Genomic DNA, 70,584 nt, shown 5'->3' with positions numbered 1-70,584 from the left:
TGCCCCTGTATGCTAAGTTTTCACCAGAAACTGTTGATCTGCAATTTACAATTGAAAGTTTTTCCAAACACAGTTAAAGCATACTTACAACCTCCCCAGTAACTGAAAACTATCCAGTTTTTATTTTATTTTAATTTTTTAAAAGGTTTAATTATTCTTAAGTAATCTCTACACCCGACGTGGGGCTCCAGCCTACAACCCTGAGATCAAGAGTCGCACGCTCCACTGACTGAGCCAGCCAGTCACCCCAACCTTGGTTTTTTTAAAAGCAGCTTTACTGGAGGTATAATTCACATATCATACAACCCACCCATTTAAAATGTACAATTTAATGGTTTTTAGAATATCCAGAGTCATGTAACCACTGCCATAGTCAGTTTTAGAACATTTTCAAAATCCCCCAAAACACCCATACCCACTGCAGTCACACCCTGTTCCCCTTCCCAGCTCCCTCAGGCCTAGGCAACCAACTGATATACTTTTTCTTTTTTTTTAAAGATTTTATTTATTTATTGGACAGAGACACAGAGAGAGAGGGAACAGAAGCAGCGGGAGAAGGAGAGGGAGAAGCAGGCTTCCCGCTGAGCAGGGAGCCCGACGTGGGGCTCGATCCCAGGACCCTGAGATCATGACCTGAGCCGAAGGCAGACGCTTAATGACTGAACCACCCAGGCGCCCCAATCTACTTTCTGTCTGTAAGGATTTGTCTCTTGTGGACATTTCGTGTAAATGGTTCATCCTTTTTGTAGCATGTATCAGTACTTAATTCCTTTTAATCACCAAATAATATTCCATTTTGTGGATTTGCCGTATTTTATTTATTTATCATCAGTTGATGAGAGACAGAGCAGGGACTGAACTTGGGTCCCCTCAACCCTGACCGCAGAATCCAGCATTCTTTGGCTGCCTCCATGAGGAAGAAAAAAAGCTAAAACTCAGTGCCTCTTGAGTAGCATCTTGGGCGAGTGCAAAGCGAGGATGCTTATTGAAAGGAGCATGTAGGCTACAAAGACTGGCAAAGATGTGAGCAGACCCCACTGCTGACCTCTCACCGACTTTCCTCCTCATTATAATAGTGAAAATCATGCTCAGGGGTGGAGATTTAACCGGCTAGTTAGACATGAAGATGCATGAAGAGGCATGACCTGTAAGCGCACAGGTGCTAATGAATCCCCACGTCTACATGCTTCCATGTCACCCTTTTCCTTCCTTCCTTCCTTCCTTCCTTCCTTCCTTCCTTCCTTCCTTCCTTCCTTCCTTCCTTTTTCTTTTCTGCCCACAGTATTTGTTAGTTGTTTATTTATCAAGAGAAACTATTCCATAACCCAGTATTCATGTTTCATTGTTTAGGAATACAGGTGATTGACAAACTTCAATGGAACTCAACCCAAAGAAGTTGGAGGCTGGGTTCCAAGAGAATAAGAACAGAAGGGCTTAAGGGCTGCACCTTTGTCATTTCTCCTACATTCTCTTGGTCAAAGGAGGTCACCATGCCAGCCCAGATTTAGGGAGAGGGGAAGTAGGCTGCACTATTGACGGGAGGAGTGACCTCCATGTAGAGGGAGGGGAGGGATTGTGGGTGACATTTTTTTTTCCAAATTTTTATTTAAATTCTAGTTAGTTAGCGTATAGGGTAATATTGGTTTCAGGAGTAGAATTTAGTGATTCATCACTTATGTGTAACACCCAGTGCTCATCATAACAAGTGCCCTCCTTAATGCCCATCCCCCATTTAGCCCATCCCCTAGTGGGTGACATTTTTGGATTCTATCCAGCACAGCCACACTTACCAGTACTCTTGAAAGAAGGTGGGGCGGTTTGACTAATTGTGGACAGTGAGGTATGAGTAGAAGTGACAGGTTTCTCTTCCAGCTGAAGCAAAGAAAAGCCTGCACCATCCCCCAGATGTATCATAACTTCTGCAACAAGACTACCTCATGGAAGACAGTCACCATGAGTCACCCCACACCAGGCCTGCTGCTGACTTTGCATTAGCAAATAATAAGTCTCTGTTGTGTTAAGCCGCTGGGGTTTGGAGTTTGTTTGTCAGGACAGTGTAGCTGAGCCCATCCTTATGAAACTACATGGCTTATGTCCTTCCCTTGCCCCTAAATCCAGTTTTTTTTTTCAAGTAAGCTCCAAAAAAGAAAAATAATAAAGGCGGCTCCATGCTGGGTGTGGAGCCCAATGTGGGGCTTGAACTCATGACCCTGAGATCAAGACCTGAGCTGAGATCGAGTCAGCTGTGAAACGGACTGAGCCACCCAGGTGCGCCGCTTAAATCCCATTCTGACGCTGTTTCTGCAGGTCTGACTTCGGCCTCCCTCCTTCATGCGTTCAACTAGCCCCTTTGTGCGTTGCTTCTGATTGCTCTGGATAAACTTCTACCTAATATAAGCTGACCCTGGGACCTTACGCCCCCTAGTGGCTGGTGTACCTGCCAGATTGGACTTGGACACCTCCCCCCCCCCCCCCCCCCCCCCGCCCATCCATTGGGTTCATGGAAAACAGAGGGGTGACAGCCAGATGACCGAGATCCTTGTGGGAGTTTAGACTTGACTGAGTAGGCAAAGGGGAGCTGACGACATTTTTTAACGTGGAGAGTGATTTTGGGGGGAAAAGGCGTCTGAAGAATAGTTTGTTGATGAGCAGGGTATATGGCAGAAAGGGGAGATTGAAGAGAGTGGTCTGTTAAGGAAACGGTGGTGTAACTGTTAATGTCCAAGGTGATAATTAAATTTGTATAATGTTTTACAGCTTTTACTTACGTCATTCCTTGTTAATCCTCATAATCCTGTAAATTCTTTCTATCGCAGTTGGAAAATCAAGGCCTGGAGAGGCTGGTGATTTGCAGTTATTAAGAAGCAAAGCAAGTACTCTGATTTCATTCATTAATTCATTCATGGCATCTTATTATTATTATTTTTTTTAAGATTTTATTTATTTATTTGACAGAGAGGCAACACAAGCAGGGGGAGCAGGAGAGGGAGAAGCAGGCTTCCCGCGGAGCAGGGAGCCCAATGCGGGACTCGATCCCAGGACCCCGGGTTGATGACCTGAGCCAAAGGAAGATGCTTAACCGACTGAGCCACCCAGGCGTCCCCATGGCATCTTATTTGATTTAATTCAAAACCCTTTTTTGAATCTTGCTGGATCAGTGTTTCCAAACCTTTGCATCCTGGCCCACACAGAAAAGGATGATATTAGCATGGCCTTCCTGGGGGAGGGGCTCCTTGGCGTAGCCCATAGACAGCACTCTCTGGTGGTGGGGGTTATGACTAACGTCTTCTGCAAAGATAATAATAACTGAATTCAGGGAGTGTACAGAGAGAACCATACACGTAAGGATCCAATAGAATTTTGACTGAAGTAACAATTTAAATGGTTGTAGAAACGTGGCTTAGGCTTTTGCATCACTATAAAAGATTTACAACCATCCACAAAAAGATGGGAGGAAGGAAAGGACAGTCCAGCTAGTGACCTTGTGCATCTCGGTTCCCCTTGAGGACAACGGCCAGCTTCGGCTTCCTGCTGTTCCCACTGTGGCCACTAGAGGGTAGAGTGCAGGCGTCTCCAGCCGCAGTGGTGCAGGGGAGTCGGGGGAGCAAAGCTGGGCTGGATGCTGAAGTCCTGGGCTAACGGGTTAGTCGTGGAGATGCCCAGAAGCTGCACTTCGCAGCCACTTGAGATTGGTCTAGGTGTTGACTACTGGCCTCTCCTGGGGGCTGGTCTAAAGCAGTCAGAGTGTTAGGTAGCTAAGGCGTGTCCTGGGGCCTCATTCTGTGTGTGGCTGTGAAGGGGCTCAGGGCTGAGATGGTAGGGGCCGTGTGCCCTCCCAGCTGTTTCTGCTCCTGAAGCTTTAGCCTTGGGATTTCCAGATGGAGCTGAGTGGTCAGTGCTGTATCCAGGAAGCATCCCCAGGGCCTCTGGTCCCCATCTTCCCGATTCCATTTCTCACAGTCGGCAGACTGATAGTTTTCATTTTTAGTTAGTTGAGCAGCAGAATCCAGGGGTTGAGCCTGTGCTCGAGAGTGGGCAGATAGCCTCAGCAGAGAGAGTGCTGACCTCGGGGGCCTCATGGCCTGGCGGTGGACTGGTGAGGGGACAGCCGCTGGATGCTGGTGGCCAGGAGGGATGATATCCATGCGCCAGACTGTTACGTAGAGGTATTCTCACATCCTCTAGCAGTGGCCCGTTCTCATGAGCTGTCCCAGGAGAACAAAGCCTGTGCGTCTTCCCTTTCTTCCCCTGGAAGCTGCAAAGAAGCCTTAGAAAGTTGCCGAAGAGCAGGTAGTGGGTCTTAAGCCAGCATCCTCTCCCCGAAGCCACAGTCATGGTGCTCGTCCCGGGGATCAAGGGGGAAATGCACCTGCTGCTACGGTCTGTTTCGCCACCAGCTTCTACCTGAGGGGGTTTCTAGTGTGATTCTTGAGGCTTTTATGACCCAGCCAGCCTCAGCAGACATGGCCTGAGCCCAGGGGGAAAGCCGTGTTCCTGGGGACACCTACGGTGCTGGTAGGAGCTGTGGTGAGTCTGAGATTTCCCCCTACTTGTGAGTTAATGGGTTAGCCTGCCAGTTTCCTGGATGCTGGCAGAACACAGTCTCCTGGGACTGGGACAAATGGCCTTGCCATTCACAGCAGCCAGAGTGTCCGCATTGCCTTGTGTTGGTTCCGAGTCCCAATTCCAGCAGAGTGATGTGAAGAGGGCCAGGAGACACCTGTGTGGCCTGTCCCGCAGTGGGCACGTTGGGCTGATCCAGAAACAACAGAGAAGCAACAAGCTTTAATTTAATTTTTTAAAATTATTTTTTTAAATAGAAAATCTGCTTTTTCTTTTTAAAAAATATTTTATTTGTTTTATTTTTTATTTATTTTTATATTTTTTAAAGATTTTATTTATTTATTTGAGAGAGAGAGAGATAGAAACAGCACGAGAGGGGAAAGGGTCAGAGGGAGAAGCAGGCTCCCCGCTGAGCCGGGAGCCCGATGTGGGACTCGATCTCGGGACTCCAGGATCATGACCTGAGCCGAAGGCAGTCGCTTAACCAACTGAGCCACCCAGGCGCCCAAAAATATTTTATTTGTTTTAGAGAGAGAGAGTGCGAGCAGGGGGAGGGCAGAAGGGAAGAGAGAGAGAGAAGCAGACTCCCTGCTGAGCAGAGAGCCCGATGCGGGGCTCGATCCCAGGACTCCCGGGATCATGACCTGAGCCGAAGGCAGACGCTTAACGACTCAGCCACCCAGGCGCCCCTCAGGACAGCTGTCTTGGGACAGCTTCCCTGAAGGTGGGAGGTGGCTGACAAATGGCCTCACAGCAGTCCCCACAAGCTTCCTAGCGCCCCTCCCCATATACACTGACCCCAGATCCCTAACCTCCTGCCCAGAGGTAATCACTGCTATACCTTTTGTTATCATAAAATTTTGAACTACAAGAGCTCTTCAGCACATGGAGAGACATAGATTAAGTAGCAAAGATCCTCTGAGAGAGGGTGTTGAGTGACAAGCTGGAAAAAAATGTCATTTTCTGACCTGTATCCTTGTCCTCATTCAAGGCACACGCTGCTATTTGTAAATCAGAAAAAATGTCTCCATTCGTCTTATGAAAGTAAGTTCATATCCAGAAGTTTCTGTGTCCCTAAGACATCTTGGGAATTTGTCGTTATTCAAAACATCATACTCAACTGGTTCAACTCCTTGTTTATTTTTTTCTTTAATTCAATTGTAGTATTTCTTACAGTTTTTGATCTTAAGCAAGGAAAGAGTTGGAGGTCTTATGAATTATCTAGTAACATTTATTTATTTATTTATTTGACAGAGAGAGACAGCAGGAGAGGGAACACAAGCAGGGGGAGTGGGAGAGGGAGAAGCAGGCTTCCCACCGAGCAGGGAGCCCGATCGATCCCAGGACCCCGGGATCATGACCTGAGCCGAAAGCAGGCGCTTAACGACTGAGCCACCCAGGTGCCCCTATCTGGTAACATTTAAAATGTTGAGGTCAAGGTGTCTTTTGATGAATACCAGCCTAAGAGGAGCCAGACTATATATAGAATTATAGAGGTAAATGGTCTCTCTTCCAGAATCACAGCTGCAGCTGCAGCCCTTGGGCAGGGAGGCTGTCCAGCTCTCCAAGGTCCGGAGAAGACCTGTATTAGGCAATAGGGCTTTGCTTGTCTCTGTGACCCACCATCATCCCACCTAGTGATTCCATCTTCTGACAAAAGAGGGAAAGTTCTTTTTTTTTTTTAAAGATTTTATTTATTCATTTGAGAGAGAGAGCAAGAGAGCACAAGCAGGGGGAGCAGCAGAGGGAGAGGGAGAAGCAGACTCCCTACTGTGCGGGGAGCCCTACGCGGGGCTCGATCCCAGGACCCTGGGATCGTGACCTGAGTGGATGGCAGACACTTAACCATCTGAGCCACCCAGGCGCCCCAAGAGGGAAAGTTCTTATCCTAATCAGGAGGACCTAGCTAAGCCCTGTTTGAGGGGGAATATTTTCCTTCCGCTTCCCGCAGCCAAGCTCCAGTCTCTTGTATCAGTCAGCAATTGAAGAATACCCATTGGTATTGTGAATAATAGGCAGCCATGCCTCAAAAGGTGCAGCATGGTGAAATTGCACTTGTCCTCAGGACCTTGAGGATGGCTTCTACTGGGAGGTATTGAGGTGTTGCGTGAAAAGACATGGCACAGGTAATAGACTCATGTCAAACAAAATTGTAATTTTTCCTTAGAAACCTCATGGCCCTTTTAAAGATTTTAATTTATTTATTTGACAGAGAGATAGGGAGAACCAGAGAGCACAACCGGGTATTGGGGGGGGAATGGCAGAGGGAGAGAGTGAGGCAGGCTCCCCGCTGAGCAGGCAGCCTGACATGGGGGCTCGATCCCAGGGCCCCCCGGGATCATGACTGAGCCACCTAGGTGCCCCACCTTGTGGCCCTTTTAAATGAGAGAGGAGAGTAAAATTGTTGAGTCCTACTGGTAGGCATCGTTGAGTTAGAGGCTGAGGTCATCTACATACAACACCAGCATAGAGTGTCCAGGAAACATAATACTCTCCAAATCTTTTTTAAGGATTTGCAAAGATGAACATGGACTTTCAGTATCCAACGGTATAGGAGACCTTGATGTTTAATGGCAAATAAACACAGATTGTCGGGGTGAATAAGGATAGAGAGGGAGGAGGAAAAACTCCTAACACTGCCGGGGAATGGCAGAAGATGGAATGAGGATTATACAGCGGTTAGACTGAGCAAAACTAGGAAAAAAGTCAGCACCATTGCACTGACTGCTCAGAGATCTTGAACATAATGGCAAGCACATTTGTTTTGCTATTTAACTAAAAGAATTGGAAACTGTCAAGAGCTTTTAAACGGAATTCTAATTTCTTATAGCAGTTATAGCAATGACATTGCAACGTGGATACCTACTTCTGATTTTGGATGCAAGGGAAATTGAGACATCTTATTTATTTACTAAATTAATTTAATTTATTTATTTTAAATAAATCTCTATGCCCAACATGGGGCTCGAACTCACGACCCCAAGATCAAGAGTCGAATGTTCCACTGACTGAGCCAGCCAGGAACCCCTGAGATATTTTATTTTTTAAAATATATTTTAAATGTTATTTTAATTTGGGGCACCTGGGTGGCTCTCAGTTGGTTAAACGTTTGCCTTAAGCTCAGGTTGTGATCCCAGGGTCCTGGGATCGAACCTCATCAGGCTCCCTGCTCAGTGGGAGCCTGCTTCTCCCTCTCCCTTTGCCCCAATCCTTGGCTTGTGCGCTCTCTCCCTCAAATAAATAAATACAATCTTTAAAAAATTATTTTATTTTTATTATTTATTTATTGAATGATTATTGACATACAACATAATATTACTTTCGGGTGTACAATGCAGTGACTTAATATTTTTATTATGAAGTGATCCCTTGGTAGGTCCAGTTACCACTTGTATATATTTATGTTTTATCTTCTTTTCCATATGTGAGTTAGTTTCGTACAGTAAAGTTGTCTTTTTTTTTTTTTTAAAGATTGTATTTATTTATTTGAGAGAGAGAGGGCAGGAGAGAGCGTGAGCAGAGGGGAGGAGCAGAGGGAGAGGGAGAAGCAGGCTCCCCTCTGCCTGACTTGGGGCTCCATCCCAGGACCCCTGAGCTGAAGGCAGACATTTAGCCAGACTGAGCCCCTCAGGCGCCCTAGAGTTTCCTTTTTAACAATAAAGCATAAACAAAGCACTTGGAGAAGCTAGGCTGGATATGAGGTCGTGGGAGATCTTTCTTCTATGCATTTCTCTCTCAGTGCATACACATAGCATCACGTTTTTGCCCTCAAGTACATTTTGAGTTATTTTGACATGGACTGGCCATTGGTGATAAATCTAAGCCCACAAAAAGCAATACTCTAGGGGCGCCTGGGTGGCTCAGTTGGTTAAGCAACTGCCTTCGGCTCAGGTCATGATCCTGGAGTCCCGGGATCGAGTCCCACATCGGGCTCCCTGCTCAGCAGGGAGTCTGCTTCTCCCTCTGACCCTCTTCCCTCTCATGCTCTCTATCTCTCATTCTCTCTCTCTCAAATAAATAAATAAATAAATCTTTAAAAAAAAATAAAAAATAAAAAGCAATACTCTATCAAAAGCAATCATTTATTCCTTCTTTTACATTCTTACCAACCGTCCCCCACATCCCAACAATTTCCAGCTTGTCAACACCCACAACCCAACCTCAGACCCAGCTGTGCATGCCGTGGCATTTGGGCTGATGTGTAGTGGGAAGAGGAGTCGGCGGCAGTTGCTACCCCTTAACCCTTCCCTCACTCCCTCAGCTCCTCTTCACTGCCGATGCTGTGACATTCCTTGCTGATTCTCCTGTTGCCCTCCTAACTTCTGTCCCTGATTCCCATCTTCCAATGCACACGGAAGTTGAGCGATCAGAGGAGTTGATCTAAAATGCATAAAGGGGGGGGGGGCGCCTGGGTGGCTCAGTCCGTTAAGCGTCTGCCTTCGGCTCGGGTCATGATCCCAGGGTCCTGGGATCGAGCCCCGCGTCAGGCTCCTTGCTCGGGAGGGAGCTTGCTTCTTCCTCTGCCTGCTCTGCTTGGGCCCTCTCTCTCTGACAAATAAATAAATAAAACCTTTAAAGAAATGCAAAAAAGGCCCATAGTGAAGAAGAGAAAGGTGAGGATCAGCACCAGATGTTAAAGGAATCCCCACTGACCAGCAGCAATGGGGCCACTATTCCTTTTGGATATGTGAGCAATTCAACTCCAAAATCCCACCTTGACAGCCTGTTTCCAGAGCCATCTCTTTACTTTATGTCTTAGTCTGGGTCCTCTACAAAGGAAAGCCTGTGGCAAAGATTAACGTGCAAACATGACTTGAGAAGAGCAAATTCTGGGAGGGAGGGATGAAGAGAGAAGGGGAAGAGATGTGAGAAATGATTAGAATCTGTGTGATTTGTGATCACTCTGCCTACCTCTTTTTTTTTTTTAAGATTTTATTTATTTATTTGACAGAGAGAGACACAGTGAGAGAGGGAACACAAGCAGGGGGAGTGGGAGAGGGAGAAGCAGGCTTCCTGCCAAGCAGGAGCCCGATGCGGGGCTCAATCCCAGGACCCTGGGATCATGACCTGAGCCGAAGGCAGACGCTTAACGACTGAGCCACCCAGGCGCCCCACTCTGCTTACCTCTTTACACCGATTCTCTAAGAGGTGTGAAGGCAGAGACTGAGAAGTATCTGCCCTACGTCCCATGGTGCATCTCCAGCCTGGGAGAATGTGGCTGAGAGTGGTTGCACCATGAGGAACAGGGACAACTGTGGGTGGAGAGAGGAAGGGGTGTGACAGAGGGAAGGGTCAGCAGGTAAAGAAAGTAAAAAGCAGAAGAGGAAGGAAAGGGCAGAGTTGCACCAACGGGAGGGGTCATGGAGGAAGGAGAGAAAGATGGAGAAGTGACTGAAAAAAAGGGAAGGTATTTACATGTCTCAGAAACAAGCCATCCCACTGAGCTCTGCTCACATTGCAGACTCATGAGCAAAAAGAAGTGACTGCTATTTTTGGGGTGCCTGGGTGGCTCAGTCGTGATCTCGGGGTTCTGGGATCAAGCCCTGTGTCGCTGAGCTCTGCACTCAGTAGGGAGTCTGCTGGTCCCTCTCCCTCTGCCCCTCCCACACTTGTTCATGCTCCCTCTCTCTCTCAAATAGATAAAAATCTTCAAAAAAAAAAAAAGAAGGAAATGATTGCTGTTTTAAGGCAGTAAGTCTTGGAGTGGTTTGTTATGTGGCAATAGGTAACTGATACACCCTCTATGGTGTGGAGTTTGAGCTTGGTGCTCTTGCAGATGATGTAAATGTTTTTAGTGGGGTTGTGGAGGTGGTTTGTGTTTTATAAGGATCTTTGTTGACAGCTGTATGGATAAGGGATGGAGGTGGGCTAATACTGGACCCAGAAGAGGTTTAGAAATGGTCAGGAGGCCGTTTCAGAAATGGAGGACACCGGAGGGCCTTGTTATAGGGCTCACCAACATCAATCTTATGTCCAGATGATTAATTTGAAGCAATCAGGGTGGTTCCACCATCCTGGCCAGAGGTTGTTTCAAGAGTGGACATTTTTTTTTTTAAAGTAAGCTTTATGCCCGATGTGGGGCTTGTAACTGATGACCCTGAGATCAAGAGTCACATGCTCTACTGACTGAGCCAGCCAGGCACCCCAGGAGTGGGCATTTGACCCATTTCTGGCCAATGAGACATGAAGAAAAGTGTGCAGGGGGCCTCTGTAAAAAGTTTCCTCTCCTCTAAAAAGGAGCCACAGGGAGAGAGGATCCCTCCTCCCTCTGGACATATAGATTGTTATGGGTTGAACCGTGTTCTCTCAAATTCATATGTCATACATCTGAATGTGACTATATTTGGGGACAGGGTTTGCAAAGAGGTGATTGAGTTAGCATGAGGCCATTTGAGTGGGCACTAATCCAGTCTAACTGGTATGCTTAAGAGAAGAGGAAATGTGGACACACAGAGACATTAGGGATGTGCACAGACCACGTGAGGCCATGTCGAGGAGGGTGCCATCTGCAAGCTAGGAGAGAGGCCTCAGGAGGAACCAGACCTACCGACACCTTGATCTTGGACTTCCAGCCCACAGAACTGTGAGAAAATTACATTTCTGTTGTTTAAGCGTCCAGTCTGGGCTTTTCGTTAGGGCAGCCCTGGCAAAGTGATCCGTAGCTGATGATTGGAATGCTGGTAGACATCTCACTCAGCCAGATGGTGAAGCCAGGGTGGGGAGAATGAAAGGGCCCTTGAAGACATCACTGTGCTGATGAGTAGATCAGGCCTGAGCTGCCATGCCTCTGGATTTCCCATCTCGTGAGGCGATTTGTTTGCTTTTTGTTTAAGCCACTTTGAGATGGGATTTCTATGAGTCACAGCTGAAAGCATCCTAACTGATCCAGACCTGAGCCAAGGAAGTGTCAGGGCGGTGGGATTTGGGGGAGGTGGTGTGGGGAACAGATTTAAGAGGAAATAGGAGGTAAGATCAATGGGACACAGTCACGGGTTGTGGCTAGAGGATAGTGATCAGAAGGGGCGATGTCCCTAAGGTTAGAGCTACCATTTTCCCAGACTCTTAGGTGTCATCAACTGTCCACATGGATTGTTCCATGAATGTACCACTAAGGAGGAAATGCACAATGATATTAAAGATGTCAAAACTTGAAAAAAATGTGTCTTAGAATCAAAAAAAGAAAGGACCAAAAGAAGCATAATTTTCTTTGGAGTTTTCTTCTTGGGTGCTGTTCTATTTTATCAGTGTATCTGAGTGTGGTGCATAAATCAGTACTTTGAACCTACAAAGATAGAAAATGATACCTTAGCAAAAAAGAGACAACCTTTTCCTAAGAATTGCAGTATTATCAGTGCTCTAATAACATTATGTGTTATGTATGTGGTGTCACTGTGGAGGGACTGCTCAGTTCTCTTGAAGCTGAAGGGAGGATGGTGGGGTGGAGGCTAGAGGCTTTGGGGGTGGTTTGTGCTGACTTATTCTCAAATGCAGTCTCCTGCCTGGTGCTCCTCTGTAGTAGATTGTCACCAGCTTGTGGCAAAATGAGGAAATTAAGGACAAAGTAGGGTCTTTTTATGAAGCTAAATTTAATTCAGCTAAAGGTATTTATTCATTTAAAGATTTTATTTATTTATTTGACAGAGAGAGACACAGCGAAGAGGGAACACAAGCAGGGGGAGCAGGAGAAGCAGACTTCCCACGGAGCAGGGAGCCCGGTGCGGGCTCAATCCCAGGACCCTGGGTTCATGATCTGAGCCGAAGGCAGACGCTTAACAACTGAGCCACCCCAGTGCCCCTAAAATTCTGCTTCTTTATCTAAAGATTACTGTCATGATTATTTTCCCTCAGGCACGTTTTTCTGCATTTACAACCATTCAGAGAACATAAATGCACACACAATTCTGTTCACCTAAACAGAATTATATTATGCACATTGTTTTGTGAATGTCTTAGAGGTCTGTTAATGTGAATATGTATACATTTGTCTTACTCTTTTTATTTTTTTAAAGAGACATCTTAATTAATTAATTTATTTGAGAGAGAGCAAGAGAGAGTGAGCACAAGCGGTGTGGGGGTGAGGGAGAGAATCTCCAGCAGACTCCCTGCTGAGCGTGGAGCCTGACGTGGGGCTCGGTCTCACAACCCTGAGATCATGACCTGAGCCGAAATCAAGAGTTGGATGCTTAACTGACTGAGCCACCCAGGCACCCCAGTCTTACTCTTTTTAAAAGCTTCTTCATGTACTATAGTATAGAATCAATACACCATTTTTTCCCAACTATTCCCTACTGATTAACGTTTTGGCTATTTCCAGTTTTTTACTTAACAGTGACGTAAGGAAGAATCTTACCTATCTTTGGGCATTTGTGAAAGTATTTTTGGTGCATTAGAGTATTTCTGTTGGATAAATTCAAAGAGGGGGTGTTGCTAGGTCAGAGAACACGAGCGTTTCACATGTTAATAATTGTTGGGGTGCCTGGGTGGCTCAGTCAGTTAAGTGTCTGCCTTCAGCTTGGGTCATGATCCCGGGGGTGTGTGTGTCCCGGGATCGAGTCCCGCACCAGGCTTCCTGCTCAGCAGGGAGACTGCTTCTCCCTCTGCCTGTCCTACTCCCCTCCTTGTGCTCTCTCACACCCTCTCTCTCTCTTTTTCAAATAAATAAATAAAATCTTAAAAAAAAAGAATCATTTAAAAAAATTGTTAAAGTGCTTTCTAGTGAATTATCAGAACTAAAGGTGGTCATAGGGACTCCAAACTTATAATTGGTCTTATAAGTGGGTGGTCTTGGGGACTCATGAACTTTGCAGTTGGGCTATACTAGAATAACCTTGACTCAGTGAAAGATGATGCAAGTATGATTTGAGAAAAGGAAGGATGAGAGGGTGGAGGTTGATGAACTTTAATTCCTGGATGGCCACTGACTTTTCAATGTCCCAGACTTATAGAGACCTGGAGAATATGCATGGGAAGTGAGGCTATGAGAGTCTCTGAGTTTATGTGGACTTTGTAGGGTCTTGGGTCTTCATGCTAAAGTGGCTGAATTGCACAGAAGGGCCCTCTGGACAAGGACCCTGCAGGGCAAGATATAAACCCCATGAAGGCAGGACCATCATGGCTTAGCTCACCAGCATATCTCAGGAGGAATAGAAATGCTTTCTTTAGGGAAGTCATTCATTCTTTCAGCACTCAACACTCTGCAACCAACTATTAAGCACCAGACACCAGGCCAGGCTCTGGAAACACTAACTGGGGAGACCACAGGCTTCATGAAGAAGCACTCAGGGTCAGGCAGGGCAGTTTGTAGACAAACAGCAGTTATCATGTGGTAGAGTATGTTAAAGACTGTAACTGAACTCAAGAGGTTCACTGCTTGGGGTGTATGAAATTGAATACAACCCAAGGAAATGTTAAAAGCAAAGAACTTGGGGCACCTGGGTGGCTCAGTTGGGCGTCGTCTGTCTTCGGCTCAGGTCATGATCTCAGGGACTTGGGATCGAGCCCCACGTCGGGCTCCCTGTTCGCTGGGGAGTCTGCTTCTCCCTCTCCCTGCCCTTCCCTCACTTGTGCTCTGTCTCTCTCTCAAATAAGTGAATAGAATCTTAAAAAAAAAAAGCAAAGAACTTTTCATTACTTGTTATAAGTAAGGAGACAGGGAGATAAGCTCTCAAAGTGCTGTCTCCCATGGGGATATTACAGGACGCTTCATTCAGTGTATTAGGAGACAAGAGTGGGGAACTTAGAAAAGCACTCTGTTCAATTGCACAAGCCTAGCATGTCAACATTCTTTTTTTTAAAGATTTTATGTATTTATTTGACAGACAGTGAGGGAGGGAACACAAGCAGGGGGAGTGGGAGAGGGAGAAGCAGGCTTCCCGCTGAGCGGGGAGCCCGATGCAGGGCTCGATCCCAGGACCCTGGGATCATGACCTGAGCCAAAGGCAGATGCTTAACGACTGAGCCACCCAGGCGCCCTGCATGTCAGCATTCTAGTGCATACATCATATGTTCAAAAAGTGGCAGAAAACTGCCTGTAGGAGGAGATCTTAGTATTATAATGAGCTACAGGTAACTTCAGGACAACTCAGGGGGGCTTCTGCAAAGGTCCTCAGCTCCATTCCAAGTCACACTGGCTCACATAAGGGGCTATCAGACGAGACACACATAGCAAGAGGCTATCAGTTGAAAAACCTAGTTGGGCAACTCTTTGGCTAGAACTGTTGGTTCTGCAAAATAAAACACATTCCTTCCTTGCTTTTGTCCCTTCCCCTCCTCCCTTTTGGCGATAGCTTTAAGCTCTCTTAATAAGAGTAACTTCCTGTTGCATTCTAGCTAACAAGACCACGAGATATAACGACATGTCTGCTCCCGGTTCAGTTTCCCGGGGATGGTATGTATCCATGCGACTGGTGGAGAAAGGATGGAGCTGGTGTTGGGGTCAGGATCAGTGAAGCAGATTAGTAAATGTTGTTCATTAGTTGTTTTGAACAGTTGGACTTTGTCTTCCATCTTTCATGGCAGAAAATGTATCCTTCCTTGTTGCATCATGTCTTGAGCACTACTTCTCAAATTCAAGGGCATGGCCAGATTGGCCCTGAGGAAGCTCCGTAGGGGTGAAGGGCCGCCCCGTGGCAGAGTTGATAACCATTGAACCCATGGGAAAAAGCCATGCAAGGCTAAATTAAGAAAAATAAAATGCAAAAAAGAAAAAGTAAAAGAGGGATGCCTAGGTGGCTCACTTGGTCAAGCATCGGACCCTTGATTTTGGCTCAAGTCATGTTTTCAGCGTCATGAGAGCTGGGCTCCCTGATCAGCACGGAGTCTGTTGGAGAGTCTCTCTCTCTCCCTCTCCCTCTGCCCCTACCGCACTTGCTCTCTCTCTCTCCCTCAATAAATAAATAAATCTTAAAAAAAAAGAAAAACAGGACTTACCTATGTCCAGAGTTCTTTTTTGTGTGTGCTGTCAGCTACAATTATTGATTTGATCCTTAAAACTACCTTGTGAGGTACGTGAGCCAAGGACTGACCCCACAGGCTCAGAAGGTACCTTGGCCAGGATCACCCAGGTTGTTAAGTTGCTGAACTGTCCCTCAAGTCTCCAAATCTGTGCTCTGTCCAGAACACCCTGCTTTCTTCACGAGTAGTTGAGGCTCTAGTCTGCCTCCCCTGAGCCCAGCTTCAGACGGGGTGATTGGAAATGGATCAAAGGATGGAAAAAGAGAGGAAGGGCTGACCGGAAGGGAACTGAAAGAATTTGTTGCTAAGGGGAAAGCAGAAGGAAGAACAAGTCAGGGGGCCCCAGGGTATGGCCTCAAAGCAAATGCTTTCCGGGGATGGTGGGGTGCCACCACCTCTCCCCCTCTGTGGGGGTATAAGAAGGATCAAAGCTTCCTGGCCTTTGTGGAGGGCGGAATTGAAATGTGGGCAGGGGAGGGCAGCAAAGATGAGTTTGGTCGCTGTCTGGGTGAGAGAAGGCAAGAGAAGGCAGAGAACTACTATGGGAAAAAGGAGCAAAAGGGGAAAGGACGGGGCGTAGAAGCACAGACAGGGAATGAGCAAAAGCAAATCTAGGTAAAGACGTTTCAGGGTGCGTGTGCTTAAACCTGGTTATCACCTTGCAGAGCATCCCTGGGTCTTAGATCTTCCTGGGGTCCTGCTCCTTTCCTTCAACATTTCACCCACTTATCTAGGGCTCCACTTCTCAGCCCACACGCCCTCCACCCCTTCTCCCACGTTCACAGTGCCTGTTGGAATGGGACGGTCCGGGATAATGGCTGTTTGGTCCCCCTGCCTCCTGGCAGCTTTCTCCATATTGCCAGTAGGTTGGAGAGAACTGGAACATTTCTTCATGTCTGTCCCTTGAATGAGGCAGCCTGACTGGGGCAGAGCAATGGACAGGATTTTGAAGCTGGTTTTGTGAGTCACTGCGAACTCAGCACCCGCCCACTTGAGGCCAAATTTGAAAGTTCAGCTTGTGTGAACTGTAGGACCACGTCCAGGTACTGGGACTTTCTTGGTGGCCTTGTTAGCTCTCAGCTGCTGAGAACAGCCTTGAGTAGAGGAAATTGTGGCCGGACAAACAGCGAGGCAGTTCTGCTCCCCCTCTCCCTCCAGCTGGGTGGTTGCTGCTGAGCCTGGGCACGAGCAGAGCGTCTGGCGGGCGAGGAGCCGACCGACCCCTCTGTCCTCTAGGGATGTTGGGGCAAGCTCTCGTCCTCACACTCCTGCTCCTCAAGGGGAATCAGGGCCAAGGTAAGGAGGCCCAGCCTGGCATGGGGTGGGGGATGGCATGGACTTGGGGCCATGGCCCCTGGGGAGATCAGAACCCAGAGCCCCTGGATTCAGCTGTTTACAAGGTCGCCTGGCACCGTGACGACGAGCAGCTCCTGACAGCTCTGGACAGGCTAGGTCAGACAGAACTGGCTAGCAGCGGGTTGGGAGGTCTTTGAGAAGTGCGTCTGGCCATGCCTTCAGCAATTGAGCAATCTCCTTGTTCTTGGGGCAGGGAAACTCCTTTACACTGGCTTCAGTTTATCTTTCTGTGTAGTGGGGAGAAAGCGTCCTCTCTGCTGGCCGTAAGAAGGACAAAGGAAATATTCTCTAATGTGGCGTGATTACCAGCAGAGAGAAGTGGCCCCTGGGCTTGGGTTTCTCTAAGGAAGTTGGGTGGCTCTGGAAATCAGAGACTGACAGATTGCTCCCCAGGCAGAGAAGCTGAGCCAGGAGGAGGGAGCGTGCAGCCAACAGCCACTCTGCCTGAATGGCCTGGCCCCTCACCCCCCAGCAGCCTCCAGCAGCCCAGAGGCTACACGAACCTGAAAATTATTAGGGAAATGCTGGCTTGGAGCAGGAGGTGGGGAAGGGGGAAGAAGGAGACCATATCAGGAAGCTCCAGAGCACATGGAAAACTCGGCTTGGGGAGATCTCAGCTGAGGGCTGCTCCCCCTTCATCCAACCCTGGAGTCAAGGGTGCTCTGACATGTGCGTCTGCATTCTAGGTCAGTGGCTCTTCCAGGGCCATCAAGGGTGAGGGAGTAAGTGGAGGACACACTCTGGGTGCAGAGGGAGGAAAGTTGGGCCCAGGGTAGTGTTTGTCTGGGGCCTGTTGGAAGCCCCATATAGACCCATCGCGGGCACTCTTGTGTCCTCCCAGACACAGTCTAGGCTCCAGAGGACTGGGGGAGACCGGCGGTTGAAACACACGCATCTGTATTTACAGCTCCGTAACAAACACAAGGGAAGGAAAGGCAGAGAGCGCTGAGGACAGGGAGCAGTCGGGAATATCTGGATGCCAGAAGTTGAGCCGGTCTGAGAAGATGAGACTGAGTGACAGGAGAACGGGGCTGTCCCACGTCCACACCTGGGGCGCGGCTGAGCACACCCCCTGCAGGGAGACCTGGGGGGAGCTGGCCCCGCCAGGGTGTGGGCACAGGCTGACGGGCTTTGGCTTTAGGGAACTTCTCCCTCTTCCTGCTGCGCCCTGTGTTTGTGGGGCTGGCCTGCTGAAAGCTGAATGACACTGCTGCTCTGTGTATTGGTTTTCAGTTTTAAACTTTTATTTTATTTTTAAAATTTTTAAACTTTTAAATTAAAAAGTTTAAAATAGTAATTTCAGAGCTCCAGAGAAGTTGCAAGTATAGTACAAAGACTTCTTATATTTCCTTCACCCAGACTCACCAGTTGTTACCATTTTATCACATTTGCTTTATTTCTTTTTGTCCCCATATAGGTATGTGCATATAAATGTGTAATAAGTATGTTAACTAACAAAATTAAAATAAAAAAATAGAAAAAAAATTTTGCTGAAGTATTTGAGAGTGAGTTACAGGCATCATGTCCCTTTACTCTTAAGTTTTGTAGCATGACTCTTCTAAGAACGTGGGCATTCCCATATCATATTATATCATGTCAGCACAATTATCAAAATTTAGTAAATTTAACATTGATACAATCAAATACACCGTCCATATCTAAATATTACCAATTGTTCCAATAATGTGCTTTATGGCATTCTCCCCTCTCCAATGCAGAATCAAATCAGGATCATGTATTACATTCAGTTGTTAGGTCCTTTTTTTGTTATGTCTCTTATTTTTTTATTTAAAAAAGTTTTATTTTTTTAAAGTAGGCCTCCACCCAATGTGGGGCTTGAACTCACAACCCCGAGGTCAAGAGTTGCGTGCTCTACTGACTGAACCAGCCAGGCACCCTGTTTTGTTTTGTTTTGTTTTGTTATGTCTTTCGATCTACAACCCTCCTCAGCCTTTCTTTGTCTTTCATGACTTTGACATTTTTGGAGTACAAGCCAGTTGTTTTGTGGAAGGCTCCTGAATCCGGGTTTGTGAGCTGGGCTATGCTTTCTGGGCGGGGTTACTATACAGTTGAGGCTGTGTCTATTTCAGAGCATCCCATCAGGACACATGATGGCAGTGAAACCTTTTCTTTTTTTTTAAAACTTAGCTTACTGAAGAATTTAATATGCATAATATATATGTAAGAAGCTCCTATCACTCTTGAGGTTTGCCGAGCGTTTTCAGAAGCTTCTGAATGCAGAGTAAAAGCCACACATTTTACAGTGGCCTACGTGATCTGGCCTCCCTGATCCCCACCTCCCCTTCCTCTCTCCTTCCTTGCACGCCCTGTGTTCAGCATCCCTGACCCGCTGCTCCTGGAGCACACTGCACTCCATGGCTTTGCACTCAGTTTTCTCTACCTGGAATGCCACTTCCCCACTGGCCACCTGGCCTGCTCCCTCCGCCCCTCAGGATTCTGCTCATACCACCTTCTCAGGGATGGCTTCCACTGAAATTGTCAACCCCGCCATCCTGTAATGCCTTATCTCCCTCTCTGCTTATTTTCTCTGTGGTCTTCATCTCCATTGGACGCACTCTCCTGTTTACTCCTTTGTTTTCTTTTCTGTCTCCTGGGCTCCTCTTTACCTCACTAGAATGTAAGATCCTTGAGGCCAGGGCTTTTGTCTGTTTTGTTCACTGCTGTTTCTTCAGCCTCTAGAACAGTATCTGGCACAATTAGAGTCTCAGTAAATCTTGTCCCTTTATTGAATGAATGGATGGATGAATACTTTAAACAACCTCTAGAATAAAGTGAGAGTTTATCTGTCTATTGGCGAGTTTCATTGGGAGAAGCTGTTCTAGATTTTAAGCCAAGTACTCCCTCTGTGGCATTGAGGAAGCTAACTAACTTTTGTTTCTCAGTTTTCCATTCATAAGGTGAAGTCAACAGTGGTGTTGCTCTATAGGGATGTGTCACCGTTAGGTGAGGTATGCTACTATAACATGCTTAGAAAGTTCTTATACCAGGTGCCCCCAGATGGGCACTCATGTTACTCAGTTATTTGGAGGCAGGGTCTATGTTTCACTTAGTTTTGTGATCAGAGTCAAGAAGAGAGACTAATTTGTTGGTTAATTATTTAAGTCAAAAGCAAGTTAGAAAATCCTGGATGAAGGGCAGCCTCGTGGCTCAGTCGTTAAGCGTCTGCCTTCAGCTCAGGTCATGATCCCAGGGTCCTGGGATCGAGCCCCACATCGGGCTCCCTGCTCAGCGGGGAGCCTGCTTCTCCCTCTCCCCCTGCCCCATGCTTTCTCTCTCTCTTTCATGAATGAATAAAATCTTTAAAAAAAGAGAGAGAAAATCCTGGATGAGGGGTGCCTGGGTGGCTCAGTTGGTTAAGTGTCTGCCTTTGGCTCAGGTCACGATCCCCGGGTCCTGGGATTGAGCCCTGCATCAGGCTCCTTGCTCACTGGGGAGTCTGCCTCTCCCCCTGCACCCAGGTTGTGCTCTTTCTCTCTCAAATAAATAAATAAATAAATAAATAAATAAATAAATAAATAAAATCTTAAAAAAGGAAATCCTGGATGAGATGATGTTTTATTTATTTTTAAAGATTTTATTTTTTTATGAGAGAGAGAGAGAGATATAGTGAGACAGAGCACGAGCAGGGGGTGGGGAGAGAGAGAAGTAGTCTCCCTGTTGAGCAGGGAGCCAGGACCCTGGGATCGTGACTTGAGCCAAAAGCAGACGCTTAACCAACTGAGCCACCCAGGTGCCCAAGATGATAAGTTTTAATGGGTAACTCTTTTCTGAAGGTTTTCTCATTGTCATAACTGGGATCTTTGGGAGAATGCAACATTTTTAACTTAAAAGAACACATATTCAAGACACTTAATCCTATTATGACATTGTACAATGTGAAATATGCTAATTGTTTTCACAGGGACATCTCCCTCTCAATTCCCACTCCTTCCCTGATGGTGCTTGAACACCTTTGGGCCAGGCCCTGGGCTAAGTATTGAGAATTTGATGGTGAATCAGTACATGGACCCCTCCTTCACAGAGCTAACATCTATCACAGGACTCAATACATAATTACAGCTGTGATTAGTGCCCTGCAAAGTGCTCACACAATAGGTACTCAAAATGTTAATTGAGTGAATAAATGAATTCTTTTTAGGCATCATCTTAGAAGCAGATTGGGATGATTTTGGGGTCAGGTGTGTTGGGAAGCAGGGACCTTCAAATAGCTGCCCACAGGAGTGGGTCCAGGTCCAAAATTCAGGTTTGCTCTGTGCATTCTGAGGGGACCCCAAAGGACACACTGGAGACTGTGAACATGCAGGGGCTGCAGACAAAACAAAACGGCAGGGCAGCATCTCATGGATTAGCTCTAAGGCATGCTTACCGGCTCTTTTTACAGACTGTGTTAAAATTTTCACTTCTCGGGAAGGAGTCTCTGATTCTGACTACTCTGTCTGGGATCCACGCAAGTTCTAAGAAGACTATTTGTTTCTGTTCCTCACTGTATTTGTATCTCTTCCTCACTGCACCTCCCCTGAAACAAAGTGAATGGTGAAGTCGTTGGGCACGGGGGGACAGACTGGGTCTCAGAGAACTCAGGGCTGCAGCACCATCCTAGAGGGAACTGGTTCCATAGAAATCACTCCAGGGTTTGCTGGACCATTGTCTTCATAAACAGATATTTAAAAATTTAATTTAATTTAATTTTTGTTATTTTTAGAGAGAGAGAGGGCATGAGCAGGGAGGGGCAGAGGGAGAAGGAGAGAATCTTAAGCAGGCTGCACACTCAGCACATAGCCCCCCCTGAAATCATGACCTGAGCCAAAATCAAGAGTTGGACACTTCACCCACTGAGCCACCTAGGCGCCTCAACAGACATTTTTATTAAAGCGTGACACATGTACAGAAAAACATAGAAAATTAGAAACATACATCTCCATGTGTTACTGTTAAATGAACATGCTTGTGTATCTACCACACATTCTCTCCATTCATTAGCTCTTCCCTCTTTCACAAATACAACCACTGTTCTCACTTTTGACATCATAGGTTAGTTTGGCCTGTATATAAAGGGAATTATATGGCATGTGCCTTAGGTTTGGCTTCTTTTGCTCAACATCTGATGAAATTTATCTATGTTATTACTTGCACCTGGTCATTGCATGGTTTTTCGGTGTATGACTATACAGAAGTTTATTCATCCATTCTGCTATTAATGAATCTTTGGGTTGTTTTTTCCCCCCTATTATAATAATGGTATTAGTAGCCTATTGTACACACTTTTCATATATGCATGTCTGTTGGGTATATCTCTAGGTGTAGAATCATGGGGTATGTATATAGACTTGTAGTGGATGCTGGTCAACTGTTTGCCAAAGTGGTTGAACCAAGCAGTATATGAGAGGAGTCCCATGATGCTTCAGGGCTGTTGGCTCTTTTTGAGGCCCTGCAAATGGGAAGTGAAGGTGCAGGTGTGTGGAGCCTGGAAGGCAAAGGCTAAAACCAAGGGAGCCACATCTCTGGTATTCTGCACAAAATTCCTACAGTATACTTGTTTCTGGGAGTTAGCTGAGACACATTCTTGAATTTAAGTAATTAATTAATTAATTAAATAACTTCATTAAGCATTTACTATGTTCCAAGAACTATGCAAGATTCTGTTGATGAAACAAAGATGAAACATATTGATTATATCCTTAAGAATCTTTCAGACAGAGGCGCCTGGGTGGCTCGATTGGTTAAGCAAGCGTCTGCCTTCGGCTCAGGTCATGATCCCAGGGTCCTGGGATAGAGCCCCGCATCGGGCTCCCTGCTCAGCGGGAAGCCTGCTTCTCACCCTCCCACTGCTGCTCCCCCTGCCTGTACTCTCTCTCTCTGTCAAATAAATAAATAAAATCTAAAAAAAAAGAATCTTTCAGACAGAGGAAAACGAGCATGTGCAGCAACAATTGTAAGGGAAGTGTCACCGACAGGCAAGACCCATTTAGAGCACAAAGGGAGCTGAGAAAATGGCGATTCCTTCTGGTGGGGGGTGGGGGAGTGCTGTGGGATGTGGCCTTGAAGGATGCAGAATTGCTCAGGAGATAGGGATAAGGAAGAAAGATAAGGTGAGTAGAGGGAACAGCTGGATGGAAGTAGGGAAAACACAGGGTTTGGATGGGAAATGAAAAGCAAATGCACCTGTTAGCTTGGAGAAAGCATAAATGAGCTGATTCAGTTAACTGATACAGGGAATTGGGGGGGCATGGGCTGAGAAAGGCCGATAGAGGTCAGGGGGTTGCATTGTCCGAGGAGAGGAGTCAATATGGCCAGTGAAGCCCCCAATGTGGGGTTAAGTGGAGAAAGAGAGGAGATGAAGTGGGATGTGGGCCATGGAGGGTGCTTTATCTACTTTATGATTTTGCTTTGACTGGGGCTGGCCCTGCCCCGGCACTTTTGGGATCTTACTGGGCTCTATCCATTCAGTGTCCAGCGGGTGGCCCCTCTTCTGCCTTCCCCCAAGCCTGATGGCACAACCCCGAGCAGAGAGAAACCTTAACATCCTTTTGTTGGCTGGTGGAAGTGTACTGCTCTGAGACTTGCCCCCGCCCCCCTCCCGGCTCTCAGCCCTCACCCCTCCTCCACCAGCAGTCCAGGTCAGAGTTAGCCGAGCTGACTGTGGACACTGCACAGCTTTGGAGGCTGCAGCCCCTGCACCTGAGCTGCGGGCTGGGCAGGACTCCCTGCTGGCCAGATTGTCTCATTGACCACCCTCCCTGCTGGCTGCCCATTTCTTCCTGAGGAGGCAGTGGAGTTAATCACCTCACTTCTGCTCTCCCTCTGCAGAGTTACTGTTTTACTCCATTTGTTCTTAACCACGGGAAGAGGGGCCCCAAAGCTGCTGAGCGGTAGCGACAGCAGTGGTGGCAGCGCCAGGGCCTCCCCTGACCACCGGAATCTGCTGTGGCCTCTCCTCTCTGAACAAGCCAGTACTTTGTCAGAGCCTCCTCCATCTCTCACTCAGCATAGGCTAACTTGTGTGGAAGTATGTTTTCTTTTCCTTTTTTTTTTAATTATTTGTTTCAGGGGTATAGTTCTGATTCATCAGTCTTACATAATACCCTGTGCTTATTTCACCCCATAACCTTCCCCCACAACGTCCATCACCCGGTTACCCCATCCCCCCACCCCCTCCCCTCCAGCAGCCCTCAGTTTGTTTCCTATGATTAAGAGTCTCTTATGGTTTGTCTCCCTCTCTGGTTTCCTCTTGTTTCATTTTTTTCCTCTCTTCCCCTATGATCCTCTGCCTTGTTTCTTTTTTTTTTTAAAGATTTTATTTATTTATTTGAGAGAGAGAGAGAGAGAGAGAGAGAGCACATGAGAGGGGGGAGGGTCAGAGGGAGAAGCAGACTCCCCGCTGAGCAGGGAGCCTGATGCGGGACTCGATCCAGGGACTCCAGGATCATGACCTGAGCCGAAGGCAGTCGTTCAACCAACTGAGCCACCCAGGCGCCCCCTCTGCCTTGTTTCTTAAATTCCACATATTAGTGAGATCATGTGGTAATTGCCTTTCTCTGATTGACTTATTTAGCTCAGCAAAATACCCTCCAGTTCCATCCATTTCGATGTAAATGGTAAGTATTCATCCTTTGTGATGGCTGAGTAATATTCCATTGTGTGTGTGTGTGTGTGTGTGTGTGTGTGTGTGTGTGTGTGTATACACACCACATCATCTTTATCTATTCATCTGTCAGTGGACATCTTGGCTCTTTCCACAGTTTGGCTATTGTGGACATTGCTGCTATAAACATTGGGGTGCAGTTGCCCCTTCAGATCCCTACATTTGTATCTTTGTGGTAAATACCCAGTACTGCAATTGCTGGGTCGTAGGGTAGCTCTATTTTCAACTTTTTGAGGAACCTCCATACTGTTTTCCAGAGGGGCTGCACCAGCTTGCATTCCCACCAACAGTGTAGGAGGGTTCCCCTTTCTCCGCAACCCCGCCAACATCTGTCGTTTCCTGACTTGTTAATTTTAGCCATTCTGACTGGTGTGAGGTGGTATCTCATTGAGGTTTTGATCTGGATTTCCCTAATGCCGAGCGATGTTGAGCACTTTTTCATGTGTCTGTTGGCCATTTGGTTGTCTTCTTTGGAAAAATGTCTGTTCATGTCTTCTGCCCATTTCTTGATTGGATTATATGTTCTTTGGGTGTTGAGTTTGATAAGTTCTTTATAGATTTTGGATACTAGCCCTTTATCTGATATGTCATTTGCAAATATTTTCTTCCATTCTGTTGGTTGTCTTTTGGTTTTGTGTACTCTTTCTTTTGCTGTGCAAAAGCTTTTTATCTTGATGAAATCCCAATAGTTCATTTTTGCCCTTGCTTCCCTTGCCTTTGGTGATGTTTCTAGGAAGAGGTTGCTGCCTGTGTTCTCCTTTAGGATTTTGATGGACTCCTGTCTCACATTTAGGTCTTTCAACCATTTGGAATCTATTTTTGTGTGTGGTGTAAGGAAATGGTCCATTTGATTTTTTTATGAAATAAAAAAATGGCTTGTTAATCCTCTGTTGTATAATTCTTTTCTTTCTTTTTTTTTTTTTAAAAGATTTTATTTATTTATTTGACAGAGAGTGAGCACAAGCAGGGGGAATAGCAGCCTAGGGAGAGGAAGAAGCAGGCTCCCCACTGAGCAGAAAGCCTGACATGGGGCTTGATCCCAGGACCCAGGGATCATGACCTGAGCCAAAGGTCTCAGCCACCCAGGCGCCCCCCTCTCTCTCTTTTTAAAGATTTTATTTATTTATTTGAGAGAAAGAGAGACAGACAGAGAGAGCACAAGCAGGATGAGGGGTAGTGGGAGAGAGAGAGATAGCAGCAGACTCTTGGCTGATCATAGAACCTGAGGTGGGGCTCAATTCTAGGACCCTGAGATCATGACCTGAGCTGAAGTCAGACGTTTAACTGACTGAGCCACCCAGGTGGCACAAGGTCATTTTTGCTGCATTGTATTCAGAAGGCCAGCCCAGTTGCTGGAGATGGGGAAGTGAGCTCCATCTCTCGAGGATGGGTGGAGCTACAAAGTCACATTGCAAGGGGCATGGCCATTTTTGCATTTTTTCTTTAAATTTTTTATTGTTATGTTAATCACCATACATTACATCATTAGTTTTTGATGTAGTGTTCCATGATTCATTGTTTGTGCATAACACCCAGTGCTCCATGCAGAACATGCCCTCTTTAATACCCATCACCAGGCTAACCCATCCCCCCACCCTATTTATTTGACAGAGAGAGACACAGTGAGAGAGAGAACACAAGCAGGGTGAGTGGAGAGGGAGAAGCAGGCTTCCTGTGGAGCAGGGAGCCTGACGTGGGGCTCAATCCTAGGACCCCGGGATCATGACCTGAGCAGAAGGCAGATGCTTAACCTACTGAGCCACCCAGGTGTCCCCATTTTTGCATTCTATCACACTGATTTTCTGCTGGAATTCTCAAACTTTAAATTTAAATTAAATTAATTTTAATTTTAATTTTAATTCCTTGAAACATAATTACAGAGTTATCTAGGTGCCCCTTGAGCCTAATTCTATTGGTTATTTTTTCTTTTAAGTTTTGAACATGTTTCCTCGCCTTATGCCTGTTTGTTTTTTATTTCGTTTTGGACATTATGCATGAAAATTTTAGAAATAATTTAATGCTCATGTTGATGTTATTTTTCTCCAAGAATAACTTATATTTTTATTTTAAAAAATATTGTATTTATTTATTTGACAGAGAGAGAACATAAGCAGGAGGTGGGGCAAAGGGAGAGGGAGAAGCAGACTCTTCAGAGCAGGGAGCCCAACTCAGGGCTTGATCCCAGGACCCTGGGATCATGATGAGCCCAAGGCAGACACTTAACCAATTGAGCCACCCAGGCACCCCTAAAGATTTTATTTATTTATTAGAGAGAAAGAGGGAGACAGGGGGGAGGGGCAGAGGGAAAGGGAGAGAGAATCCCCAAGCAGACTTCATGCTGAGTGTAGAGCCTGATGTGGGCTCCATCTCACAAGCCTGAGATCATGACCTGAGCCAAAATCAAGAGTTGGATGCTTAACCAGGTGTCCCAGTATACCCACTTCTTAACATGAGATCCCTGAACTCTGTGTTCTTTTAGTTCCTTGAGTTTATTGTGAGCCTCCAGGGACTAGGAGTCAAAAATGCTGGTCTCACCTCTCTGAGTTTCCTTCTTCCGGATCTTAGCCCCATAATATTTCACTGCTTTATTAGCTCCCCGATTCCTTTAGCAATAAGCTTTTATATTTTGCCCATTTTTTTTCCTGGTTATTCTCAGTGGCAGGGTTGGTTAGCATGTCTTAATGTGGTCTTCATGATCAGAATTAGGAATTCTTTAGATGATTACTTATCTCAACTATTAAGTGTATGCTGTGGAATAAAAGTATGTTCTGCTTTCAGATCACAAATTCTCTGGCATCAGGAACCATGTCTTGGTTGAGGCCCCAACTCTTTGGGGCCCTGGTTACACTGGGGATTGTAACCAGTGGGGATTGTTCTCAGGATTTTTGTGCAATGCTTGATTGCACCTCTTGGCCTGTTCTCATATATAGGACCATGGGAGACAAAGACACAGTCTCTGTTTCTGGTTTGGCAATGGACAGAGCCAGTTCAAATCCTAAGAATATGAATAGGAACCCTATGTGTTTTTTGTTTGTTTGTTTTGTTTTGCTTTTAAAGATTTTTTCCCTAAGTAATCTCTACACCCAAAGTGGGGCTCAAACTTACAACCCTGAGATCAAGAATCTAGTGCTCTACTGACTGAGCCAGCCAAGTGCCCCAGAACACTATGTGTTTTATTCTTTGGACTGTCAAGATCAAAGAAACACAATCTATTCTTTGGACTGTCAAGATCAAAGAAACACAATCTATCAACCAAATAGTTTCTTTAATTATTTACTCTGGCTCCTGAGGAAATGCCAGGGTGAAGGTGTGGTTGGGAGTGAGCATGTTTATAATGCATCCGGATATCTAAAAATCCCCCTCTTCTATTTTAACAGATCTGTTCATATAACAATCCCCATCTCCTATTCTCTCCTCCAAATTCTTTCTGACCCTCCCTGGCAGACCTTTTTATTTCCTACATTTATTATGTGGCCATGCCACATAGCTTCCCTGCCAAAGATGGCCACTCGAGCTTCCATTTTTCTTTACTGACTGCACTGGGCTTTCCTAGGGGAGGCAAAAACTAGTAGCTCTATGTCACACCCTCATTTTAATTAGCACACATCTTGATCTCTAGAGAGGACAAATGCAGGGAGGTCTCACGGTCATGTAGTTTTATTTTTCTCTAATTATTCTTAAGGGAGTGATGGCTGTGGAGACTTCCTAGTGACTAAAAATTTGGCAAACATTAATGAGAAATGACCCACGTTTGATGTGTTAAGTGCTTCAAGAGAGGATTATGAATCTAGCTCTATGGGAGGACAGGGGAGGGAGCTATGAAGGGAACTTGGAGGGTTCATCTTACTGGGTCTGGCCATACAGAATTTCCAGAGTCACCACTGGCCACTGGTGGTTGTCTCAGCCCTGCGTGGAGGGAGTCACGTCAGATACAGTGTTTATAACATTGTGGTTAAGAACTCATCCTCTACAGCCAAATTGACTGGATTTCAAGCTCATCTTTCTTGCTATGTAACTTGGGCTGGTTACTTTTCAGTTCTTTCCAGTCAGTTTTCTCACCTGTAAAACAGGGATAAAACTCTCATAAGGTCATCGTTAAGACATATAGTGAAACATGGTTAAAATGTTTTCATAAAACTTTATATAAAAGTGTTTTATGAGCTTTATATGAAGTGTTTAAAACCTGCTGCCCCACAGAAAGAAGTCAGGAGATTTTAGCTATCATTACTGGTTGGTGGGCTCCTTCAGAGGAGGGGCATGGAGCTTGGGGAGGGGGAGGCCCAAGGGAAGTACACTTTCAGGTTCTGTTAGGCTCCGGTCTCCTCACACATGCCTCCTTCCTCTTGGCTCAAGGGAAGTCACATCCAACTGCCTGCAATGCTCAGGGCTGGCACCCTTCCTGCCGCCTCCAACCTGTGTTCTCTTTTCTAGAATCCCTAGATTCTCCTGAACGCGTGGTCGGACTCTCAGGAAACCAACTCTCGTTACTGCCTCCCAGGACACAGACAAAGCACATAAACTCTGCTCAATGGAAGATGCAGAAGCACTCAAGTTCAGAATTTTCCGTGATAGTGATTTGGAAGAATGGGTCTGAAACTTGGACTTCTAATCATCTCAAAAAGACATTCGATTTTATAAAAAGGAATTTAACTCTTCTCCTCAAAACAGCTCAGCAGGACGACAGTGGCCTCTACCTCCTGGAGGTGACTGATGACAGTGGGAGAGTTAAGAATCACCAGTTCCAGGTTTCTGTATTTGGTGAGTCCCTAGGACAGCTCAGCCTGCCTCTCTGACTCTTGCAGGGCTTTTATTTCCAGTGCCTTTCTGATCAGAATCTCTGCTTCCAGATCACGTAGGGACACTTGAAATAGTGGAGGAGAGGAAGGTCCTGGACGGAGGGAGATGCCAAGTGTCTCTGTCCTGCTCGGTCTCCAGAGGTGGTAATGTGAGCTATGTTTGGTATAGAGGGAGCAAGTTGATCCAGACACCAAGCAATCTCAGCAAACTGGAGGAACAGATTGATGTCAGTGCCTTGGACATATACACCTGCAATGTCAGCAACCCAGTCAGCTGGGTAAACCACACCTTCACCCAGAGCTGTCGGAGTGTTGACAAGCGTAAGTGGAGCACTTTGGACTAATAGGGGCTGAAAGTGTTGGACCCCATAATCAGTCTCATGCCAGAGATACTGGGGTATAAGATCCCTTGGCTGCCTCCTCAAGCGCCTTGCTGCCCCTCCCTGGGGTGGTCCTGGTCTCTGGGCACACAGTTCCCTTATGTTATAGGCCCAGGCCTATCTTAGTCTGGGAAGAATTTTATCCCCAACAAGAATCTCCTAGGAGATGCTAGTTTTTCTTTCATGTAGGGAATGTTTAGCTGTTTGGTGGGTCACAGCCCTGCCACGGCTGCTGATCATCACTTTCTTCCTCTGAGAGACTGATGGAGACTTGCTTCCTCCTCCCAAGGAAGGATAACTCCTCCAAGCCATGTAGTTCCCCAAGAGGTAACTGTGGTGTACACGGTGCCCTAGGTCATGGGAGGATGTTCACAGGGGTTCCTGGAAGAGTTTCTTGGTTTATTGCTTATGCTCATCCTAAGAGTTATCTATCATCTATCTATTATCTATCTATCTATCTCTCTATCTATCATCTATCATCTGTCATCTATCTATCTTTATTTATTTATTAATATATAATGTATTATCTGTTTCAGGGGTACAGGTCTGTGATTCGTCAGTCTTACACAATTCACAGTGCTCACCATAGCACATACCCTCCCCAATCATCCTAAGAGTTACCTTGAGTTAAGTTTGCACCAATTTTTATCGGATCAATAAATCCAATAAGATTAGACTTAATGTGTCGTCAGCATGGGCATTACAGGGAAAAACCTACTTGATGTCCCTATCCTTAAGGAACTTACGGCCAAATAGGGGCAACAAAACTAGGCGTTCCTAGGCAAAAAAGAAACCAGCGAGCTGAAGCGATTTGGAGTGACAAGGACACTGGCTTTTGGGTCATGTCAGCTGTGGTTTCATTATTCACTAGCTCTGTGATCTCAGGCAGCTTCCTTACCTTCTCTGAGCCTCAGTTTTTCTCGTGGGTAAAATGGGATGATAATAGGTAACTCCCAGGATTGTTGGTAGGATTAGATGAGGTGATGTTTGTGAAGAGCCTCACCAGCTAACATCTGGAACACGTAATTCCTTTCCCTGACCCTCTCGTCAGTGGGCTTGCACATCAGGCCACAGGTGTGACACAGACGGTAAATGTAGAAGTTCCAATGAGGAAGATCAGTGGTGGCAGGACTGGAAGGAAGGGGAGGGGAGGGCTGCCTGGCGCAGCGTGGGTGCGATATGTTTTGCTGAGTTAACAAAACAATGGGTAGATGTCACATTTGCTGTGCCGGATGCTTTACATGTATTAGATCATATGCTCCACTCCCTTATGTAGATAACACCATCTCCTTTTATACGTGAGAAAATGGAAGCTCAGGAGGTTAAGGAAGTTGCCCAAGGTCACAGAGCCAGGCCGGTCAGATATTGGTACCCATGCTGTTAGCATCAGTTGGGGAAGTCACCCAACTGTAGAGAGAGACACCTTGATGGTGCAGTCAATGGGACGTGAGAGAGGAGTGCGCGTTTGAAACAAGTCCTGCAGCAGACAGGCGGGAAGGGAGGAGAGAGAGAGGCTGAAAGCTCAGGCCTCGTGCTTTCCATGTCCCTAGAATACACCTCTGTGAGCTTTATGATGATCATTGTGATTTTTCTAATCACGCTGCTCCTGGGTGCCCTCACCTGCTTCTGTGTGTGGAGGAGGAGGAGGAAGCAGTCAGGTGAGTAAGGGTCCCCAGGAGGTGCTGTTGCCCGACCTGACACCCCCAGCGGCATGCGCCTGGGAGCACAGCACCTGCTTTTCCTCTGGAGCTTGGGACATGCGTGTGCATGTTTGGGGGAGGGAAAGCTGCTGGGCCCTTTCTCCCAGGTCATACCTTCTGGGGGTCCTCGGCATGTTTACAGCCCGATGTGCAGATTTGCCTGCTGGTGGCTGGTTTGTTGGGGGACAGCCCGGCCCGATGGAGTAGCTATGTCGGGTGGTTGCTGCTGCTGTGGTCTGTGGGCATCCTGGGGAGAGCACTAATCCGCCTCCTTTCTAGAATCTTTCTCAAGGTCTTGGCCATCTGGGGTGGAGGTGGAACTGTGAGAAGCAGAAGCCTGGCCAGGATACCCTCTGGATGTCTCTGCAGCTCTGTCTTTGCTGCTTTTCTCCTACAGAGACCAGCCGAGGGGAAATTCTGACAGTTTATGAAGACGTCAACACCGTGCAAAACAGGAGTAATCAGGTACGGTACATGAGGGGCTGGAGTCTCTCTCCACTAGCCTGGAAGAGGCTTCTGGGGAGGAGAGCCATTAGGAGCAGGGAGACAAAGGGTGCCACACAAGCGCCCTCTCAAAGTGATCCTCAGCCCTCCCGTCTGTCTTCCCCAGCAGCCTCCTAGCTCTGGCTGTGGAGGAAAAGCAGAACACGAGGGGGAAGCTGCTGGGAAGGTTGGAGCCCAGCACGCCCACAGTAGTGGACAGAATGCGGCTCTTCTCTCCCCAGACGGCACCCTGGTGGCCCTGTTTCCGCCCCATCTTCCCAGCGGCACTAAGCCCCAAGAAGAATCCAGCATTCTTGTCTTTTGTGTCTGGCCACAAAAGACTTTTGTCTCGGGCCCCTGCACGGCCAAGTTTACTTCTTTGGGTCCCTTGATTGTTGCCGTGGCTGCGGAGGATGCCAGCCTGACCTGCCAAAGCATATGGTGTCGTCGCTAGCGCAGTGGTCTGCGCTCCCAACTTTCTGGGGGGAGGCCTGAGTCCAGCTGAGGTGCTAGAGAGAGAAACCGGGTTAACCCAGAGTCAAGGAGCCAGAGCGGCTTCCTCCGAGAATCTGCTGACAACCTCTCCCGCCATCGTCTGCGGGGAGTGGCTGCCTCGGCCTGGCGTGCAGGGCTGTAGCCGCGGAGGGCACTGCAGAGCCGCTGCCGGATGCCCCCCACGGCTCTGCCCCGCCCCCGGCCCCAGCAGGGCAGGAAGTGGGGACAGGCCTAGGGGAAAGGCAGTGCCTAACTGGGGAGGCCGGGAGGGGTGGGAAGGGCCTGCTTCCGACCGGCATTCCTGGTCCTCCACCCGAGGAGGTGAGGCGGGAAGGCGGCACGGTGGGATCGCCTGCTTTATCACACGTGTGAGGCCTTGTAGAACAGGCAAGCCTCTTCCCTCAGGTCTGGGCTCAGTGGGAACCAGGAATCAGGGCCGTTTCCCCAGCCTGTTTCCTTGCCCCATTAGTGGAATATTGGGATGTGAAACAGCTCCTGGGACAAATTCCTGAGAGCAAGTGCATCTACCTATAGCTAGAAGCCCAAATGCTCGTGACGAATGGCCTTTCCTCCCACAAAATGAAGATTGCTTTAGGTTAGGTAAATGCAGGAGGAGAGTAGAAAATAACTAGTCAGAGTATAAGAAGTCTTGTGGGGATTCAGGCCTGTTTCTCTGCCTCTGACTCAGGAGCTCCTCCCTCCGTGGCCTCATCCCTTGCTGGCTTCTCCCTGCTCAGTCTGCTGTGGGCAGGAAGGGAACAGGAAGGGCATGGTCTCTCAGCCTCTGGCCTCGGGTCCAAGGCTTCCCCCAGCTCTGTAGCTGCCTGGGGACTGGCTTGAGGCCAAGGGCAAACTGGCCACCAAGGCTCGATCTAGAGAGGGAGCTTTAAAACAGTGAAAGCCTCTGAATTTCAAGGCTCAGATCACAGCCCCACTCAGGGCTCAGCCCATTATCAGTGGTCATGTGGCAAATTTGGCTGAGAAGTTCGCAAAGGCAAGTTTCTAAGTTACCAAAGTAAAGCCAGTGATGGGAGCCCCCTTGGTCAGGGTCACTAGGTGCAATCCCTTCATACATGGGTGGTTCCTTGCACGTGACACTAATTCCTCCAGTGTGAGTCGCTCTTTCTACTGTGGCTCCCCATCCTGGGGTGACGAATGACCACCTCCTTCGCCAGCTTCTGGGAGCCCCTCTTGTTTGCTGTGTCTCTTCCCATCCAATCCCAATCTGGACAGACACAGCCATCTGACCACGTGCCCCTTTACTCTTTCTTGTGCAGGAGCAGAGGCATAATCCCCCTGGAGAAGGAAGCACCATCTACTCCATAATCCTGTCCCAGGTACCACGCTAGTTTCTCGAATCCTTTCCAGGCCTGTCTATGGGGCTTCCTAATGCCTTCCAGAAGCTCACACTCTTGAATGGCAGAATAAGGGCTTGGTGCTCCTAGAATCTAAAAGACAGTGTGGCCTCAGCTGCATTAAATTGTTTGAAAAGATCTGTGTGGCTCTGGAGCGTCTTGGCAGAGCTGAACAGAGCTGGAAAGTCTGATGTAGGTTTTCTTTTTCCCTCCATATGCCTGGCAACAGGTGTGGCCCAGACAGCCGGTAGGAGGAGGAAACTCGTCAGGAGACTCCGCTTCTGTTTTCTCCCCCTGCTACTTCCAATACTTGGGGCCCTTATAGTTTGTTTTGTTTTGTTTTAATCTCGGCTCCTTATTATATCTGTTTTCAGGAAAGGATGTATCTGGTTGTTCTCTTTTATCTTACAATGCCTTAACAATAACAATTTTTTAAAGTTTACTTATTTGATAGAGAGAGAGAGAGAGAGAGAGAGAGAACAAGCAGGGGAGAGGGGTACAGAGAGGGAGAAGCAGACTCTCCGCTGAGCAGCACGATCCCAGGACTCCAGGATCATGACCTGAGCTGAAGGCAGATGCTTAGCTGACTGAGCCACCCAGGCGCCCAACAATAACATTTTTTAAGTACTTACTATGTCTACTTTCTTAATGAATCTCACAAAACAGCCTCATGAAGTGGGTCTAATACAACCTCCATTTCGCAGATGAGGACAGACACAGGTTAACTAATGTGCTCTAGGTTGCAGAGCTGAGCTAAAGGGCTTCTTGAAGCCTCCACTCCACCTGCCCCCTTCCTGACTTGAACGTTCTTGGATTATAGAAATTTACCATGAACTGGAGAAACATCCTCTAATTTTGACAGCTAAAATGACATTATCCATAACCCAGGCTGGGACATCTGTCTCAAGGGAAACACTGCCTCCTGGTGGCCAGTGATGAAAAATTTCTGATAAATACGACAATTTTTTTCTTTTTCTCTTTTTTAAAGACTTAAGTCCTGAAGCACTAACCTCTTCAATTTGGTGGCTAAGCTGCCAGGCAGAGGAGTGGTGGTAGGCTTCAGAGAAAGATCAAGAGAAGGAGGAAGAGGAGAAAGTGAAGGGACAGAAGGGAAGGGAGGACAATGAAAGAAGAGAGGCACTGAGGAAGAAGGGGGGAGGGTGGGAGGGAGGTGCTCAGCCCTCACAGCCACTCTGGGATTCCCAAGTTGGGGGTTGTCTCCTCCTGTTCCCTATAAGATAATGTGATTCACTGATGGTGGGTCAAAGTCCAAGAGCCTTAAAGAGAGATGCAGGAGTGACTGTTACCTGCTAGTTTTCTGGCTTTATCCACATTGGATTCCCACATGAGGAATCTGAATAAATGCAAGGAAGAGCTCATCTCAGACTGAGATGTTGAATGAGGAACCTCCTCCTCTAGAGCTTCTTAGAAGAAGGATGGCTACCTGCCTTTGAGGACACCTGGTTCAGGTGCAGAGAAGGCAGTCATGTTGCCAGCGGGAGGCACTGAGGTATTGAGGAAAGACCTCTGGCGAGTCTGGGGCTTAAATTCCACTTCTACTGTGAATATACTGTCTGACTTGGGCTATTTACCCCTTTGGAACCTCATCTGTAGAATGGGGCAAATGATGATCATTCCTCTCATGTAGGTGTATTATAAGGGTTGCGGAGAATACATGTACAGAATAATGCTACCTTTACTGACAGACGGGGATGAGCATTCAGGTTGTCTGACCTCCTGAGTCCAGGGTTCCTTTCACTAATGCTTAGAGCTTCTGTCAGGGCAGGGTTGGGGGGAGGGGTGGAAGAGATGACCTCCCTCCCTAGGATTCTGTTGGATCTACGCTTCTGAAATAACTTTATTTCTTTTCTCATTAGTCTTCTGCTCCTACATCACAAGGAACAAATACATTATATGCATTGGTACAGCCTTCCTGGAAGGTGAGTCTCCCTCTCCAGGGGGTGGTGTGGATGCAGATGTGAATTTTGCATGTGCGCATGAGTTTGCACAGGGTGTGTGCACTTCCACTGTGTGTATCTGAGCAGCTTGGGTTAGATGGCGGTATTTAAATGTTAATGGGCCAAGTAGAAGTGCCTTTCTGGTTCTGTTTGGAGAAAAAGAACAGCTCTGAGACTAAGAGAACAGTGGATTAAAGGAGCCTCTAGGAGTTCCTATGGGACAAGGACAGAGACAGAAAGGTGGTGCTCTGTACAGAGAGACCACGCCGTCTTTAGGAGGCCAGCTGAGGCTACGGCGAGAGATACTAGAGGGGTTTCCAAGGTGGGGGAATATGGCCCAGAGCCAGAGGAGTTGCCCAGACCTAGAGAGACACAATGTTGACTTTCAGAAAACCAAATAAAGGTTCTGGCCAGTCATCTGCTGGTGGGGGCCTCTGGGCTGAAGCAACCCATCACAGTCCCCTCAAATCCTACTCCAAGCTAAGCTCACAGCTCTTTTGTGGACCTGGTGCCCATGGTCATTTTTTTCACCTTGGCTGGAAGAATGGTATTTCCAAGGCTGGAGCCACAGTACGAAGACATAAACTTAACGTGGTAGTATGGGAAGTTGGGAATATGCCGAATTGTGGAAGTATTGAGTGCGTGCAGGTCAAGATCAAATGGGGGAGAGGTTTAGAACAGATTTTCAGACTTTTTATTCACCCTCCTTCCAATATGTCATTCAATCTCTTAAGATTCCACCGTGAGAGATATTTATATTTAAGTTATATGCTGCAATGCAAGGCCAAATGGATGGTCATGGGCACCACGGTCACATGCTTGTTATTAAGGAGACTCTACCTACCACTGAGAGTACCTCTGAATTCCAATGTTTCTAGGGTTTCGCCAGGGACAGGGGATGTGTGTGCCAGAGTGCTTACACTAGGGTTGTGTGTGTGTGTGCTGGGAATGTGTGTATGTGTGGATCTGAGAGGTATGTGGGTGTGGGATACCAACCTCTGACTTGGGTTCAGAAATGTCATGTCATACACAAGTATGTATTGTGCCTTCTCCGGAAACCATAAACCCCATTATTTACTCTCGGGGTAGGAGATTCTATTCACCCCTGGCTGTAGGTTCAGGGATTATTTTTGGGCCCAGAGTCTCTTTGGGGCCTCTCATATCAGTGAGGAGTGGGACATTTCCTGACTTGAAGTTAAGCACTCTTAACCCTCTGTATTTCCAGTCTGAGTCCAAGAAGAAGAACCAGAGCTCTTCCTCCAGTTATACCATCTACGAAGAGGTAAGATTCTGGAGCTCCTACTGAATGGGTTCAGTGCCCATAGAAAAGCCTTGAAATTGAACACTCGTGAAAAAGCTATGCATAGAGTCTCAGAGTTGTAGAGATTTTAGGGATCTTTTCTTTTTTTTTTTAAGATTTTATTTATTTGAGAGAGAGAGAGAGAGAGCACAATCAGGGAGGGGGCAGAGGGAGAGGCAGACTCCCCACTGAGCAGGGAGCCCAACATGGGGCTCGATCCCAGGACCCTGAGATCATGACCTGAGCCCAAGACAGACGCTTAGCCAACTGAGCCACCCAGGCGCCCCCGAGGGATCTTCCTATCCACATTTTCATTTTAGAGACAAAGAAACTGAGGTCCAAGGAAAGCAAGGGTCTAATTCAAGGTCATAGCATGTGTTAGGGTTGGACTCTTATTGGGGAGCTTGAGTTTTAAACTAGGGCTGTCCTCCAGCTAGTTCCCCAGCTGTGGGCTTTACACTGGACATCTCTCTTTGCCAAGGGTGTGTGGGGTGAGGGTGCAGAGAAGGGAGGATAAATAAATCTAAATGATTTTCTAAAGTTAGCAAGTCATTGGGAACCATTCTGGGGCATAGGTAATCTTAAGCTGCTGCTGGAATGGACACTGTAAAGTGACCATTGAGGCTGGTGGCTGAATTGAGTCCCGTCAGACCATTTAGGGAATGGCAAATAGGGACTCAACAGTTTTTGAGGGTGTATTATGTATTTGGTAGCCTGCTAGTGGCTTCATGTGAATTATCTCATTTAATCCTCATAGAATGCCATGAGGTAGGTATAATTATACTTCCCATTTATACCCAGAGAAATTAAGGCACGGAGGGCACTCCCACCCACTAGCTTCCACCTGTGGTCCAATAAAGACGCTGCCGGGGGTCACGAGAGAGAAGGTGGATGGGGCCCACTGGGATTCCCTGGTGCTTCGGCTGCAGGCCCACATCAAAGCCAACGGGACAGCCTCGGGCTGCAGAGGGCACTGTGTGGGCCAAAGCAATCTAGGGCGGGTCATGTTAAAAAAACACTGGACTTAGAGCCAGAAGAACTGGCTTCAAACTCCTCCTTTACTTCATACTGGTTGTTGGCCCTGAGTTATTTCACTTCAAGCTTCATTTTCTTAATCTGTAAAATGGGGGTAATAATTCATACGTCTCAAGGTTGCTATGAGGATCTCCTAGCGGGAGAGGGTCTGAAGTTCTTCTTTTCTCCCGCAGGTTGGAAAGAGGCGACTCAAAGCCCAGAACCCTGCACGACTGAGCCGCAGGGAGCTGGAGAACTTCTGCATATATTCCTAGCTGCTGCAGCTGTTCTCTCTTACATCCCAGCATTGCTTTGGGAATCAGCGCCATGGATGACACCACATGAGTCTACAGAATGGTGCACAGTCTAGAGAGGACATGGGACTTCGTTTATCGTCTATGTCTTGTTTTGAAAATGATTGCTAATAAGAGCAAGACTGTTAAATAATATCTCTCAATTTATAGACTGGATGAGAATGGGTAGACAGGTTGGGTAGTTCATAAAAGACCACAAAGCAAGTCCAGAGCCACACAGCAAGTTTATCTAGTGCTATGCAAATGCAGGATGCTGTTATTATTAGCATCAAGATCCCTTCCCCTGGTTTTCTAATGTGTTACTCATCTTTCCTCTTCTCTAATCTGGAATGACCACATTTCTAGACCCTCCCCTTGCCCAGGCCCATCTTCCAAAGAGGGAGGAAAGATAATGGCGACTCAGAGGAAGAGAAACAGCGCCCCCTCTGTGAGGAAGGACTGAGTAGCTGTAAGCGGCTGGCTGCTCCTCCAACGGGGCTGGGTCTAGGCTTTCCTCGAATACAGAGGAAAAACTTCCCTACCGCATATTACACCTTTACTTCTGGCCACTAGGTCACGAGGGAGAATGGGCAGGAATGAGAGTAGATGGGGCAAAGCAAGCTGATCTCTGAGTGGAAAAATCACCCTGAGCCCATTGCTGTCCTGATAATTGGACAGTGAGACCAGCTTTGCCTACAGTATGATATATGATTTACAAAAACACATTATTAGAAATCTACTTGAGCTTCTTCACAAATTCTTCACAATTGGAAACCATATTCTATTTAAGTTCTGAGTCCTGATGAGCGCTCCCCAGGGCATATGCTGGAGGAAGGGCTCAGCCGGCTGTGCAGCTGGAAACTGGACACTCTGCTGGGCTCCCCTCAGTCCTCAGGCCAGACTCTTCCACGAGGCTGTGGGGACCAGAGTTGAGACTCCGGCCGCGCCCAGGAAAGGGGTGAGTGTGAACTGGAAGAGGTCCTACTCAGAGACCCCAACAGTGGCTATTGCATGGAGCCTGGTTCTTCAATTGCCCCATTCTGTATTTAACATATGAATTTAATATAAAACTATGCTGTTATTCAGAGGCATTCTAAGTTTCTTTTCTGAGTTAAATTTATGTGTCCCTTCCATATTCTGTACTTTTCCTCTCTATAGCAGCCAAAGGGCACTTGTGCCCATCAATAAACACATGTCTGTTTAATTCCTACTGGAGAGGGGTCTGGATTCCTTGCAAGCCATCAGGGTCTCCCAGCCTTGTTCACACTGGAGCAGATGATCCCAGAATCCCCAGATCACAGGCCATTCAGTCTCATGGGGGATAGCCACAGCTTGCACTTGCTCATGCCCTGCCTGATCCCTCTCCCGTGGGGGCTGTTTGACTGGCCGGCTGGTTTCCTCCTGGAGACAAGTGTGGACAGACCACATTTTGGAGCCGATGTCAAGGGTAAAAACCAGGAAAACATATACAAAAGGAGTCTGGGGTCTCCAAGGCACGTACTGGCAGTTCAGTGCCAGAGTCAGAAGTTTGGTGAGCAGAGGGAGCAGGAAACAATGGGAGTTGGAACAGTTCAGATGAACACCAGAGACACTGACCATTGACCTGGCCTTTCATGCATCCTGAGTTGTGTAGATCTTGAACTGGTCAGTTATGCTTTTGGGGATGCTGTATTCTAGAGTGTAATAATGTACATTATCATATGTCTTCACTGAACTTCTGTAATAATGCCTTACGAGGATGATTATCCATGCAATGACCACCCAGTGAAGAAACAGTAGTTAAGCTTCTGCTGTGTATGAAGCACTGGTTGGTCCCTAGGAGTACTCATTACAGGACACAGAAGACATATTGACTCCATAGGACACGTGCAGGAAAGTATGACAGCAGAAGCACAACATTAAAGGACATACATGGGCTTCCAGGTGCACGTGACACAAACGTACACTACAGTATCATGAATATAAGTCAAAGGTAGCACAACTTACAGGCAGGGGGATAGGGCTGAGCCACAGCTGCGGGGAGAGGAGAGGTACTATGGTTGTTCTGCATCCGGACCTGACAGCGAGGAGAGAAGTTCTTTGGGGTAAATATGGGAAGCTTATATGGTAGAGGCATTTTAAGCACTTAAAAATATATCAAAAGAATGATACACATTTATGGTTAAAAACAGAAATCTGCAGTACAAAAGAGTATGCAGCAAAAACAACAATCCAGTTTACTCCCTGGAGGCAGCCACTGATAAGTATTTCATATTTCCTTTTGGAACTTTTGTATAACTATATAAGCATATAGGTATACATTTTTTCTTTATCTAACTGGTAGCATGTGATACACACTGTCCTGGGCTTTGTTCTTTCCGTTCTTAGCCCTTATTCCATATTAGCACACACTAGTCTTTTTTCTTTCTTTCTTTCTTTCTTTCTTTTTCTTTCTTTTTCTTCTTTCTTTCTTTCTTTCTTTCTTCTTTCTTTCTTTCTTTCTTCTTCTTCTTTCTTTCTTTCTTTCTTTCTTTCTTTTTCTTCTTTCTTTCTTCTTTCTTTCTTTCTCTTTCTTTCTTTCTTTCTCTCTCTCTCCTCTCTCTCTCTCTCTTCTTCTTCCTTCCTTCCTTCCTTCCTCCCTCCCTTCCTTCCTTCCTCCCTCCCTCCCTCCTTCCCTCCCTCGCTCCCTCCTATCCTTCCTTCAGATTTAATTTGTTTATTTGACAGAGAGAGAGAGAGAGCACAAGCAGGGGGAATGGCAGAGGGAGAGGGAGAAGTAGACCCCTGGGATCACCCCCCAAGCCAAAGGGAGACACTTAACCTCTGAGCCACCCAGTTGCCCCTAGTCTTTCCTTTCTTTACAAAAGTGGCAGGGCTTACCATGTAACACATGGGTACACTAGCACACATTTAACCACATTCCTACTAAATGGACATTTAGGTTATTTCTGTCCTTTTATTTAAAAAGATACTACATGGACACAATTTACGTAGATCTTTGCATCCATGTGTGAGAATATCCACTGGATTCATTTTAGCAGCTCTTTAGAAGATGGTGTGAAGGTCCAGGGTCCTTTCAACAACACTGGACCAGTCTTGGCCGAGCTCTGAGGTGGTGCATCTGAGCTGAGAGGGGAAACTGTATGAGCACACAAGGAGACGGACAGAGCAGGGACACCTTGAAGGCTGGGGACTCCAAGAAAGAGCTTGTGTCTGATCTATTAATGGGCTTGGGAATTCACAGGGGTGGAAGGAAGTGGGAGGGTGAAACCCACACATCTTTGAGACACTGAAGACAATTCTGAAGTGCTTCTGTCTGTAAGAGCGCAGGCCCTACACCGTCCAGCAGACTCTCCAACTACAGGGAGAGAGGCAGCAGCTGCTTTTCTCTTCAGGTGAAATTTTCATAGGTAGGGCTTTCAGGAGACTCGAGATCATTCTGTTGTGGTGGTGGCATCACCTGTGAGCCAAAAGACACACAAGCATATGGTTAATAAAGCCTGGGAGGCCTTGGTTTCCTTGGCCCTGTGATGGTGAGAGAGGGAGGTCAGGCCAGGCTAAGACTGGTCCATCCTGTAGGGGTCAGGTCATATGGACTGGCTTAGGGATGGAACAATCCATCAAGCTGATGGCAGGCATTTATGCAGAACCTCCTGCTGGGAAGTTGGCTAGGCTCTCTGTGAGGGAGATAGAGGGCAATTTAGTGCAGCAGGTTGAGGGAATACAAAAATGGCAATAAAAGGCCTTGCTCTCAAGAAGCTACTGTCTAATGAGCTCAGTCTCTGCCCTGGCTGGAGAAGCAAGACAAATATCTGTAGAAAGATATTCCAGGTGGTAGAGATTATGCATCAAAGTAATGGTCCAGACTCGTAGGCCTTCATGTTCCCAGGGTTCTGAGGACTCCTTCTTCACCGAAGGCCCTGAGGAGCAGGTGAGATGTGAGCTGATGCAGACAGGAGGGGAGGCAGGGTGTCAGTAATAGCTCAGGAACAGTATAAACCTTTGAGATATCATGCAGAAACACATGTCAGAAAATAATGGCTAACGTACGTTTGAGAATTTCCTGACCAAGTGGGCAATGATAGCCTCAGGGGACCCAGAATCAAGATTCGTGGTCCTAAAAATTCTGAAGGCAAGGGATAAATTCTGTCAAGACCTTGGCCAAAGAAACGCATTCATTTCCACTTAGACTGTGAGTGAGGGTGGTTGCAGGGATCTGGAGTCCCTGGGGTGGTATGGGAGTCATGCAGGACTGACCAGACCAGAGGTGACTCAAGGCCATTCTGAAACTCAGAGTAGGGACTGATGTCCATGACTTTAAGATTGACCAGTATTGGCCCAAACACAAAGGGCTAGGTCAGAGTAGAAAGCAGCTTTGGGAATATAGTGAAAAGTACAGATGAGGTCTCAAGGCCACAGGTGAAGTACCTTATTGGCTCAGCATAGGCGACATTTCACAAGACAGGACATGAGGTAGATGACGGTTGATGGCTGCATATCTGCACAAACACTTACTGAGCAAATTCTATCCATCTTTTAAGGTGCAATCCAAATTATTTTTTTCATGAAGCTTTTCCTGTCTACCTCAGTGCAGTGGTATCTCCCACTTCCAATATCTGGAAAAGCCTTGGGAACTGCACACCTAACAAGTAGTATGTAGAGCGTTTTCATTTCCCTTCTAGGTGATTGAATTGGCTCCACTCCTCCTCCACTGAAAGCCAGGTAAGACAACAGTCTTCAAGGTTAAGGATAGTGCCTTAGACATTCTAAATCCCCACAGCATTCACTCTAGTTCTAGGCAAACAAAAGATGTTCAATAAATATCTATTGATTGATTCATCAGTCACAGAGAAGTAGTATAACTGAAAAACTTTGAGAGTTTTTCTTTTTTAAAATCTTGTTTGGGGGTGCATGGGTGGCTCAGTCGGTTAAGCATCTGACTCTTGATTTCGGCTCTGGTCATGATCTCAGGGTGGTGAGACGGAGCTCTGTGTCTGGCTCGGCGCTCAGCAGGGAGTCTGCTTAAGATTGTCTCTCTCCCTCTGCCCCTCCCTCCCTAAAATAAGTAAATAAATCTTTGAAAATATTTTGTTTGAGCATGTTAAAACAAGGAGGAAAAACAGGGAGGGAATTCTGGGAGAGATTTGAAAACAAAAGTATATATGGACCCAATGTTTTCAGGGAAGTAAAAGCAGAGCCGGCAGCTAGAATCAGGTCAAGGTTAATTGGTTAAGATTATTCAGGATTATTTTAAAACTCTTTGTGGTTCTTATTTTATTTTATTTTACTTTTTTAAAGATTTTATTTATTTATTTGACAGAGAGAGAGACAGCGAGAGAGGGAAGACAAGCAGGGGGAATGGGAGAGGGAGAAGCAGGCTCCCCGCGGAGCAGGGAGCCCGATGCGGGGCTCGATCCCAGGACCCTGGGATCATGACCTGAGCCGAAGGCAGACGCTTGACGACTGAGCCACCCAGGCGCCCCTGTGGTTCTTCTTTTACACACACACACACACACACACACACACACACACACACACACACACATATATTTAAAGATTTTATTTACTTGAGAGAGGGAGAGCATGAGCTGGGTCAGGAGGGGCAGAGGGAGAAGGGAAGGGAGAAGATTCCTCACTGAGCAGGGATCCTGACGGGGGCGGGGGAGCTCAATCCCAGGACTCTGAGATCATGATCTGAGCCAAAGGCAGATGCTTAACCAACTGAGCCACCCAGGTGCCCCGTATTTTTATATTTTTTAAAGATTTTATTTATTTATTTGACAGACAGGGAGAGAGAGAGAGAACACAAGTAGAGGGAGGGACAGAGAGAGAGGGAGAAACAGGCTCCCAGCTGAGCAGGGAGCCTGATGCGGGGCTGGATCCAAGGATCCTAGGATCATGACCTGAGCCAAAGGCAGACGCTTGACCGACTGAGCCACCCAGGCACCCCTCTTTCTGGTTTTTAATCCTGAAATCCACCTACTGTCTGTGTTAGGCAAAATTAGCTTCTGCGAATCTCAGCTTCTTTTGCTAGAAAATGTGAATGACAATACATTTGTAGAGGTGTTCTAGGGATCACATGAGATATGTTTGTCAACGTTTTATGAACTTGATGTGAAAGTCAGTTATTATTATTTAATGGTAAATTCTACCATTAAGGGATCTTTTAACATTACAATAAAACCAATATGTTGTAGTTAATAGCACATTTCCCAAAAAATCTTGACATTGGACTATTAGCTAATTTCCAATTGATTTGGGAAATTGCCATTGTGGTGGATTAAGATTAGGGTTAGAAGTAGATTTAGAAATATATATAGATCATACAGTATTTGTGTTTACAGCTTCTCATTCTGGTCAGTGTTAATAATCAGTATAAAACATTATTAAACCAATTAGAAATGTTCAGCCTTTGGCCAAACAAATGTGAATCAGAAATACTTGTTTAAGCATCTCTGTTGACCATGGAGTGTGTCAGGGGGATGCATAGTGGAGAGAACCTAAGCTCCTTTGCTTGGGGATCTAAGACTTTCAGTTAAAATGGTCTGTGCAATAGTTCTTTGCTTTAGGAGCCTTGGGATACAGAGAAAATTGTTCTCACCTTCTGAGATGTCTGTATACAGCTGTAGATTGTGGCTGAACTCTCTTTTTGCTCAGGAACTGGGGTCTTTCCCTGTAACAGACCAACATCAGACTATCCATAATCACCAGATGAGAGCTTTCCAGAGTTTCATGTTCAGCCCGTAAGGAGAAGGGACACCCCACCCAGGTTTAGGTTTCACACAGAGGGTGGTGGCTACCTTAGTGCAGTGGGGACCATGCTTCTGGTTGCTCACACCTCCCTTATCAATGGCCCACGCTTGGGAGCTGAGGATGAGCTCCTTCATTCCAAGGGACCCCAAGGTTTGGTAAACATGGATAGAGCCACAATTATCTGCCCATGTGCTGCTGGTTCTGGCCCCAGTTTGGAGGGACTAGTCATCCAGGATATTGGATGGGCCTAGAAGTGGAGGAGGAAGGTGTATTGATCCAAAGAGCTCACCTGCAAGTTGAGGAACACTTGCATATACCCCGTGTTGTCCACAGACGCAGGCACCATGCTTTCCGGAGTGACGAGATCATACTCTGCTTGCCCCTCAGATGATGAGTCAGATCCAGTGCTTTCCTGAGTGAGCGAGTCATACTCCTCGTGTCTTCTAGCCTTGGCTATGCCAGTCCTCTCCGGGTGCTTCTTCATTGTTTCACTGCAGTCAGAACTTCTGTCGGAGGTGGAGCTATGCTCTTGCTTGGCAGTCTTAAGGAAAGTGTCCAGCTTCTGACACCCTTGGGAGAGCATATCGCACAGTGTGTGGCCAGCAGTGAGTTTTGAACACATTGTGTAGGCTTGGTAAAAAGAGTCCCAGTCCCCACCTTTTTCTTGTTTTGTGCAAGGATCCAACCTGCTCCGACTTCTACTCCAGGTGAGGCCCAAGGAACTGGAGGAGAGGTTGTTTTCTGGTCTCCCCACAGGGGACTCTATTCCACTCTCCCTTCCTCCTTCCTTTCAAGCATTCACTCATTTCCATTTGGTAAACATTCATGGAGTGTGACATGAGATGGCCTTAGCAACACTCAGTGAGCCAAACTGGCTCTGTTGGCTAAGCCATCCTAAGTGCCATGATGTGTACTCTGAAGGTCATTAGACCTGCTCTTGAAGGAGGACGCTGTCTAGCGGGGGGTCAGATCCATACAGAAATCAACAAAGACAAGCCCAGCTCTGGCAAAGGTGACATGAAAAGTGTGAGGAAAATGTGAGGCCATGGTCTCTGGTTAGGAAGCAGAGAAGAGCTCATGAAAGTGGTGGGATTGAGGTGGGCCTTGATGGAGGGGCCTTGATTCTGATGAGTGACAGGCTATTGTTGGTTGAAGAAGCAGCATGATTAAGGAAAGGTGTGAAACCATTTCTTTTGGGAAAAGATGGTATTCAAAATATTTAGCAGATGCAATGGACTGGGTGTAGGACAATCAGAATGGGTGTCTGTATTGAACAATTGGTTGGCACACTGGGTGCATGTCTAGCTGCCTTTGGGGACAGAGGAAGCAGCCCATTCTGTGTGTAGAATAATAATGGCTCACACTTGCCAAGTGCCTAGTATGTATCAGACACCAGTCTAAACACTTTTCACTAATAAACTTATTCAATCTGCATGAAACCACATAAAACAAAAACTATATACATGTATTTTTTGCAGATGAGGAAACTGGAGCACAAAAGGGTTAAATATTTGCCTGAGTAAGTGGTAAGGTCAGGATCTGAATGCTGGAAACCTACTCCCTGATGTTCTTAACTAGTACTCAAAACTGCTCCCTATGGGATTTGCATAGGGAAAAAGTAGGTAAAGGGCGGTCTGGTTAAATACTGAATGAGAATATAACACTAATCACCACCTATTGAGTGCACACTGTTGGCACTGACCCACTCAGTACTCACAGCAACTCTAAGAATTGGGCACACTTATTTTGCAAGGTAAGGAAACTGATGCATAGAGATTGAATTGCCCAAGATCACTAATGAGCAGAATTGAGATTCAAATATAGGACTATCTGACCTCAGAACACATACACTTGGGCCCTAGGTTTTATTGCCTTTTGAGTAACAGACAAAGGCCATGAGGAGCCATTGATGGTTTTAGAGCAGTCAGTGTTGACTTGGCAAAGTGATGAGCAGAAGGGATAGAAGAGAGAAACCCTGGGGAAGGAATGGCCAGTTAGGAAACCAGTATACTATTTGGGGGAAGAATTAACAAGGAATGGGAATGTCTGTTAATGAGGACTAGTTAAATAAATTAAGGCACATCTGTAGGATGGAATAAATGGGAGTCAGTCTTACATATGTTAATATTACTAGGATATTCTCTTAAGTTAAAAAAAGCAAGGTTCAAGAAAATGCTATAGATTGCTCCCATATGTGTAATTAAAAGAAAGGTACCTACACACACACACACACAAACACACACACATGCTCAAATATATTTAATACCCATAAATGCATTAAAGACCCCTAAAGGATTTTGAAATGCATCTTAATTATGAAGCCTTTTTGGGGGAACAGACCAGGAGATTGGGATTGGGAAGGAGATTAAACTATATATCATGTGAATATATGACTTTTCAATATAAAAACCCTATTCAATAAACAAAAGAATTGTGACATGACGAACCTCGAACCTCGGCAGTGATCTAGAGAAGAGGAGACTTTGGAGAGATGCTGGGGAGGTTAAAGAGGCAGATCTTGGGAGCTGAGGAAAGGTGCTGGGGAGGGAGGAAGAGCAGGGGTGACAGTGGTGTCCCCACTTCCTTACTCCTGTGCCCAGAGCACCAAGGAACAAGGGCACAGGCTGGGGGAGACCAGGGTCTGCCCCCCCGCTGTGAGGAGGGAGCTTGTGGGAAGCTCCACACTTAGCCTCATTCCCACTTCTTGGTGCCTTTCTCTTGATTACATTTTCCCATCCAAAAGGTCTGCACTGTTGGATTACTTGAGCCGCTGGCATCCCACCCATCCCACTCATCACTCCTTCTGTTCCATCTCTTTGGGGGATATCCTCCATGAGAGGTTACCTGGGTTTTTTTATAGCAGGGTTGTCCCAGTGTGTGGAGTTTGGGAATTCTTTAGAACTCCAGAGCGTAGAGTTCAGGGTGGTAATTGAGGACTGAGCGATGGGAAAGGGGGGGTGGTAAGATGCAGGCATCTCAGCTCTCCGCTCCAACACCCATCAGGACAGTTCCACTTTTGCACACTTTGTGCTATTGGGGTGTTGCACAGTATTTTGTTTGAAGAAAGCATTCCTTAGCGCTTTTTTTTTTTTTAAATTATTATTCCTTAGCTTTTTTAAAAGTTGGAAAACCACTGCCTCAGTGATGTTCTTGGGTAATAGGTGTCCTAGACAGTCTCATGGGTTTTAATTTTAATTAGGTTTTAGTTTTGCTCCTACCACAGTTTCGATCATTCTATCTGGCCTTTGTTCCTCCATTCTTGGAATGAGGAAAATAACTCAATCCTCACCGGAGGCCACATTTAAGTGATGATAATGCCCAAGGAACCTTAGAGACCCCAGAGGCCGGGCTGCCTCCCCTAGCTCTGGTTACCATCTTTCCTGAGTCCGTCCTGGTTGTGGTTTCTGTTCCCCAAACCACCTTCCTTCTCCAAACCACATCAATTTTCCAACTTTAACAAGCTCAGGATGCAGGTTAGAGCTTAGTATCTGGGGTGGTGCCCAAGATTTGCATTTCTAACAAGCTCCTGGGTGGTGCTCATGTTGCAGGTTGGCAGATCACACCAAATAGCCAGGCTTTGGAGCTTCCATCTGACCCAGGGACCCCACAGCCCGTGTCATTGGTGATATTACCTGGTGTGTCTGTTGGGCTTTCAGCGTGGCTGGAGTTGGAGGCTGGGTCTGAACCTGACAAACCAAGGTAGAGAAGGTTTATCAATAGGTCTGTGAGGACAGAGGCATCTGATTCTGAGTGTCAAAGGAGACAGGGGGAGATTTCCGGGGACAAAGACAAGAAAAAGGCTTTAGGGAGGAGGTGAACCCTGATATGACTACGAACCCACAGGATGGGGTGACCAGAGTCCTAAGGTCATCTTCAAATGAGGAGAGAGCCCTGGAGCCTCCGGCCATCCCTCTGTCCCCTGTGTGGTAGCCAATCATCAGATTGATTTGCTGTCTTGCAGGAATTGTTCTAGGGATCCTACGTGTTCTAACCAATATGCCCTTTCTGGGAACTATTCCATTTCCCCTGCAATATGAAATTCTGAGGGAGCTGCCAAGCATAATAGCTAATCCCACTGGCCACAGGGATTGGGCCAAGCAATGGTCACATGACCCAAGGCTGCGCTTGGAATGTGGCCAGTATGACTGAAGAACTAAATTGCTTATTTTATTTGACTTTTAAAAAGTTAAAATTGAAATTGAAATATGGCGATTCAATTTCTTATTGAAAATCTTTCGAGCTAGAGTTGGAGGGAAACATCTTTTTTCTCTTCCTGGTGGCATATCTTAGTAGGTGTGAGTCTGGAGCTACCAATTGCCGAGTTGTGGCACACCCCACCCCCACCCCAGCCCCACAGCTCAAAGAGAAAAGTAAAGGTGAGAGATGGAGGGCTCTGGTGATTTTTGAGACTCTGGTAACATTTGTCCCTAAGGCCAGCTCCTTTCCTGTCTTCCCCACAGATTGATTATGTGAGTCTCAAAATAATAAATCACACTTCCTGCACCCTCCCCCCCCCTTTAAAGGTAGTTTGAGTCAGGTTTCAAGGATTCGTAACTAAATTTAGAGTCCCAACGAACAGCCCTTCCCCCCATCACTCTGAGAAGAAATGAAGTTTTGGGAGAGTGGGGGTAGGAGGGGATCATGAGAGGGCAGACAAGCCTCCAGAGGTCCCAGGGATATGGTCTAGTGCTGGCAGGTGCCAATGATCTCAGAAACCCACACGGTCTTTTTCGCTTCCAAATGCACCAGATGAAGATCCCAAAGCACAGGATGGAGGCCATCAAGGAGAGCCCAATGTAAAGCTCTGTGTTTCCCTCGGGGCCTTTGAAGAAGAAATGAATGATATTAATATAAATAATGACAAGGAGATTGGAACAAACAATGGACAAAGCATAATGGCCATCCTACCTGCCTCTTAAAATCTCATGTTATTGCAGAAAATATTCCTTTTCATTCTATTGAGCAGGCATTGTTCTGGGCTAGAAGTTATAGCAGTACTTAAGGCAGACACTGTCCCGCGGTAGAGAAATTTATGCCTTGCTCAATGTCCAGAGTTTTAAATACCTGAACAGGATTTGAATGCAGGCTGCCTGATCCTAGGACACCCTTATCAATCACACTACACTGCTCCTCTCTGTAAATGGTGTAAGGGCAGTTCTAGGCTTGAGACAGAGTCAAGATTCCACTTAATAGGGCTCTAAATCCGTCTGCCAGCCTGACCTAGCATTGTCACATCCTAGGTAAACCTTCCTTTTTCCTACTCCCTTCTAGAGCAGAACAGAGCACAAAACTCAGGGTTCCAATCATGCTTCTGCTGTGTGACCTTGGGCAAGTCCCTTATCCTTTTTGAGTCTCAGTGTCTTTATGTAATGAAGAAGAGTAAGAGTATTTGCTGTGTAGGATTATTGTGAAGTTAATTGTGTTAAAATGTGCAAGGATAGAATAGTGCCTGGCATCTAGTAAGAGCCACTAGGGCTTTCTTTCCAGCTTCCACTCACAGTCTGTGTTCCTTTGTGGTCTGCATTGCTTCACCTATCAATTTCTTTTTTTTTTTTTTTGGTAAGATTTTTTAAAATTTATTTTTTGACAGAGAGAGATAGTGAGAGAGGGAACACAAGCAAGGGGAGTGGGAGAGGGAGAAGCAGGCTTCCCACGGAGCAGGGAGCCCGACGTGGGGCTCAATCCCAGGATCCTGGGATCATGACCTGAGCCGAAGGCAGACGCTTAATGACTGAGTCACCCAGGCGCCCCTCCTTCACCTATCAATTTCTATCAACTCATCTCCGCTAACTTCTGACACTGTGCTGTCCAAGTATGGTAGCCACAAGCCATGGTATGAGCCCTTGGAATGTGGTCAGTATGACTGAAGAACTAAATTGCTTATTTTATTTGATTTTTAAAAAATTAAAATTGAAATTGAGATATGGCGATACAATTTCTTATTGAAAAGCTGATAAGTCGGTTTGGAAAAACTTGGATATGTAAATCTATTTTTTTCAACTGTAACTTTTATGAAATCTGAATACAGATCAAATACTTCCCATGGAAATTTGGCATCTGAATTGAGATGGGCTGTTAGTGTAAAATACATACTGGATTCAAAAACTTAGTACAACATGAAATGTAAATTATCTTAAGGATAATGGTATTGAATACAATAAAAAATGGTGATATTTTGGATTTAGGCGGTTAAATAAAACATTATTAAAGTTAGTTTTACTTGTTTCTTTTGGCTTTATCTAATGTGGCTATTAGAAAGTGTAAATTAGGGGCACCTGGGTGGCTCAGTCATTAAGCGTCTGCCTTCAGCTCAGGTCATGATCCCAGGGTCCTGGGATGGAGCCCCACGTCGGGCTCCCTGCTCCGTGGGAAGCCTGCTTCTCCCTCTCCCACTCCCCCGCTTGTGTTCCCTCTCTCGCGGTGTCTTTCTGTCAAATAAATAAATAATAAAATATTAAAAAAAAATAGAAAGTGTAAATTGCATGTGTGATTCCCATCATATTTCTATTGGAATATGCTACTCTAAAGCACTCTTGCCCACACTCCCTCACTGCACTTCATAAAGAGCCACTCAGAATGCAAACACTTGGACCCAAGCATCCAAGGCCCCGAGGCCTGACCGAGCAGAGATAAAGGGTAACCTGGACAGATGTTGCCGGAAAGAAACTGCTGGGAGCTGTTGCTGACAGGGTTGCTGGCGATGCATGTGAAGTTGGGATGATTTTCACCACTTGTCCAAGAGACGTTGAGGTGAGGTCCCCCTTGGGACTCAAAGGTTCCTTTTGGTATGGGGGTCCATCTATATGTCACATTGTGTCCACTGTCCTCCACTGAGCATGTCAGGCTGACCCTGCAGATGCCATCCTCAGCAAGCCCAGGATGCCAGGTAATTGTTGGCTTCTTCAATCTCCCTGTGTGACGAGAAAGACAGACCTAAATGCAGAGTCAGGTCTGCCTGCTGGGCAGTCACCATGTCTTCACTCAATCGGAATATACTCATTAAGTTGTGTGTTGACACTGCATTAGGGCTGAGAAAGTGCCTCCAGAAGTCACAGGCATTTTGGAGTGCACCTGGCCTTTCTCTTGGTAGTCATGAAATCTCAGACATATCACTTCACCTCTTTGGGCCTTTGATGCTCAGATGTTAAATAAAGGAGTTAATGAGAACTGGAAAAAAAGATACCACATCACTCTATACAGTACCTTGTGAAGAACTAGCAAACCCAGTGACACAGGTAAGTACAATGTCCCATGTGCTTTGAAGACTCTTGAAGACTTACATGTTGAGGTTCCATCATCTAAGTTTTTTACCCAGGAGATAAAGTGTAAAGAGGTGAGTGCAGTGCTGACATAGAGTTAGTGCTCAATAAATGTTAGCAATTTTAAAAGAAATATAACATTGTCTCCAGTTGTTTCCAGTTTATTATTATTTTTACCTAATCTTCTTGTCTTTTTTAAATATTTGAGTCACAGTATGCTATAGATGTGGACTAGCTGATTTCCAGCATATTTTAACAGGACCACGCACAGTGATTCTTCACAGATACTTAGACACCAACAAACCCAGGCAGGGGATGTGATGACCATGTCTGGATGGTACAGGTGAAGGAGCTGGCAAATGTAAGCCCAACTGTCAAGACAAGCTCCTGCGAGGCCCAAGCCTGAGGAGAAGACTGCAAGTTCTGTCCCTCCCACTCGGGAGAGCCAAGCAACTGTCCCTCGTGGAGGTCATAGGGTCTTTGGACACTAAAGCCTTTCTCCTCAGTCTTCTCTGAGTCCACTCCAGCCAGCTGTGCCCTTATATTCTATAAAAATGCAGGTTGAAGAGTTCTGAGACTCACCTGATATGCAGTGCAGGAGGACAGGAGCAAGTACTGAAGGTTGGGTGGTGGAGATTAACTGGAAGCTTAGTAAAAGGGGGACCTTGGCAGGTAGATTTTGCCCAGCTGCTGGTTGGAAATTTTTCCTCCTGTGAGTTGACTGGTCTGGACTCAATAGCTTTCCTAGTGATCTGAGGCATTTTGGTAGGAGGAGAGGCTCAAGGGAGGAGGGAGGCAGGGAAAGCAGCAAAGAGGAGAAACATCTCAGGGAAGGAATCTAATGATGAGTGCTCTGCTCAGAAACTCACCGTAGACCAGCAGGGTGATGTGTTTTGTGCTGATGACTCCGGAGGCCTTTGAGCATACATAGGCATAGTAGTGGCCAGCATTCTCCATCTTTAGCTGGCCAATCATCAGGGAGTAGTCTTGGCTAGAGTTCTTGTTGGGATCCTTGAACTTAATGAATGAATCAGCTGTTGCTGCTTCTTTCTGCTCTTTGCTGATAATAGATGTGTTAAACATCCAGATGACATTCTCTCCGGAGTGACTGGCCGAGAGTGTTAGGGGCAGGGTGACTGACTCCCCCAGGATCCCCACCACCATCTCCCCCATTGACTCTCCTCTGGAGGCTCCTGGAGCTGCAGTCAGAGATGAAACATTGCGGCTTCAGTCATTGGCTCTCTTCTCTTAACCCTCAGCCTGCCTGAAGGAGATAGAAGCCCCATAGGCTCTCCTGCCCATACCTCCTTTCCCTTCCTCTGATGAGGCATCCAATGAACACTTGTCATGGACAGATATGCACCTGGCTCTGCCTTTTGCATACTCAGGCCTCTCTTGCCCTCCCTGTCCTTCTGAGGAGACCTCAGGAGATACCTCCCCCAAACAAAGAACAAACTAGATCTCTTCATCCGTATTCTCTTCCCTTCCCTTGCTCTACCCTTAGGGTTTCACAGTTCCCTGGGAGTTCCCAAGTACCCTGCCAGTCTCTCTCAGGCCCCAGAGGGTAGAGAACAAGAATTTTTCAAGCCTGTCTTCTTCCCCACTCCACCTGTGTCCTGCCAGAATCCTGGCGGTTTAGACTTCATAGCTGCTCAGACCATTTCTAGAATCCCCTGGAGGGCCTAAGTGGAACCTGTACCTGTACAGAACTGCCGGGCATGGACGGGGCTGGAGGTGTTCTGGCTGACTGGGTTCCTGGCTGTGCAGATATATGGCAGGTCTGGGTCACACAGCCTCCAGTGGATGATGAAAGTGGAGCCCTCATGGGATTCAGAAGCATGAGAATCCCTCAGGGTCCAGCTGTACAGAACACTTGTCCCTGCCCTCTCCACAAAGCAAATCAAGGTAATGTTACAGGAGCCACTATCAGACATGTTCACAGACTTCATGATGACTTGAGGCTCCGGCACCTGCTCTGTAGGGACAACAGCAATGAGGAGATTACTCAGATCTTTGCTGCAGCAGGAAAGGGCTGGGAGAAGGTGGTGATGATAGAAGACCTAGGGATAGAAGGAAGAAGCCAGAAGACCTGTTCCAGGGGAAGTTTTCTCTTAGCTTCCCACTGCAGCCTAGACCGAGTGCCTCTCTTCTACACTTCCATAAATCCTGTATAGGTGTTATCTCCGTGACTCAACATGACACTAGTGTGATTACTCCTCTCTCCCCACATCAGTATATGAACTACTTGAGGACAGGGCCAATGCCTGTGCCTGAATATCTAACACCTGAATGGCCCATGAAAGTCTCTCTTGAGTGTTTGGTGAATAAATAGATAAATTAGGCAGTCCCAAACACTGTGGAACAGGGAGCTCTGCCTCCAGAATTTGAGTTGTTTTTGCCTTTTAGTCTGAATTTATGACCATTGTGCTTCCAGACCTTCTTCCTGATCCTTTCCTTTCCCTTTGTTCCATTTCCTCTATCCACAGTGTGTGTGTGTGTGTGTGTGTGTGTGTGTGTGTGTGTGTGTGTGTTTAAGTTTGCTTTTTTGGAGGAATTGGTAATACATAAAATTGAAAAGATACAAAAAGTGTACATAATTAAAAAAGCAAGCTTTCTTGTCTCCAGCTACCTATTTCCTCTCCCCAAGAATTACTGTTGTGAATTTCTTATTGATCTTTCTAGAAATATTCTAGGTATAGATACATACATGATAGTATACTATATTTATACTGTCCTGAACCCTCTAAAATTTAATAATACATTGGATTTCTGGCGAAGATGGTGGAGTAGAAGAACCCTAAGCTCACTTATCCCATGGATACAACTAGGTAACACCCACATCAATGTAAACAACCCAGAAAATGACCTGAAGACTGCCAGAACAAATGCTCCACAGCTAAACGTATAGAAGAGGTCACATCAAAGAGGGTAGGAAAGGCAGAGATGCAGCTGGGAGCTAAATGGACCCATAGAACTGTCCATGGGAGGGAGGGATGGTGTGGGTGCAGAGGAGGGACAGAAACAGACTCTCACACAGGGAAGATGAATCCCCATAACATTTGATTTTGAAAAACCAGAGGGGCCTAATTTCATGAGTTCTTATAATCAGCGGGGCTTAACACCTGGAACTTTAAAAATCAGCTGGCTGGGCTCTGGGAGGGGGAGAGGAAACTGAATCCCTGCCCTTAAAGAGGCAGCACAACAAACAGCATAGAAGCAGCAGTTTGAAAAACACCTGGAATATATGGGAAGGAGATTTGTTTACTAATCTCAGAGCATGTGCTGGAGGGGCAGAGATCATTGGGAGACTTCTCCAGGAACAAAGGAGCTGGAGGACATCATTTCCCTCCTCTGTGCCCCTCCCCAGCCTAGGCACATTGACACCTGTGGGAACCAGTGCAGTGCCAACTCAATACCTAACTTGCTAATAGCACACTCGACCCCCACATTTTCCAATAGACATGCCCCTTCCAGTCATGCCTCCATTCCCAGTCCCCTCCCACAGCAGATCTGTACACACCTTGCTAACACCAGACACCTTGCCCTCCACCCAACCCCCACTTCTGCAGATCTGCCCCCTCCAACCCAGCTTGCCTGGGTCCCATTTGCTATAGGTCCCCTCCTTTAGCCCACTGGTGCAAACCTTGATAACACTGCCCAACTTGCCCCTGGGTTCTCCTGTGGTCCTGCCCCCTCCAATGTGCCCTGGCCAAAGCCCATCCAAAGTGGTGCCACAAAACTGGCAGTGTGCAAGGAGTGCCAGCAGGGGCCAGCACCACTCCAAAGTGATTCCTGTTCCAAGAAGAAGGGAAGATAATCACACACACACACACACACACACACACACACACACACACACACACTAGTCCAACCATGGCCCTAGCAATGTGCTAAGGGCAGACATCTGGTCTCAGTGCAGGCCTTGCCCACCAATCAAAGCTTCTCAGGGAACAAAACAGGGAAAGCACCCTGTATTCAGTGCTATTGCATCTCTGGCAAATGCCTGGTCTAACTCAAGCCCAGGCAGCCCTAGACTGGCCCACTAATAATTACACAAGGACCAAACCCCGCCCACAACAAGCAAGGATGTCATTGCAGATGACTGGACTGAAGGCAAAAGTACCTCAGCCACACCAGTAGGGCATACACAACACATATAGGAGATACCCCTAAAGCTCCAATTTCTGGTGAATGGGAACATTGCACTTCAGGGCACTCCAGGACCCCTTCTTTATAAGGCCACTACTTTCAAGAGCATGAGACACAACTGACTTTCCTACCACATATAAGCAGACACAGATGGGAGGGATGGGGTGGCTGGTGATGGACATTGAGGAGGGTATGTGCTATGTGAGCACTGTGAATTATGTAAGACTGATGAATCACAGACCTTACCCCTGAAACAAATAGTACATTATATGTTAATAAAAAAAATAAACAGACACAGAGAATTAGACAAAATGAGGAGATAGAGGAATATGTCCCAGATGAAAGAACAGGACAGACTCATGGCAACAGAGATAAAAGAAACTGAGATAAGTAATATGCCGGATGGAGAATTTCAAGTAATGGTCATGAGGATACTCACTGAACTTGAGAAGAATGGAGGACCTCAGTGAGACCTTTAAAAAAGAAATGGAAAACATAAAAAAGAACCAAGCAGAGAATAAGAACTCAATAACTGAAATTAAAAATATTTGGATGGGGCGCCTGGGTGGCTCAGTCGTTAAGTGTCTGCCTTCGGCTCAGGTCATGATCCCAGGGTCCTGGGATCGAGTCCCACATCGGGCTCCCTGCTCAGCGGGGAGCCTGCTTCTCCCTCTCCCACTCCCCCTGCTTGTGTTCCTGCTCTCGCTGTCTCTGTCTGTCAAATAAATAAATAAAATCTTTAAAAAAAATATTTGGATGGAGGGGCACTTGGGTGGCACAGTCAGTTAAACATCCGACTCTTGCTTTCAGCTCAGGTTGTGATCTCAGGGTCGTGAGATTGAGCCCCACTTTGGGCTCCATGCTCAGCATGGAGTCTGCTTGAGATTCTTCTTCTTCCTCTGTCCCTCCCACTCATGATCTCTCTCTCTCTCTCTAAAATAAGTAAATAAATCTTAAAAAAAATACACAGATGGAATAAAAAGTAGACTAGAAGAAGCAGGTGAATGAATCAGTGACCTAGAGGACAGAGTAATGGAAAGCAATCAAGGTGAATGGGAGAGAGGAAAAAAATAATAAAAACTGAAAATAGACTTAGGGAATTCAGCAACACCATCAAGTGTAATAGCATTCTCAATATAGTGATTCCAGGAGAAGAGAGAGAAAGGGGAGCAGAAAATTCATTTGAAGAAATAATAGTTGAAAACTTACTGAATCTGAGGAAGGAGACAGAAATCCAGATCTAGGAGGCACAGAGAGCCCCCAAAAGTCAACCCAAGAAGGTTTGCACCAAAATACATAGTAATTAAAATGGCAAAAAGTAGGGCGCCTGGGTGGCTCAGTTGGTTAAGTGACTGCCTTCAGCTCAGGTCATGATCCTGGAGTCCCGGGATCGAGTCCCACATCGGGCTCCCTGCTCGGCGGGGAGTCTGCTTCTCCCTCTGACCCTCCCCCCTCTCATGTACTCTCTCTCTCTCTCATTCTCACTCTCTCAAAATAAATAATAAATAAATCTTAAAAAAAATAAAATGGCAAAAAGTAGTGATAAGGAATTTTAAAAACAGCAAGAGAAAACAGTTACATACAAGGAAGATCCCATAATGCTATGAGGTAATTTTTTTAGCAGAAACTTTGTAGGCCAGAAGGGTGTGTCATGATATATTCAAAATGCTGAAAGGAAAAAACCTGCAACCAAGAATATTCTATCCAGCAAAAGCTACCATTTAGAATAGAAGGAGAAACAAAGAGTTTCCCAGACAAAAGTTAAAGGAATTCATGACTACTAAACTAGCCCTATAAGAAATGTTAAAGGGGATTCTTTGAGTGGAAAGGAAAGATCAGAAGTAGGAGTAAGAAAAGTAGGAAGCACAAAAGCAGTAAAAGTAAGTTTATCTATAGAAATCAATCAAAGGATTCACTAAAAGGATATAAAGTATTTCACCATATACCAAAACCGTGTGAGGGAGAGGAGTAAAAAATATGTTCAAATTTAAGTGACCATCAACTTAATATAGACTGCTATATGGAGAAGATGTTATATAAAAACCTATAATGGTAAGCACAAATCAAAACTAGTAATAGATATGCAAAAAATAAATGGAACAGAATCTAAGCATATCACTAAAGAAAGCCAACAAACCATGATACAAGAGAGCAAGAAAAGAAACAGAGAATAACTACAAAAATAACCATAAACAAGTAACAAAATGGCAATAAGTACATACCTATCAATAATTATTTTGAATGCAAATGGACTGAAAGCTCCAATCAAAAGACATAGGGTGACAGAATGGATAAAAAAGCAAGACCTATCTATGTGCTGCCTCCAAGAGCCTCATTTCAGACCTAAAGACGCATGCAGATTGAAACTGAAGGGATGGAAAAGAAGTTAGTATGCTAGTGGAAATGAAAAGAAAGCTGGGGACGCAATACTTGTATTGGACAAAATAGACTTTTAAACAAAGACTGTAACAAGAGACAAAAAAGGACACTATATAATCATAAAGGGTACAATCCAACAAGAAGATGTAACAATTGTAAATATTTATGCACCCAACATGGGAGTACCCAAATACACAAAACAGCTAATAACAAATGAAAAGGAAGTAATTGATACAATAGTAGATACCCCACCATTCAATAGTACAATACCCCACTTGCATCAATGGAGAGATAATCCAAACAGAAAAGCAACAAGGAAACAAATGGCTTTGGATGACATATTGGACCAGATGAATCTAACAGATATATTCAGAACATTTCATCCTAAAACAGTAGAATACACATTCTTTTCAAGTGCACATCAAACATTCTTCAGGGTAGGTCACATACTAGGCCACTAAACAAGTCTCAACAAGTTTACAAAGATCAAAGTCGTATCATGCATCTTTTCTGACAACAACACTATGAAACTAGAAATCAATCACAAGAAGAAATTTGGGAAGAACACAAATACATGGAGGTTAAATAACATGCTACTAAACAATGAATGGGTCAACCAAGTCAAAGAAGAAATAAAAAAATACATGGAGACAAATGAAAATGAAAACACAGTGGTCCAAAATCTTTGGGATGCAGCAAAAGCTGTTCTAAGAAGGAAGTTTAGAGCTATATAGGCCTACCTCAAGAAGGAAGAAAAATCTCAAATACACAACCTAACTTTATACCTAAAGGAGCTAGAAAAAGAAGAACAAACAAAACCCGAAACCAGTAGAAGGAAGGAAATAATCTATATTAGAGCAGAAATAAATGAAACAGAAGCTAAAAAAACAACAGAACAGATCAATGAAACCAGGAGCTTGTTCTTTGAAAAGATCAACAGGGGTGCCTGGGTGGCTCAGTCAGTTAAGGGTCTGCCCCCCATCCTGGGGTCCTGGGATCGAGCCCCACATCAGGCTCCCTGCTCAGCAGGGGGCTTACTTCTCCTTCTCCCTCTGCTGTTCCCCCTGCTTGTGCTCTCTCTCAAATAAATAAATAAGTAAAATCTTTTTTTAAAAAAAGAAAAGATCAACAACATTGATAAACCTTTAGCCAGTCTGGGGTGGGGGAGAAGGGAGGGGGAGAGAAAGAGATATATAGAGAGAGACTCAAATAAACAAAATCAGAAACAAAAGAGGAGAAATAACAACTCACATCACAGAAATACAAAGGATTATAAGAGAATATTACGAAAAATTATATGCCACCAAATTGGATAATCTAGAAGAGATGGATGAAATCCTAGAAACATATAACCTCCCAAAACTGAATCATAAAGAAATAGAAAACAGGAACAGACTGATTACCAGCAATAAAATAGAATCAATAATAAAAACACTCTCCCAAAATAAAAGTCCAGCACCAGACAGCTTCATAGATGAATTCTACCAGTTAAAGAAGAATTAATGCGTATTATTCTCAAACTATTCCAAAAGATAAAAGAGGAAAGAAAGCTTGCAAATTCATTCTATGAGGCCAGCATTACTCTGATTCCAAAACCAGATAAAGACACTACAAATGAAAAAAAGAAAACTACAGGCCAATATTTCTGATGAACATAGATGCAAAATCCTCAACAAAATATTAGCAAACTGAGTCCAACAATACATTTAACAAATCATTCACCACGATTGATTGTGGTGGGATGCAAAGGTGGTTCAATATTTATTTATTTATTCCTGGGATGCAAAGGTGGTTCAATATTCACAAATCAATCAACATGGTACATTACATCAACACGAGGAAGGATAAAAACCATTTGATCATTTAAATAGATACAGAAAAAGCATTTGGCAAACTACAACATCCATTCATTATAAAAATCCTCAACAAAGTAGGTTTAGAGGGAACATACCTCAACATAGTAAAGGCCATATATAAAAAACGCACAGCTGATGTTTTACTCAGTGGTGAATAATTGAGAGCTTCCCCACTAAGGTCAGGAACAAGACAAGGATGTCCACTCTCACCACTTTTATTCAACATAGTACTGGGTGTCCTAGCCACAGCAATCAGACAACAAAAAGAGATAAAAGACATCCAAATTGGTAACAAAGAAGTAAAATTTTCACTATTTGCAGATGACATGATGCTATGTATAGAAAACCCTAAAGATTCTACCAAAAAACTACTAGAACTGATAAATGAATTCAGTAAGGTTGCAGGATTCAAAATCAATATATAGAAATCCATTGCATTTATATACACTGATAATGAAGAAGCAGAAAGAGAAATTAAGAAAATAATCTCATTTACAATTGCACCAAAAATAAAGAAATACTCAGGAATAAATTTAACCAAGGGGGTGAAAGACCTGTACTCTGAAAACTGTAAAACACTAATGAAAGAAATTGGAGATGACCTAAATAAATGGAAAGATATTCCATGCTCATGGATTGGAAGAACAAATATTATTAAAATGTCCATGTAACCCAAAGCAATCTACAGATTTAAGGCAATCCCTATCAAAATACCAAAAACATTTTTCACAGAACTAGAACAAACAATCCTAAAATTTGTAGGGAACCATACAAGAACCTGAATAGTCAAAGCAATCTTGAAAAAGAAGAACAAAACTGGAGTTAGCCTGATACCAGATTTCAAGATATGCTACAAAGCTGAAGTAATCAAAGCAGTATGGTTTGGCACCAAAATGGACACATAGATAAATGGAACAAAATAGAGAGCCAAAAAATAAACCCACGATTACATGATCAATTAGTCTTTGACAAAGGAGGCAAGAATATGCAATGGGAAGAAGACAGTCAACAGATGGTGTTAAGAAAACTGGAAAGCTACATGCAAAAGAAAGAAACTGAACCACTTTTTTACATCATATACAGAAATAAACTCAAAATGGACTAAGGACCTAAATGTGAGACTTGAAACCATAAAAATCCTAGAAGAGAGCACAGGCAGTAATTTCTCTAACTTAGCTATAGCAACATTTTTATAGATATGTCTCCTGAGACACGGGCAACAAAAGCAAAAATAAACTGTTGGGACTACATCAAAATAAAAAGCTTCTGCACATCAAAAGAAACAATCAACAAAACTAAAAGACAACCTACTGAATGGGAGAAGATATTTGTAAATGACATATTTGATAAAGGGTTAGTATCCAAAATATATAAAGAACTTATACAACTCAACACCCCCAAAATAAATAATCCAATTAAAAATGGGCAGAAAACATGAACATTTTCCCAAAGAAGACATCCAGATGGCCAACAGACACATGAAAAGTTGCTCATAATCACTAGTCATCAGGGAAATGCAAATCAAAACCACAGTGAGATATCATCTCATACCAGTCAGAATGGCTAAAATAAAAAACACAAGAAACAGCAAGTGTTAGCAAGGATGTGGAGAAAAAGGAACTCTCGTGCACTGTTGGTGGGAATGCAAATTAGTGCAGCCACTGTGGCTACAGTACGGAGGTTCCTCAACAAGTTAAAAATAGAACTAACACATGATCCAGTAATTCCAGGACTGGGTATTTACCCAATGAATATGAAAACACTAATTTGAAAAGATATATGCACCCTTGTGTTTGTAACAGCATTATTTACTATAGCTAAATTACAGAAGCAGCCCAAATGTCTATCGATAGATGATTGGATAAAGAAGATGTGGTGTATATATATGAATATTAGTCAGCCATAAGAAGGAGTGAAATCTTTTTTTTAAATTTTTATTGTTATGTTAATCACCATATATTACATCATTAGTTTTTGATGTAGTGTTCCATGATTCATTGTGTGTGCATAACACCCAGTGCCCATGCAGAATGTGCCCTCTTTAATACCCATCACCAGGCTAACCCATCCCCCCACCCCCCTCCCCTCTAGAACCCTCAGTTTGTTTTTCAGAGTCCATCGTCTCTCATGGTTCGTCTCCCCCTCTGACTTACTCCCCTTCATTCTTCCCCTCCTACTATCTTCTTCTTTTTCTTTTTTCTTAACATATGTTGCATTATTTGTTTCAGAAGTACAGATCTGAGATTCAACAGTCTTGCACAATTCACAGCGCTCACCATAGCACATACCCTCCCCAATGTCTATCACCCAGCCACCCCAACCCCCCCACCCCCCACCACCCAGCAACCCAGTTTGTTTCCTGAGATTAAGAATTCCTCATCTCAGTGAGGTCATATGATACATGTCTTTCTCTGATTGACTTATTTCACTCAGCATAACACCCTCTAGTTCCATCCACGTCGTTGCAAATGGCAAGATCTCATTCCTTTTGATGGCTGCATATATTCCATTGTGTATATATACCACATCTTCTTTATCCATTCATCTGTCGATGGACATCTTGGCTCTTTCCACAGTTTGGCTATTGTGGACATTGCTGCTATAAACATCGGTGTGCACGTATCCCTTTGGATCCCTACATTTGTATCTTTGGGGTAAATACCCAGTAGCGCAATTGCTGGATCGGATGGTAGCTCTATTTTCAACTGTTTGAGGAACCTCCATACTGTTTTCCAGAGTGGTTGCACCAGCTTGCATTCCCATCAACAGTGTAGGAGGGTTCCCCTTTCGAAGGAGTGAAATCTCATAATTTGTAACAACATGGATGGTTCTAGAGAATATTTTGCTAAGTGAAATAAGTCAGTCAGAGAAAGACAAAAACCATATGATTTCACTCATATGTGGGACTTAAGAAACAAAATGAACAAAGGAAAAAAGACAAACCAAAAAACAGATTCCTTACAGAGAACACACTGATGGTTGCCAGAGGGTGGGTAGGGGATGGGTGAACTAAGTGAAGGGGATTAAGAGTACACTTCTCATGATGAGCACCAGGTGATGTATGGAAGTGTTGAATCACCATATTGTACACCTGAAACTAATAGAACACTGTATGTTAACTATGCTGGAATTTTTAAAAAGTTAACAATATATGTTGGAAATTGTTTTATGTCGGTACATATTGAGTTCATTAATTCTATTTCTATTCACTGCATCGGATTCCATTTCTTTAACATATGCAGAGCACTCAACAAATCAATAAAAAAGGTCAAACTATCTGATAGAAAGATGCTGCCAATGGCTGAATTGTGTCTTCCCAAAGTTCATATCTTGAAGCCCTAATTCCCAGTACCTCAGAGCATGATTTTATTTGGATATAGGACTACATTTGGAGATAGAGGTCATTAAGTTAAAATGAGGTCATTAGAATGGTCTAATCCAAAATGACTGGTGTCCTTACAAGAAGAGGAGATTAGGAGACAAACAGAGGGACGACCATATGAGGACATATCGAAAAGACGACTATCTGCAAGCCTAATAGCAAGGTCTCAGAAGAAACTCAACCTGCTGGGCGCCTGGGTGGCTCAGTTGGTTAAGCGACTGCCTTCGGCTCAGGTCATGATCCTGGAGTCCCGGGATCGAATCCCGCATCGGGCTCCCTGCTCAGCGGAGAGTCTGCTTCTCCCTCGGACCCTCTTCCCTCTCGTGCTCTCTCTCAAATAAATCAATAAAATCTTAAAAAAAAAAAAAGAAACTCAACCTGCTGACAGCTTGATCTTGGACTTCCACCCTCCAGAACTGTGAAAATAAGTTTCCAGGGTTTGAACCACCCAGTTTGTGGTATTTTGTTATGGCAACCCTAGCAAGCTAGTGCAGATGGGTAAAGGCTATTAACAGAGTTGCAGAAAAGAAATACAAATGGCTCTTAAAAATATTTTGGCTGTGTTTTCACTCTTACATCTGTATTTATGGAACTGGGTGAAAAGGACCAACATGGTAGTCCTATTTGTCCTAGAGAGATAAACACCTAGGGAGAAAAAAATCTGCTTTTAAAAATAAAAGATCAGGGGCACCTGGGTGGCTCCGTCAGTTAAGCCTCTGCCTTTGCCTCAGGTCATGATCTCAGGGTCCTGGGATGGAGCCCCGCGTCCAGCTCTGTGCTCAGTAGGGAATCTGCTTGTCCCTCGCCCTCTGTTCCTCTCCCCTGCTCATGCTCTCTCTCTCTCACTCTCTCACTTTCTCAAACAAGCAAACAAACAAACAAATCTTAAAAGATAAATAAAAGATCAGGTGTTCCTGGGTGGCTTAGTTGGTTGAGCACCCAGCTCTTGATTTCAGCTCAGGTCATGATCTGGGGTCATAAGATTGAGCCCCGTGTGGAGTCTGCTTCAGATTCTCCCCCTCCCCCCACCTCCTCTCAAAATAAATACATAAAATCTTAAATGAATAAACAAATGATAAAAACCCACAGAAGCTCTCTGGAACTCACCATAGACATGCAACGTAAATTCCTTGTCAGTGGTGAATGTAGAAGTCTTTCGGTTTATCTGGGCTTTGTAGGATCCGGCATCTCTCAAAGTCAGGTTTCTGAGAGACAAGGAGAAACTGTTCCAGCTGATGGTTAGTCGGTCCTGGTAGCTTTTGGCCATAAAGAAAATCTGTTTTTCTGCAGTTGCTAAAGCAAGAGCACCTTGGGGACCATTCCAGGTGACGTGCTCAAACTCTGTGTCTACTGAAATGTTCAGGGGGAAAGTTACTGAACGCCCTAGAATCCCAGGCACCACTGTTGGGGTTGAGTCCTTTCCAGAGGCTCCTAGCCCTGCAGAGACAGAAGAGGGACTTGGAGGAGCAGCTGGACTCCTCAGCCTTCATTCATTCATTCATACATTCATTCATTCATTCATTCATTCATTCAATAAAAACATACTGGAAATAAATGTCAGATGTTGAGAAATGAAATGAAATTCCTGCCCTCCTCCCTCTAGGCTTGTTGCTCAGCAGAATCATTCATTCATTCCCTCACCTAGAAAACACTCTATCCCACAAACACATTTACAATAATCAGTAAAACAGACTTTCTGGGTTTCTGTCCCGGTGAAGAAATTAGCCTGGTGACTTTGGGTGAATTTTTGAATTTCCCTGAGAATCAGTTTACTCATCTATAAAACAGAAATGTTCACACCTATATTATCTTCCTTTAGGGGTATGGTAGAGATAGAATAAAAATAGGTTGCTGTAAATCATAAAGAAACAAAAGAAGTAAAAAAGGAGCATCTTGTAAAAAATGAGATGGGTTGATGGATGGCTAGTAGGGTGGATAAATGGACAGGTGTGTGAGAAGGGAAGTAAAGCCAGGGTGGGAAGCACATGCGTGTTAGTGCAAAATTCTTTTAAGTTTTCTCTGTGTTCAAAAATTTTCATAATAAAATGTCGACCACAAAAGGAGCCTTTCTCATCTCTATCTCGCTCTTCCCTTTCCTCATTGTCCAGGGGATCTCAGACTGGCTTTGCCTTGGCCAGGGAAATCTGGTCTGTCCTTAGGAACAAGGTTTGGGATTGGGAATAGTGAAGTAGCATGGATTCCACTTCTGATTTCCTCATCTCGGGGAAGACCAAGATCCCTGATAGACATTGTTACCATGGCTTCCACAGGCCCAGCATCAGTCGAGGCAGCTCATTTGCTTGCAGGGGCCCTGTGAGTGTCTGCTGGATGACCCCAGCCTGGATTCCGGATTCAAGGACTTCTGAGGCTCTGGAGAGTCCTCTGAAAATTCCTAATCAAATCAGATGTGTTCAGGACCCAGATTACTCCAGGAATCTGGGTGGAAAAGTAAGTAGAAAATGTTAGAGAGGGGCGCCTGTGTGGCTCAGTCGGTGAAGTGTCTGCCTTCGGCTCAGGTCATGATCCCGGGGTCCTGGAATCGAGCCCCGCATCGGGCTCCCTGCTCCGCGGGAAGCCTGCTTCCCTCTCTCCCATTCCCCCTGTTTGTGTTCCCCCTCTCACTGTGTCTCTCTCTCTCTGTCAAATAAATAAATAAAATCTAAAAAAAAAAAATGAAAATGTTAGAGAGAGAGGAAAAGCTGAAGCCCAGCCTGGAGGGATAGAAAGAGGCTGAGGTGTGCTCTGAAGGCCCAGAGGGTCCAGAGTTATGCAGACACATAGAAGAGACACTGAGACTAGTGCAGACTGGTACAGGGCCAGGGACTCGGGGGTGAGTCTCTAGCCATATCGGTCAAGCACTTGGACCTTGTAGAAAGGCAGCTAGAAGGACGCTGGGCTAGGCATCTTGGACAAGGTAGGCTAGGTCAGTTCAGGGGGATTCTGGGGGCAGTCAGAAAGCAGAAACTGGATTGGTGTGATGCTGGTTTGAAGCTACCTGAAAGAGAGATCTTCCCATCTGGAAGATACTGTTTATGATTGCTATGACATATTAGTACTTTGTAGAAATTACCTCGTTCAATCCTCAAAATTACCTGAAAATTAGCTCCTGTTTATAGACGAGGAGCTAAAATTTTGAGAGTTTTAGCCACTTGCTGAGACGACGGGGTTGGTTAGCTGCAGAGCCCAGATTCCACGTACATGATGCCCCAGAATGTGGAGGCCAAGAGCGTTGACACCCTCCATCCTAGGACCCCAGAAGGTCCTGAGTCTTGGCTGAGCACTTGTGATTGCACCCATCTCTCCTCACATCAAAGATAAGCAAAGGCACACAGACTGTCAGCAAGGGGAGTGGTATGTGGTTCATATGGGTCAAATCCTGTTACTGTTGCAGCAAACAATGCTACATGACTCCCAGTAGAGTGACAGGAGTCCCAGGTATCAGCTATCTTATTTTGAACTATGCCGTTTGGCAAATAATAAAAGAGTGTTCAATGATTGTGGTAACTGAATTTGGCTTCCCCGCCTTTAGTAGTTTCCAAATAATGCAGTTAGTGATTATTATAACAATCAGCCTCCACCAACTATGTGCCAAACGCTTGCTTACAGATATCATTTTTAATCTATAAAAGAGTCTTGCATGATACATTTTACTAATCACATTCTACATTTAAGAAACAACTTAAGAAACACACTCTAAATTTAAGAAACACAGCTAGGAAATAATGGAGCAAAGATTTAATTTCAAATGTTTCTGGTACTTGTAGGGGCAAAGGACAGGCTGCTCCAAGGTGGGCCACTTGGGCATGAAGATTATTCTGAGCTGAAGGCAATCGAGACCCTGTGGGCCCAAGAGAAACTTTTGCCCTTCCCTTAACTACATAGAAGAATCTAAATTGGGGGTCTTTCCCAGAATAAGGGTTACTAGCAGAGAATGAATTTTATCTGAGTGACCCATCTGCACGGCAGGGCAAACACCTAATTACCAAACATCTGCTCTTCTCTGCATTGCCCGGTGAACTACATTCCTTCCCTCTGAAGTCCCAGACCCCTTGCCCCCTTCTCCTTAGTTCGGGATGACAGAGATACCTCATTTTGCCTGATGGTCTTTGAAATTTCCACGTCTGTGTGGATTCCCTATATATATGCTATTAAATTTGATTTTTTCCTGTTAATCTGTCTTATGTCAATTTGATTCTTAGTCCAGCTAAAAGGACCTTGAAGGGGACAGGAATTCTTGCTCCCCAAAAAGGGGACGGGACATTCTTGCTCTCTGACATACTGAAGTGGAAGGACTTTTCACCCTACTGCTTCCTAAGTTCCTGAAACCACTCCTTGGAGACACAAAGGCATCAAAGAAACTCCCTGCTAGGGGTCCCTGGGTGGCTCAGTCAGTTAAGCGGCTGCCTTCGGCTCGTGATTCCAGAGTCCTGGGATTGAGCCCCGCATCGGGCTCCCTGCTCAGTGGGGAGTTTGTTTCTCCCTCTGACCCCACCCCACTCTTATGCTGTCTCTCTCGCTTCTTCAAATAAATAAACAAAATCTTAAAAAAAAAAAACAAAACTCCCTGCTAGACCAAAACAGTGAAGTTTGAGGTCATCCCCAACTGGTAGAGTTAGACAGAGGGAGATGCCTTGAAATTTACTTGCTGGTCATCTGAGGCTTGGGTGACATTCGATTGGTGAACTTCAGGTTGATCCAACACAGCCAGGAAGCACCCCAAGAGTTGGGTATGTATATAAGGAGCCATGATGCTTGTAATGTTTCCATGGTGAGCAAAGATGAGATGGAAAATGAAAAGAGATTGGACTGTACCCCAGCTCCAGAGTCTAGGCCCTGCCCCTGTGCATGCATCTGGGAGTTCTTCTAGAGCTTCCCTCGCTGCTCACCCCTCCAACCCCCACTGCTCTCAGGTCCCTAGGCTACCAGTGCTATCCTCCAAGGTCCCGGGAAAAACAGGATTCCCAGAGGGACAGTAGATGTCTCTGTACCAGGTGGCTGAGACTCTTCCTGGGGTACGGAGTCAGCTCTGCCCACTGGCCATGCTGCTGAGAGACATTTCCCAGAAACTAGCCGGACTTGGGCCTTGATGGGGAGGTAGGATGTGGGGAGAAAAGGACATTCAGAGAAGGCTACCTAGCCCAGGGCCACCAGACCATCTCCAGATCCCCAGGGAAGCCACTGTTTGGGATATATGATAAACACGGCAGACGTAGAAAGAAGCTCCGGCACTTCTCTGTGTCTCTAGGAAAGGGGGTGGCTTTTCATCAGAATTTCCTGTGTCTCTCTGTGTATTTTATCCACATTATACAGGGAACAAACTCATCACTCAGCATTTCTTAGCAGGAAAATGTCAGAGTGAGAGGAACATAGTCCGAGCCCAGAGTTATTTGAGACAGGGGCTAGAATGTCACCTACTCATATTGAGTGACTATGCATATGCACACACACACAGAAGAATAAGGTGGAACCCGCAGAAGAATTACCACAAGGAGAGGAGTCTCCTGATTTTACCAATAAGAACCCCAGCAAACAAAGTGACCAGCCCCAGGGGGACACCACTAGCAAGCGGTGGTGGCCATGATGGGGACTTACCCATGAACAGGAAGAGGAGACGGGTCCAGAGAAAGGAAGAGGGTATGTGTGGCTTGGTCTTCTGTGGTTTACTGGAGAAGGGCCGTAGAGCCCAGTTGTCTGGGTGTTGTGCTGAGCCTGCCATGATGATTTGCTTTTGGATCTCTGGCTGAAAGAGGAAGCACTTACCACAGATTCTCCTTTTGCACACTTGTGCTTCTCAGGAAGCCTTGTTTGTATCCGGCACCACAGACTCCTCCCACTTGCTCAGGCTGGGGAAGGGGTCCCGAGATCAAGAGTCGCTCGCTCTACCGACTGAGCCAGCCAGGTGCCCCTGTGGTAGCCTCTTCTCAGTGTGGGGTGGGTATCCTGGCTTGCTGCTGCTGAGTAGAATGTGGCAGCAGTGAGAAGCTGTCACTTCTGAGATTAGGTGACAAAAGATTGTGTCTTCCATCTTCGTGTCTCTCTCTCTCCTCTGCCCCCAGCTCCCTTTGCCAGGAGCCAGGTATTGTGTTGTGAGCAAAAGGCTTCGAGACAAGGAGCCAGGGAGACTGCCAGCCCAAACCCAGCAAGGAACTGATGTCTCCGTCAACGGTTGATGAGGACTTGAGGCTGCCGAGAGCCCCCGGTGAGACTGGCAGTGCCCGCCCGGCGAGGTGGGCAACCCCGCCCACGCCTTGACGGGCACTTTGTGAGACACCCAGACCCAGAGGCATCAGCTACGCTGTGCCTGGACTGCTCATCCGCAGAGACTGCGAGATAATAAATGCTTATTTTAAGCTGCTAAATTCTGTAATTTGTTACATAGCGATGGATTACAAGTAGCATGGTCCAATGAATTCACTGTTCTGCTTAAGCCAGTTTGCACTGGCTTCATGTCACATACAACCAAGAGGCTTTTTTTTTTTTAATTTTTTTAAAAGATTTTATTTATTTATTTGACAGAG

The 70,584-nt window shown here is 45.6% G+C and overlaps 2 protein-coding genes across 10 annotated transcripts; one reads left to right on the top strand and one right to left on the bottom strand.

Moving 5' to 3' along the window:
• Positions 1-16,568: 16,568 nt before the first annotated feature.
• On the top strand, positions 16,569-39,534 carry CD244 (CD244 molecule). 3 transcript variants are annotated; one of them, XM_027614156.2, is made up of 10 exons: positions 16,569-16,812; positions 24,446-24,488; positions 28,967-29,293; positions 29,383-29,652; positions 31,262-31,369; positions 31,809-31,876; positions 33,667-33,726; positions 35,622-35,684; positions 36,928-36,984; positions 38,211-39,534. In XM_027614156.2, exons 3-10 carry the CDS (start codon positions 29,071-29,073, stop codon positions 38,289-38,291), a joined length of 930 nt encoding a protein of 309 aa, XP_027469957.2. In that variant the 5' UTR covers positions 16,569-16,812; positions 24,446-24,488; positions 28,967-29,070; the 3' UTR covers positions 38,292-39,534. The 3 variants fall into 3 exon arrangements, with proteins under 3 accessions (XP_027469957.2, XP_027469955.2, XP_027469956.2); XM_027614154.2 differs by lacking the exon at positions 24,446-24,488; XM_027614155.2 differs by lacking the exons at positions 24,446-24,488; positions 31,262-31,369.
• Positions 39,535-41,211: 1,677 nt separating this feature from the next.
• On the bottom strand, positions 41,212-69,910 carry LOC113933380 (T-lymphocyte surface antigen Ly-9). Of its 7 annotated transcripts, none has more exons than XM_027613403.2 (11): positions 69,827-69,881; positions 66,323-66,502; positions 65,174-65,503; positions 54,000-54,275; positions 53,170-53,499; positions 51,683-51,952; positions 49,762-49,863; positions 48,674-48,727; positions 45,331-45,611; positions 44,890-44,961; positions 41,212-41,748 (listed from the first exon to the last, which is right to left on the bottom strand). In XM_027613403.2, the coding sequence occupies exons 3-11, from the start codon at positions 65,331-65,333 to the stop codon at positions 41,680-41,682; spliced, it is 1,614 nt and encodes a 537-aa protein (XP_027469204.2). In that variant the 5' UTR covers positions 65,334-65,503; positions 66,323-66,502; positions 69,827-69,881; the 3' UTR covers positions 41,212-41,679. The 7 variants fall into 7 exon arrangements, with proteins under 7 accessions (XP_027469204.2, XP_027469203.2, XP_027469205.2 ...); XM_027613402.2 differs by lacking the exon at positions 69,827-69,881 and adding an exon at positions 69,659-69,795; XM_027613404.2 differs by lacking the exon at positions 66,323-66,502 and having other exon boundaries at positions 69,827-69,910.
• Positions 69,911-70,584: the final 674 nt, after the last annotated feature.

This window comes from Zalophus californianus, chromosome 10 (genome assembly GCF_009762305.2).
Source record: "Zalophus californianus isolate mZalCal1 chromosome 10, mZalCal1.pri.v2, whole genome shotgun sequence".
Lineage (NCBI taxonomy): Eukaryota > Metazoa > Chordata > Mammalia > Carnivora > Otariidae > Zalophus > Zalophus californianus.
The sequence above is the reverse complement of the archived record's forward strand: the minus strand, read 5'-3'. Positions and strand labels throughout refer to the sequence as shown.

Coding starts and splice junctions, on each gene's coding strand:
- CD244 (XM_027614154.2), top strand. CDS start 16,755: ATGTTGGGGCAAGCTCTCGTCCTCACACTCCTGCTCCTCAAGGGGAAT. Junction 29,294..29,382: donor GTTCCAGGTTTCTGTATTTG/GTGAGTCCCTAG, acceptor CTCTGCTTCCAG/ATCACGTAGGGACACTTGAA. Junction 31,877..33,666: donor TGCAAAACAGGAGTAATCAG/GTACGGTACATG, acceptor TTTCTTGTGCAG/GAGCAGAGGCATAATCCCCC.
- LOC113933380 (XM_027613406.2), bottom strand. CDS start 69,782: ATGGCAGGCTCAGCACAACACCCAGACAACTGGGCTCTACGGCCCTTC. Junction 65,504..69,658: donor TCTCCTCTTCCTGTTCATGG/GTAAGTCCCCAT, acceptor CTGTCTCTGCAG/GGCTAGGAGCCTCTGGAAAG. Junction 44,962..45,330: donor AAGTGTTCCTCAACTTGCAG/GTGAGCTCTTTG, acceptor GGTCTGTTACAG/GGAAAGACCCCAGTTCCTGA.